Below are 67,806 nucleotides of genomic sequence, written 5' to 3' on the forward strand. Positions count from 1 at the left end.
ACGGCTGCAGGCCCTCGCTCCACTTCTGCATGTCGGCTCCCTCCGGTCCACTTAATACGCTTTAAAATCTACTACGATTTGACAATGAAAACGTGATTCCGGACCGTGATTTCGGACCTGTTAATAAAGCATTCGCGCGTCCGAATTCACGAACGGCGTTGACGTGGGCTTACTCGTTTACCAGCCGCGCCCGCCTCGCGCCCCCAAGAGGGCGGCCGTCACATTGACGGTGGTCGAGGGTAGCGCGACGTCCTATTCGGACGTCTGGAGGCGGGTGTTTGTTTAACCGGCATCCACTACCGAAGGGGCCAAAGAGGAGCCTCGATCATTGAGGTGTCCGGGCCGGAGAGCGCCGTCAACGCCGACAGGCTAGCCGGCATGCTCGGAGATTTTTTCCGCAGAACCGATGTCCGGGTGTCGAGGCCGACGAAGTGCGCGGAGATACGCATCGTCGGATTGGACGAGGGCGCAACTTCGGAAGCCGCGGCGGTATCTTTGTCCGCTACCGCGGGCTGTGGGGTTGCGGACATAAAAGCTGGCGACATTCGACGGACCCGCTCAGGCGTTGGCAGAGCCTGGGTCCGCCTGCCGGCCGTGTCCGCAGCCAAGATTGTGGCAGCGGGAGGGTGACGGTGGGGTGGGCCTATGCGAGAGTACAGGCCCTGGAGCGCCGCGCCCAGGTGTTACCGTTGCCTTGAGACAGGACACGTCAGGCAGCGGTGCGCCTGCGAGGTGGACCGGACTGGCCGCTGTTATATCTGCGGCGGCGAAAACCACAGGGCGCGGGAGTGCAGCGCACCCCCAAAATGCCCTGTCTGCGCCGATCTCGGCTGTCCGGTCATCAATTGGGGGCTAAGGGATGTGCCTCGCCCCCCTCCCGGCGAAGGAAGGAAAAAAACAAACGTAACGCAGCAGGAGACACGGCCTCCCACTGCCCAGGAGTCACGTGCTACGCCGATCACTCTGGAGCCGGCACAGGTGTCGGCGACGGACACCGAAGAAGTACAGGCGCCCCACGAGTAGCCGGTTGCGCCTGCGGAGGCAACAGAAGATGGACCCGGTCGCTGGGGGGCCATGGAGATTGCTTAATACGGGTTCTCCACGCCTCCCTGCGATGCGGGTCCTACAGACCAACCTCAACCTCGCGGCTTGGGCTCAGGATCTGCTCATCCAGACAATGTCCGAGCTGCGGGTGGGGTTGCCCGTCGCCGCGGAGCCGTATCGCGTCCCCAACCGCCCAGACGATTTGGGTTCCGTGGCGATACTAAGCAGTGAGGCCGTGCCGTTTAGCGTTTTAGCTAAGGGGCGCGGCTATGTCGCGGCGTGCTATGGCGGCCTGGCGGTGGTGGGCGTTTACGCCCTGCCCAGCCTGTCCCACGCGTCCTTTGAGACTTTGTTGGACCGTATCCGGGACTGTGTGCAATCGCACTGCCGGGCTCGGCCAACTTTGGACCTGGAGGACTTCAACTCAAAAGCCACGGCTTGGCGTTGTCCCGGGACCGACGCGAGGGGTGACACAGTGCTGGAGTAGGCGGCGGGACTGGACCTCTGGTTGCTCAACCGGGGATTCGTCAACACGTTTTCAGGGCGGCGGGGAGGGTCCATAGTGGACATCTCCTGGGCATCGCCCGCCGCCGCGGGAATCGTGTCGGGGTGGAGGGTGGCGGAGGAGATGGAAACGCTTAGCGACCACCTCTACATCCTTTTCGATATCTCCGCCGACCAGCACGGCCGCCCCGCCCGCCGCCCTGCGGGGCGACAGCCGTCACGCCGGTGGGAGTTGGGCCGCCTAGACGAGGACGCGCTGATGGCTGCAGCCCTCGCCATGTCCTGGGCGGAAACACCGCCCGAACCGGTCGACGATGTCGAGGCGGAGGAGAAGTGATTCCGGGGCGCTATGACGGCTGTCTGTGACGCCGCCATGCCCCGGGTCCGCACCCCGCCGCGGCGGCCCGTGTACTAGTGGTCGAACGAGATCGCCGCGCTGCGAGTCAGCAACGTGGTGACCGGACACCGGTGCACGCGGTACCGCCGCATACAGAGTTGCGACCCGGTGAGGAAAGGGGAGCTATACCGTGCCTACCGCTAGACGACGGTTGCCCTCCAGTCGGCCTTCAAAGAGGCCAAGGCCCGGGCCTGGAACGAGCTTCTGGACTCTCTGGACTGTGACCGGTGGGGACGTCCCTACCCGATCGTCATGGGGCGCCTGCGATCACCGGCGCCCCAGGTTACAGAGAGTCTTGACCCCGACAAGCTCGAGCCCGTCGTCGATGCGCTCTTTCCGGATGGTCTGGAGGGGCGATGTTCGACCGAGCGGGCGTACCGGATCATCTGGTCCGCCAACGACGGGGTCACCCAGGAGGAGCTCGCCCATGCCTTCGCTAAGCTCGGAGCCTGCAACACGGCCCCGGGCCCTGATGGCATTCCCGGCCGGGCATGGATAATGGTCCTGTGGTCCTTGGGCCCCACTTCAGGCAGCTGCTGAACGGTTGCCTGAGGTTAAGGCGCATGCCGCGCAGGCGAGGCTCGTCCTCGCCCCGAAGAAGGGCAAGCCCGCGGGCTCCCCCTCCGTGTACCGGCCCATCTGCTTGTTGGATGAGGCGGGAAAGCTTTTAGAGCGTGCTCTCGCTTCCCGCCTCGCTACCCACCTGTCCTGCGTCGTTGAGCTCGGCTTGGCTAAGTGCCAGTATGGCTTTCAAGGGGGCCGCTCAACGCTCGATGCGATCGAGCACGTCATGGCCCTCGCGGACTCGGCCGTACCCCGGGGCGGGGTGGCGCTGGGGGTGTCTTTGGACATCTCCATCGCGGTTAATATCCTGCCCTGGGGCAAGATACGGGAGTCTGGTGCGCCTTCCCACCTGATTGCCGTGTTCGCCTACTATCTGCGTGATAGATGGGTAGAGTACCCGGGCCGGTGCGGTATGCATCGGAGGAGCGTGACGCGCGGTGTGCCCCAGGGGTCCAGTTCGGGCCCCAGCCTGTGACTGGTGGAGTATAATCGCGTGCTCCGCGGGCCTCTGCCGCCCGGCGTCGCCGTCGTCTGTTTCGCAGACGACACATTCGTGACCGCCGGCGGCAGGAAGTGGGAGAGGATGAGCCGACTGGCAGAGATAGGAGTCGCCTCGGTCGTCGCCCGGATCTGCGCCTTGGGGTTGGAAGTGTCGCTGCAGAAGACGAAGGTTGTCTGGTTTCACCGGCTGCTTTTGTCGTGGCGGCCGCCCCCGGCGCGGATCTGAATAGGTGGATCCTGCATCGATGTCGGGGACCGGATCAAGTATCTCGGCCTGGACATCGATAGCCGCTGGCGCTTCGAAGGACCGCAGGAGGGAGTGCGCCGCTTCTATGTGGGAGTGGTGCGGGCCATGGCCCTATACGGCACTCCCGTATGGGCCGCAACCCTGGAGAAGTGCCGGCGTAGCCGGCACACACTCCGCCGCGTGCAGCGGCGGGTGGCCATTAGGGTTGCCAGGGGCTACCGCACCGTATCCACGGAGACTGCGCTGATTCTGGAGGGATCCCTCCCCTTTGATCTCCAGTCGGCCGCCGATGCCGAAGTTTATAGGCTTCGGCAGAAATACCGCCGGAGTGGGGTGGACCCGCCGGGCGAGGCGGTCGAGGAGTGGAAGCGCCAGTCGCGACGGCGCGCGCGTGATGTGTGGTGGTGGGAGCTGCTGGTCAGCCCCGCTGCCCGAAAGCGAACCGTCGGCGCGGTTCTGGCCAACTTCGACGGTTAGATGGACCACGAGCATGGCAGGCTCACCTTCCGACTCACGCAGGTGTTTCACCGGGCACGGTTGCTTTGGTGAGTATCTGCATAAAGTGGGTGCGGAGGCGACGCCGGAGTGCCACTAACGTGGAGCTGTGCTGGACACGGCCCAACACACGTTGGACAAGTGCCCGTCCTTTACTGGTCAAAGGCGGGCGCTCCATATGGAGATAGGTTGGGACGTCTCGCTGCCGGCCGTCGTTGCGGCCATCGTCGACAACGAAAGGTCGTGGAAAGCGGTGGAGACGGACGAGCGGGAGCGAGAGCTTGCCGATCCCGCTCGTTAAGAGAGAAGGCGGGTGAGGCGGGCGTGGAGTCGGCGTGTAGCCGCCCCTTCAGCCGATCCCCTTCCCTGGTGGAGGGGTCGGCGCCAGGGTATAACCCCCAGGCGCCGACAGAACGGAATAGGGTGGGGGGATGTTTGCCCTCCCCCCCACACTGAGATGGGCTCCCCAAAAATCAAGGGGAGCCTGGGCGCGGCGGCGGTGGTGAAGTTCGTAGGGGCGGGGAGGTTCGCTTCCCCGTCCTGGAGAGACCCCATGGTCATTGTGTTGCCCGATGTTGGCCATCGGGGGGGTTTTAGTGGATATACCCGCGGGTGACGCTTTTCGTCTGTGGGGAGTCCCAGACTACCCGGCGGAAGTCCCTACATCCGCCGGGTGTGGGTAATGCATTTCCCCCTCGTCATAAAAAAAGGGGGGGGGGTTACTCGTTCACCTGGTACACCGGCCTAAGCTCGCGGGTGGGTTTCCCAAAAAAAACGTCATTTTCGTATTTTAATGCTATCCACGCGGGGAAAAGACATCAAAACTGTGTCACTCCAATGCCTTGGACCGTATCGCATGTGTTCCACGCAACGAAACAACGTTCCAACCTTTACACCTGTGGGTGGACCACACCTAACTCTGGGCCACCCTGTTCAGCTCCAGGGGCCGTTTTCGAAACGAGCTTTAAATGACACTGATCCTTAGCGTACCGAGAATAAACATGGTGAATTTCATCGCCCTTCGAGGTGTGGAAGTACTCCCTTACGAAGGGTGTTGAAAAGTGGCGAACTGTCCCATCCCTCCAAGGGGTGCCTATGGGGCGCATGGCATGGGCTCAATGCATTCCCTGGAATCTCCTGATCCAGGAAATGTCAACGCCCATGCCATGCGCCCGCTTGGCATGGGCGTTGACATTTCCTGGATCAGGAGATTCCAGGGAATGCATTGAGCCCAAATTCGGGACTGTAGTCCAAAAATTGTGGATATTGGATGGGGTGGGGTGTTTGAGGGTCGGGTTTGCCCGAGAGGGATTTTGAGGGGTGCATTTTGTTGAGGGAATTGAGGAGGGTCGCCCCGAAGGTTTTTTTGATTATTTACGGGGGTGACTTAACCCCTTCGTATCAACCCTCGCCAATGCAACTTTGCGCACATTTAGAGGACACTTCAAAACTACTCCTCGCGAAGTTTCCCCAAAATCGATTGAAAACTCCCATAGATATGACGTTTTAAAAAAGTGTCCCTTTAATTTTGTCCGTCAGTGTATATATATACCGTCAAACTTGACGACGACTAGTATCACAATGAGTTCACAGAGGATATAAAATATATACGTATGGTCTACACAGATATGAGACTAGAGACACTCGTCTGTTTGATTTATCGCAAATTAACAATATCTTGAAATCAATATTATCTATGGCAATGTGAATAACGGGATTGGCACGCTTTATCTATCAATGCAAATATGATAGGGTAACGATTGCGAGATATACCTTAGGAAAACTCCAAGTTGCTTGTACAAAGACGTCTGAATGCCTATCCGCATTCACACGAGATTGCACGTATTTTCTTAAGAGACTACTACTTCTGAAACCGAATACACACGGTTTGGAGAAGTGGTGAGCGCGTTCAGGATTCACTTCGTGATCAAATGCACGATTGTGGATTTGTCGCAGCACCTTCTCACTCGGCCGATTTCTCGGACGACATGTTCAGGTGGAGACGTGCACGAAGCCGAAATCAGGTTGTGACACCTAGGAGTTCACCAAAGGGCACGAGTGTGAGCTATAGGTGTTCTCCGGTGACGGACGCCTGATTTCAACAGTGTGAATCCGATCGTAATTTCCGCGGAATCCTACTGTGACAACTTACCCGAAACCGCTCACCTCTCACCTGTTTCCTTCAGCAAAAGACACAGACTCGCTCTCGTTGCATACCTTCGTGAATTTAATGCTTTTGACTACTACGTGATCACGCCGGATTGGGGGTCGTTACAAATCACAATGCAGCAGTGGCACGGCTCGGTTTGTGGCCGTAACTCCTCGGTTTGAGGCGCGTATGCAACGAGAGTAATTTAGGCGGTTTGACTAAGTTACTTGATCGGTTTGATCACTCGATTGGATACCGGTTTTCGCTGAAGGAATTGAACGTGCTGTCGCAGTCGCTTCCAAACGTAGAGTGTCGGTCCTAGTTCTCGCATCGAGCTCCTTCGATCCAAGATCGAGTGGGATCGATGCGCACGCATCCTCTTTTGGTAGGGTGCTTCTCCTAATTTCTCCTCCTCGTAGGAGCGATTCCCGGTTTCTGATAAGGGGTACCACTTGACTAACTCATAGTCCACGCGTTGATTTTCCTTGATCAGATATCGAGTGGGGATCGATGCGTACGCGTGTCAGATGCCGCGACTATCCCGAATTCTCCTCTTCGCGAATAAACGGAGGATACAAGTCATCCATGAGTGGAGATCGCCCCTTCATCGTTTATGTAGTTGTATGTAACCAGCACGGTTACATATGCCCCCCGCCCCCTTCTACACATAAGGGGTGCTAGGACGCAGTTGAATTGCACCCTACGCCGAACTAGGATTCGCCGCACTTACAATCTGTATGCAGTTGTTACGAGCCAGGGCTATAGCGACGCGCGTGTGAGCCCTGCGAGTGGGTTGAATTCAAGAATCGAAGAAGCTACGATTAGTCCTGTTTATTTCAATGGATCCAAAGATTGAGGATGGAGTAGAAATCGCAGACGACTCTGACGCGAAGTCAGATAGCTGGTGGGAATTGGTATCTCCCGGTAAAGGGTAACCGTAGGATCGGTATCTCCCGGTAACCGTTGGGAAGGTTAGGTAAGGATTGAATCGTATCGTTGGAATATAATACGCGTCGTGGATAAAGCCTCGCAACTATTAATTCTAAACAAATAATAACTCGAGCGGTAAAGTTATTATGTTGTGAGGTCGTTAGACTGGTTAGGATTGCTTATTCCAATGGTGAAGGTTTAATAATGATTTAACAGACATTTTAAGGTTAACAAATGATTATATATTCAAAACTGAATAATTCTAATAATACAATTGTACAGTGTCGTGTTGTCGCGGTTAGTGTATGAATTTAATTACCTAATTGTTGCACGGTGTTAACGCACTGGCGATGCGGGGGTCGAGAATGCTTCTATTGCCAAATTAAAATTGAAACCATCTACGCGGATCTATATGGTTGATTGTGATACAAAAGGGAACTGAAGCCTGATCTCACTGAAGCACTCTCTGCAGATGATCAACGTGATGCCACTCTACGTGACTCTACGCGTAACTCTTTCGTTCTAATCCCCCGAGTAACGAAAATCATGGGTTTATATACCCCTAGATATTGGTGGGGATACGTCAGTGATTCCCATATATGGAAATTTGGCGTTTGAGATTTTCGTTACTCAGAGGTGAAAATCTGTGTGGCTTTAGGGAAAGTTTAGATAAGGGTTACCTACGCAACGCGAGTTAACAGATGATTCTGAGAAAAGTATGGTACAGTTGCAGGGTGCACTTCGGTAAGACCGGACTCCACATTCGAAGGAGTAGATAAAATAAATGAACGCGAGCTTCGAAAAGAACGGGTGTGCATACGTAACACAGTCTTAGTTTGCGCATTAGCGAAATGAGATACACGCTCGCACCGTTTACTACAATGTTACGAGCCAGGGCGATAGTGACGCGCGTGTGAGCCCTGCGAGTGGGGTGGATTCGAGAATTGCACCGATACGATTAATTAGTATGTATCAATGGAGCCGAAGATTTGAGGATAGAGTAGATAATGCAGACGACTCTGACGCGAAGTCAGATAGTTGCAGGGAATTGGTATCTTCCAGTAAAGGGTAACCGCAGGATAGGTTAAGTTTAAGAGTTCGGGTTGAGTACACAATGACTAAATCGTATCGATAATGAATACTACGCGTCGTTAATAAAGCCTCGCAACTTGTTAATTTAATAGAATAATAACTCGAGCGGTAAAGTTATTATGTTGTGGGATCGTTACACTGGCTAGGATTGGAGATTTCAAAGTAAAGGTTTGATGATTAATCTTACAGACTTTTAAGTTTACACAAAGAGTATATATTCAAAAATAACTATACTAATTACAAGTGTGCAGTGTTGTGTTGTCGCGGTTAGTGTATGAAGTTAAGATTACCTAAGTGTTGCGCAGTGTTGACGCACTGGCGATGCGGGGATCGAGAGTACTTTTATGGCCGTAATAGATTTTAAAACCGTTTTCGCGGATCTATACGGTAACGATGATCGAAAGGAACTGAAGCCCGATCTCACTAGAGTGCTACTCTACAGACGATCAATGTGTCTTTAACGAGTAACTCTTTCGTACTAGCCCTCGAGCAACGAAAATCGTGGGTTTATATACCCCTAAATGTTGGTGGGGAACCGCCAGTGATTTCCATATTAGGAAATTTGACGGTTAGGATTTTCGTTGCTCTGAAGTCGGTAGCTGTGTGCCCTGGGAAAAGGGTAGATTAGAAAGTATCCCACGCAACGCGAGTCAAAGATGATATTAAGAGGATGCAGCTGCAGGATGCTCTCCAGTGAAACCGGGCTCCAAATTCTAGAAGGGTAGATAAAATAAAATTAATGAACGCGAGCTTCTAAAAACGGAGAGTTTCTGTATACGTAACAATAATATGAACTTGCGTCCCGCTGTGCACCGTAATCCACGCAAAATAGTACCCTTTTAGCGGTGTCGGATATCAGAAAAGAAATTGTATTTACATGCACAATGAATTCTTTCGATGCACTAAGCAAATGGTAATAGAACATATCTTTAATTGCACGTAGGCAAATAATAAAATAAAATACTTCATTGCCATGCCCAAAACAAATAGATTCTTACTGTCTGACATAACCAAAATAAATCGTTCCTTGCACTTCCGCAAAATAAAAAACACGCACAAACGTAAAATAAAATAAATGTTCAATTGCACTCAGACCCAACACAAATAACTCTTAATGTCTCTCATAATCAAAATAAATCCTCACTTGCACTTTCGCAAAACACAAGAAAAAAAACGTCTAACACACTCGTGTTATTTCCCCATCGCCTCACAGTGGATGGCTCAGGGCCTGGTCCTCCAACTCCTTGAGTAGCCCCAGGGGATCCTTGGGGTCCAGCTCCAACACCTCGATGGACACGTCCGAGTCGGTGGACAACTCGAGGTCGTCAAGACTCAAGTCCATGTCCGTGAAGGACGCAGTTGGTAGCCGGGAATCTTCTTTCCCGGTCGTAGTGCCCTTCACCTTCGAGTGCCCGACTCCCTTGCGGAAGCGTCCTTGCCGGACGGTGGTCTATGGTCGCGGAACCACCAATGTCTGGCGTACGTGTTGCACATCGTGAAATGTTATATCGAAGCCAGTCTGGGTGGGCCTCGACATTATCCTCCATGACGCGTACGACTGTGTGGCAATGTCCATTTCGGTTTCGGAATCAGAGTACGCTCTTGTTCAAAGTGCTGTGCGCTAATGTAGCTCCGTCGAGGATGTCACTCCTTGTATTTCGTTGGATGATCCTTGGAGAAGGACCTTCCCCGACTTCCGGAGAGTTTCCTTCTATGTTTTGAACAATGTGTTTCTCTTACCCAGGATCGACTCGCTGGTAGGGGCGGAAGTCTGGAACACTGTGTTTCCAGGATCGGCTCGCTGGTAGGGGCGGAAGGCTGATGCGTGAAAAAGTTCCACGAATTGTTTTCGTAACCGGATCAAGCAGCAGAAACGTCGACTGTCCTTTTTTTCTGTTAGTTCGTACGGTCCTTCGTACAGATGGAAGAATTTAGCGCGTTCGACATTGGATTTGTCTTGATTAGCACGTGATCCCCAAGTTTATATTGTACATGCGTCTTTCCGTCGTTTGCCCTTATGCATCTTCTTTCTGCCCTGCGACTCATGTTCTGAAACGCAAGTTGTACCTTGACGTGATGCTCCTCGTCTTGATCGTCTTCTGGACGAATGACTCCTTTCAACCATTTCGCCCATGGCCGTTCTGGTTTCTTCTGCAGAAACAACTCAGTGGGAGTGAAGCCTGTGCTGTCGTGGACGACCTCGTTACAACATGTCTCGATCAGGTCTGTCCACTTAGCCCAAGATGTGTGGGCGGAAGATGCCAAAGTGTGAAACATTCGTCCGATCTCTCGATTGACCCTTTCGACCGGATTACTCTGAGGGTGCCTGACCGATGACAAGATGTGATGGATACCTTCTTTTTGCAGGGTGTTCTTCCACTTCCTCGCGGTAAATTGCGTGCCATGATCGGTGGTGATCCCTTTAGGCTTACCATATTGCGGGATATACTGATTAAATATACGCGTGAGAGTGATACTAGTCGTCGCGCTTCGTATAGGATATAGTTTTACGAATTTTGTAAATAGTTCTTCTACTACTAGTACATGTTTAACTCCACCTCGTGAGGTCGGCAATGGTCCGTAATAATCGACGGATAGCACATCTAACGGCTGTTTTGGGACGATACTCTGCATATCCGAATGCAGATTTCGAGTTAGTATCTTAACACGCTGGCAAGTGTCGCAGGCCACGATCAACTTCCTCGCATGGCGATGAAGTTTCGGCACGTAAAAATGTTCTGCCACTAATTTAATCGTTTTATCACACCCGAGATGAGCATAGATCTCATGGACTTCCGTAATTAATTTATCACGCAGTGCTGTCGGAATCACAACCCTTTTCCTACCCCCTCTAGCGACATGGCACAGTATATCATTCTCTACGCAGTATTGTTTACGTATCGCGTCATCATGAATTTCGCAAAGCTTTCTCAGTATTTCTAGCTTCGCATTTCGATGTTGCCATTCCGTGATCCGCTTAAGCGTCGAGGTTATGTTTGTTGACAACGCGCGAGCGAACGCAGCAAAGATAGATATATGCGTGTCGTGCGGTTTTCCTTCCGGTTCTATCCTATTGAACATACGGCTCATTACATCTACGGGTATGTTTTCTTTCCCAGGACGATATCTAACCTCAATTTTATAATCTTGTATTAACAAGATCCACCGAGTAAGACGTTGGTGCAGCAGTTTACTACTCATCAGAAAGGTGATGGACTTATGATCAGTGAACAGGACAACCTTCGACCCGTCTAAATACGCACGGAACTTTCAGAGTGCCCATACAATTGCGAGCAATTCCTTTCCTGTGGTAAAATACGCGAGTTCCGGCCCTTTCAAGGTACGGCTACTAAATGCCACTGGCTTGAGATCGCCGTTCGCGTCGCATTGTTCGAGGACGGCGCCTATTGCTGAGAAACTCGCATCAGTAGACAATAAGAATTCTTTACTTGTATCGGCGTATTGCAGGACAACTTCCTTGCAAAAAGCCTCTTTAACTCGATCAAAAGCTAGTTACATTTCGTCATTCCATGCCCAACGTTTTCCCTTTTTTAATACTGTTAATAAAGGGGTCGTTGTTTCTGCTTGTTTATCAGTAAACTTGCCGTAATAATTAATAAGACCTAGGAATTCGCGAAGCTGTTTTACGTTTTGGGGAACTGGAGATTGTCGAATTGCTGTTAATTTTTCTGGATCTTGTTTTAGCCCTTCCACCGATAAGATATGATCGAGAAATTTTATCTCTCGTCGCATAAAAAATGCATTTTTCTAAGTTAATGGTTATGTTATGATGTTCTAACCTTTCCAATAATGCAGATAGATGCCGCATGTGTTCTTTGAATGTTTCCGAGAAGCAAAGAATATCATCAATAAAATTAACTACAAACCCTTCCATTCCAACCAGTATCTGTCGTAATGCCCGTACTAAACTCGCGCTACTCGTCTTAAGACCGCATGGTGTGACCTCGTACTCATAACATCGACCACGGTACATGAAATTCGTAAATTTGCGCGATTCTTTGGTTAGTGGAATTTGCCAAAAGCTACTTGTTAAATAGAGGCTCGTCAGATAGTGAACCCTTTTGAATCTTTGAAAAATAGCATCTGGCGATTCAGACATTTCGTGATCGTCTATCAAAATCTTATTTAATATTCTCGCATCTAAACAGAGCCGCACCGACCCGTTCCTTTTTAAGATTGGCACGACTGGATTTATGTATGGACTGGTACTCAGTCTAATGATGTGATTTGTTAACATTCGCTGAATTTCTGCATCTGCCGCTCTGATGTATTTTAGTGGGATTGGATACGTTCGACTAAAGTATGGTGCATTTTCTTCTACACGAAGATGATGTTGATAGTACCTTACGCGACCAATCTCATCCCTCCAAATGCGAGGAAAGACGATAATGACGTCTTCTAGATATTTCTTTTGGTACTGTGTTGCTTGAACCGATTCTACCACTGACGTAGAAATTTCTTTTACCGATCGAGCGTCGAGAATTTACGTTCCTGATCGATAATGTATCGTTTGAATTGCCACCTTTAACACGTTGTTTTGTGCCATCTTGCTCTTGATTACACCCGCACCGGTGTTGATGGTAATTATATCTTGCTCAAAATCTAATTTGACCTTCGTTCTTCTCAGCGTATCGATTCCGAGAATAGCTTCGCAAATTAGCCCTGAAACAATTATGATCGCTGTTTCGATCGTCGCCTCGTCATGGTTGATGGTCACTCATAGTTGTTTTTTCAGTCGAGTCGATCTGCTCGCTGTTGCCCCAAAAATTGCTCAATATTGTATAAAAATAATCTTAATTTATAAAAATGTAGTTTCCATAACAAAACATGGTACAAATGGAAGAAAAAGTAAAAAAAAAAAAAATAAGTGACTCCTACCGGGATCTAACCTCTTCCAGCGCAAAAGGTCGTCTTCGCAACATGGCACTCTATCGACTGTGGCACGCTGCTTCTATAATACCTCCGACTCTTATACGGTTGACACTTGTCAATCGAAATTTAGCTATTTTTAAAAATGTATTTCTCGAAAACAGAAGAGAGTAGCGCCTTCTCACTTGCAGAGATTGTTCTACATTCCCTTCTTTACATATGAAAAAAAATTGATTAAATAATTCGGGGGGCACTAGGCGATGTCTCCTTGTAAGCTATGTGAACGTGGGACCTGACTTAAAAAATTAACTTTTTTTACGGAAAACGACTATTTCGTTTCTAGTTTCATCAATTGATAAATGAAAAAAAATTGTAACAACCTAATACTAAAATCGAAATGAAACACTATCATTTTCCGTAAAAAAAGTTAATTTTTTGGCAATTGGGTGTCAAGTTCACTACCCTAGTAGCACAAAATATTGAATACAGATTCATCCAATAAAAGAGATTGAATCTCATTTTAATATTTAAATATACATATGATGTTTATTCTAGATTTAGAAAAAAATATTTTTTTTTTAAGTATAAAATGAATATCTATTCAATATTTAGAGTGGAATATTTTTTCCCAAATATAAAATACATATTTATTTAATATTCGCAACAATATATTTTTTCTTGAATATAAAATACATATTCATCTGATATTCAAATTCCCACCGAGATAAGAAAAATTAAAATAACTTGTTTTAATGGAATCCAATCACAAGAAATAAAGTAATAAAAGTAAAATCTACGAATAAATGAAACACAATATAAAATTTGATTTAATTTTTTTTTAAATCTCTTAATTTTCAAGATTTACTCAACATTGCCCGAATATTCAATACGCATCTTCTAAACATAAATTTCACATTATCCGAATATTTTTTAAACGTTTCTGTTATAATATTTATGGGAAATGGGAAACATTAATAATGGATTTTTCAGGATATGTAGGTATCAGTTTTTATATTCAATTAGTATTAACTTAAAAAGTAATTTGTATTAAACTTCTTTATTTTTATAAATGAAATCAGGGTGTCCAGAGTGTATAAAAATTATTGGTCACCACTTTCGGGAGTTATTTTACACATCTGGATCGGTGGACATTTGCAAAAAAAAACCGTCCACAAAATCCATTATGACCTCGAAATTTAAGGTCAAAGTTTTTTCTAATTTTTAAAAATTCTACTCAAGGAGTAGGTAAAAAGCTTCAAAGGAGCCACATGCCGGAGACGAACCGTTGTCGTGTAAAAAATTGTTAAAGTTTTCCAAATTCTCGATAGCGCGGAACAACTCTACGGGGCGCCGCAGCGGCGCCGAGGGTCCCTCACCCTAGCTCCTATTCGCATATGCACACGCGATGGTGAAGTGTGACCGCACTACACAAACGTAATATGCAGCGCGGAACAGAATACTACTACTTACTACGCTCAGCATTCAGAATCCCTCAAGGAAGAAGTATACAGTATATGTTGTTGAGAAGAAACTATACTCTATGGCAATAACGAGCAGCTCCATCTAGTTTTCCTCCGCTGCCGCATATCTAGTGGTAATACCATTTCTATGCAGAGAGTAGCTGCTGTAATACCGACCTGCCGAATCGGAGAGGTCACCATTTTCGCTAAGGATAAATTGTTTCAAATCACCACCCCACCCTGGAAGCACCCTTTTCAAGGACCTCCAACGTTTTTGGGTTATCCTGTATATTGCTCATAACTATTATTATTACATGAAACCTATTGGTTATAGATTGCCACTAAAAAAAGTGAAATAAAATAATTTTTTGGAAAAAAATTTAACCGACTTCGAAAAAGGTGCAGTGAAAAGTATGAAATAATTTCTAGTCAATTTATATGAATACGCACTAGCTCTAGATATAATTGCTTAAAAGTATGGGAAAATGCATTGAAAAGTATGAAATAATTTCTATTTGAACTCCATTATTATTTACCATCGTTTGATGAATTTGGTTAAATTATTAAATACATCATATTAAATACAATGCAACTTTTTGGAAGGCGACGCATAATGTAAAATTTTTAACTTCGGCTTGGGTTAGATTTTGGTTGGGGGTGACAATATTGAATAGTGTTAATGTATATGATCTGTAAAACGGACATAATGATAGCAATAATTACAGTTCATATTTTTTGTTCCTTCGACAGATAGTTAAACCAAATTTGGTACTTTTGTCTGTAGGTAGTTGTTCGGTATCTTTGCTCGAACAGAATTTTGTCGAGTTGACAGAATTAACGTAAGAAATTTCCCAGTTCGCAGACGAAGCAAATACCGATATGTAAAGGAAACAAAGATTTATGTGGAACTGGTGAATCACAAGAAAGTCAAGAAGTCTCGCAGTTCGAAACAGACGAAGCACGGAGCTTCGTAATATATTTCTCGCACGCGTCGATGACGATTACGTGACGTATGTCATCGGTGATCTATTACCATCTTCGGAGAACAATCTGGACGCCAAAATTTCCAGGCGCTTACGTCTCTCCCCACCACGTCGATCTCCGTGGTGGTCAACATTGTCAGAGGAGAGATAACCAAATTTATCAAGGGCTGGTGAATAATACTGGAGTTCAAATAGAAATTATTTCGTACTTTTCACTGCATTTTCCCATACTTTTAAGCAATTATATCTAGAGGTAGTACGTATTCATATAAATTAACTAGAATTTATTTCATACTTTTCACTGTACCTTTTTCGAAGTCGGTTAAATTTTTTTTCCAAAAAACTATTTTATATAGGTAGCGGTGATAACGCAACCTTAACCTCAGAGTTAAGCATTGGCGCTTTTGTAAGACGACAATTACCAATTGTCGGATACTTCGTTTGAAGATCGCATTTTTGATTCTTCAATAAACCTTTTTGCAAAATTTCCATCCACCGTTCTGCCACAGTTATATGAATATCAGAACCCAATTCATTGTGTTTTGACGGATTATCGCCCAATAACTCCAACGTCAATTCACTGAGCTCCGGAGGTAACTCATTTTCTACATTACCGACCTGTTTTCCCGATGTATCTGACTGCCGACTAGAACATAACGTATCCTTCAAACTACACTCACCGTCTCCATTATCGGTTCTTTCTTCCAAATTCGGCGTTTCTCGTCCCCTTAAAATAGAATATCTACGACTGGAACGTGACGTATTTCGCAGATAACGCTCACCGTTCTCCTCGTCGGACCTGTCCATGCAGGTTTGCGCTCGCCTGTATTCCTCTTCCAATTGACGTAATTTGTCGATAAAGGGATCTCTCAACGAAAATCTATGTCTTCGAGGACTCCTTTTTTTTTTTTTTTTATTGTGGGGAAATGCGTTACGCATACCTCGGTTTCCCGGGGGGAAAAACCGAGGTTATGTGGGACTACCATCGGGGAGGGGAGCGCCAAAGGCGCGCCCGTCCGCGATGGCTACCCACTAAAACCCCACACCCACCTAAGCTACATGGGAAGCGCCTGGATCACGCGACTACTCGCAGGACTCTTCCCAGCTTACATGAATCCCGGGGGGAGGGTGTTAGCTTCCCCCACTACCTACTCTTTAAGACCCCGGGCGGAGGTACCCGCCCGGTGTCCCCATCCCTGGGGCCGTCGGAATGGGCTTCCCGAGCCCCCGCTTGGTCCACCCACAGCCCCCGGCATCTTCGTGTCCGTACTAGTTCAGGAAACAAAGAGCTTCCTGAACGCCAGGACAAGAAGACGCCGACACCGGTAAGGGAGGGTCGTCGGAGGCGTGATCCGGCACGTCCCGACCCTCCCTACCCCACCCCCCATGCGCCCCCACAGGACCCGTTGGTCCAAGTGGGGACGGGCCGACCACACAACCTCGGCCCGTCCCGAGGGGAATTATATCCCCTCAGGGGGCCAGGGTCAGCTCAAGCCCCGGCCCCTCACATTCGCCGCCTCCATGCGAGGCACCTGTCGTCGCGGGGGCGCCCCTCGCGGCCCCCCACTATTCATACCCCCACGCAGGGGGGTACGCCGGCGCGAGGGACGTCCCCGCGCCCATGTCCTCCTTGCCGAGCCCGGGTCTCTTTCCCGGGCTCGCTCGTCGGCCTCTTTCTGCGACATAACCTCCTCGCAAAAGGTGGCCGCCGCTTTCCACGACCTCTCGCTCGAGGCCATGTGGTCGACCATGGCCGCGAGGATCTTCGAGGACTCCTGGATGCAAAATTCATCTATCTGTTTTTTGTATTGTTGCACCGGGGGATGGTGGCACATCAAGGAGTAGTCATTTTTAATTAACAACACGATTTATAAAAAAACAAGAACACAGATCGTTTATTAAGAATAACAAGAACTCAATCAGTAAACACGTCCGTTCGATAACAAGTCTGGCGACATTCTGCTGATTCAAAAGTTGCCGGTTTCCTCCTTGGTAACCGGAACATCTCGACAATCCGCTTCTTCACGCAGCATCTTCACGCTGCCGCGACGATGGAACTTCGCAATATTGCGGGATCTTCATGCCGCCGCAACATTGCTCGCTCCTCTTCAAGGCGGACGTTCCGTCCGCGGCAATTTCATTCAGCTATCCACTAACCTCGGAACTGTCACAAATCCAAACACCTCTGTCTGAAAAGGAAGTAAAGTAACAGGCCAAAACATTTACCTGAGCGGCCTTTACCAGACAGTTTGCGCCTCGACATTCGTCCATCGGCTCAAGGAAAACCACTCAAAAACCTTGAACAGGGCGCCGGTGTTCTAGTCTCCGGTTCGAGGTAACCTCTCGACTAGTCCTCGCCCTTCCTCTTGACTCTTGAGGCTTGCATGTTTCATTCTTGAGGTCTTTTCGGATAGGAATTCTCCAGCTAAACGGAGAAATTTTAACCCTCGCTTTCTGCGATTAAGACTCCTCTTCTTGGGCGAGGATGTCGACAACTTTTCCATTTCATTGTCCTTTCCGTCACTCCTTTTCCTCCGTCGCTCCTTTTCCCGGAATTTCCATGCAAAATAAATTTCACATTAATTCCCTTCCCCTTCTAAAAGGAAAATCGGTGGAGCCGGACTGAACCGGAAAGACGAAAAGGCGAACCAAGCACGAAAACAGAGAACCACGCCTTGTGGGTATGTTGTCGGCCCGTTCCCCAATTAATCTCCCAAAACTCTAAACTCTCCTCTTCAAGTTCTGATTCCTCTTGGCTCTTCTAGGCAAGTGGTGTCATCCAAGGTACCATCTGTGCATCGCGATGTCCCCCCTGACCGACCCGAGCAACAGCGCCGCTCGACCGACCAGTGAACAGAGACACCTATTCCCGAGTGCTGACCACCCCTTGCTTACGCTACCTGAGGATCTCCCGGAATCATTCCATCGGAGTCGTGTCTCGCGGGACACGATCAGGATCACTACCAGGGGGGCTAGCAGGGCAGTTTCACGTATGTCCCCACCCTACTTGGACTGCCACTTTAATGCGGCACACCGGGGAACTCGGAAACGCATCCACGGACGCGGCAACAGTTCCCCCCGACACCACGCTTCGATGGACTCGTTCCCTGAAACAAACTAAAAACAAGGGGAACTGAGCTACGACGATAATTTCCCTAGCCCAGACCACCGATTAGTCTTAAAACTAATCTTCTTTCCCCTTAAAAACTTCACGTTGAGAGTTGTACCGAGCTAGACGATTTACGTGAACGACCTTAGGCTTCGACCTTGGGAGACGAATTATTCTGTAAATTAACTCGTTGAATCGTTCCTTCACTTCATACGGTCCTTCCCAGTCAAATTGAAGTTTCGGGCACTTGCCCTTCATCCTCCGAGGGTTAAAAAGCCACCTTTTCCCCTGGCTTAAAAAAAATAGGCCTCGCAAAAGAATCGTACCACATCTTCGTCCTCTAGCACAAACTTGCACTCGTTGACGAACGAAGCGGTGAACTTTCACAATCTTCTTTCGTATTCCTCGACGTAGTCGTTTTCCTCCTTCCCTACACCGAGCTCTGCCCCTCTGAAGAGATCCATCGGCAGACACAGTTTTCTTCCCATAAGGACCATAGATGGAGTATTTTAGTTACTTCATGTCGAGGCGGGCGATAAGCGAGAAGAAACATTGGGATCCATCTATCCCAATCTCTCTGATGCTCTGAAACAAACTGGGACAAATACTGTAGCAAAGTTCGAATCATCCGCTCCACGAGTCCATCCGATTGAGGATGTAACGGAGTTGTTCTCGACTTCTTGATCCCCATCATCTTCAGTAACTCTTTGAAAATGATGGATTCAAAACTCCCACCCTGATCAGAATGTGTTAATTATTGAATCTTCCGCTCTTCGGAAATAACTGTAAGAAAGGGAGGAATAAGGTGGAATCGACGTCACCGGTAATAAATGAATTAGAATCGGTTTGTTTCAAGTCAAGGCAGCTAACTTTATTTACTTTAATGTTACAGTAGCTTCTACTCTATAGGCCACCGGCAGTAAAAAAAACCCCAGTCTAAAGTAGGGAAAAAGCCTGCTCCCTTTTCAAATAGAAGTTAAAGACTCTACCTTTAAAATTAAGATAAAAATAAAATATAGCGTCATATAAACACGTTTAAAAATGTACGAATTAAATGATCATTCAAGATTAAACCTAACATACGCGAGAGAGCTCTCTTACCGCAGCCGTAGCCGAATGACGCCTCGTCGACGTGAAATATTGCCGTGGTCCTTCTCCAAACGTCCTGGTCACAAGACCCTCCTGGATCTTCCTGATTACAGGTAAAAACTGCTGTCACTCGACCAGGCTTCACCTCAATAAAACTATTAAGAAAGAACCGCAAAACAAAAAGAACGCTCCGCTCGCTATACTGAAATCGGTTTGAATGCGTGGGCCTCGCCTCGGCCCTGACCTTTCCCTCCACGCTGGTCGCGACGGCGCTTCGCAGCGCAGTGTTTTCCGTAGGCCCTATTTCGCGTGGCGCCCAATTTAAACCAAGCCGCTCAAGCAGCATACGCGAGCGCACGCACCGAGGGCAAAGAAAACAATATATTTACGTGACTAAAACTTATATCTACAACACACACCAATTATACTATTGAACTGTGAACAGAGTGTAACTCCAGCGGTACATCATGTCGACTGATCACCTCTCGTAGAAAAGTCTCTACAATTGTCGTCGCTTGCTGATTTGGTAACAGAAATATTTCTCTTCGAAAAATAATCCACTATCACCAGCGCAAATCTGTTCCTAGATGAGAACCTGAACAAGCGACCCACCACATCGAGTGCAAACCTCTCAAAGGGCACTCCGTCATTATAAATTTGCAAGTTCCCACCTTCCCTTCTCTCTAGGGCCTTTCCTCGCCGAACTACGATGACATTGACGACACCACTCTTCTACATCTCTTTGATGATCCAGCCAGAAGAACCTTTGTCGAACTTTCGCAAGTTTCACACTCAGAAATGTCCCCCCCCCCCCCCTTTGTTTTTCATTGTGGGGAAATGCGTTACGCATACCTCAGCTCCCCGGGGGAGAAGTCGAGGTTATGTGGGACTACCATCGGGGAAGGGAGCGAGCGCCGGTGGTACTCACAGCTTACATGAATCCCGTGGGGAGGGGTTAGCCTGCCCCACTGCCTACTCTATACGACCCCGGGCGGAGGGACTCGTCCGGTGTCCCCGTCGCTGGGGCCGTCGAAATGAGTTTCCCGAGCCTCCGCTCGATCCACCCATGGCCCCCAGAGTCTCCGCGCCCAGCCCGTTTCTGCCGACCCAAAGGACGCCACACATCAGGACAAGAAGACGCCGACACCAATAAGGGAGGGTCGTCGGAGGCGTGATTCGGCATGTCCCGACACTCCCCACCCCACCCCCATACGCCCCAAAAGGACCCGGTGGTCCTAGTGGGGACGGGCCGATCCCTCGAGGATGGGGAAACTGTTCCCCTCCGAGGACCGGGGTCAGCTCGCGCCTCGGCCCACCACATTCGCCACCCCCCTCCCCCTCGGGCAAAAATCGTCGTGGGGGCGTCCCCCGCGTCCTATCATTCCTTGCCCCCTTACGCGATGGGGGGGGGGGGGGGCGCTGGCGCAGGGAACGTCCCTGCTGCCAGACCCGTCTATTCGAGCCCGGATCCCGTTTCCGGGCTCGCTCGGCAGGCTCTTTCCATAAAATCTCGCTCGAGTCCACGTGGTCGACCATGATCGCAAGCGAGAGGTCCCATCCACCCAGTGCGGCTCTGAGGGCACGGCAGGGCACCGCCCACGCAGGCCACTCCTCGAGTGTGTGCCGCGCCGTGTCCACCTCCTCGCTACAGTGGTGACACTGCGTTGTCGGCTCCCGCCTCATCCGCTGCAGGTACTCTCCAAAGCATCCATGCGCGGAGAGCACCTTTTTTTTTTCTTTTACGTGGGAGGGACGAGGTTTTGTGAGACTTTCCGGCGGATCGGTGCCCTAACAGGACGGTATCCGCAAGCATACCCACTAAAATCCCCACGGTGACCTCCCTGAACTAATAGGGAGGTGGCCGGGATCTCGTAAACGAATGCAACCGACCACCTCCCAACCCATGGCAACAAAGGCCCCATCCCGGGGCGGAGAGAAGCTCCCCTCTACGAACTCCTATGTTAGTAGGACATCGCACGGGTCACCCATACGATGTCCCCCCTACCAAGGACCGCTCGGCTGGACAGCGCAAGCCCCAGTTTGCACCCCCTCCATCGCTCCGACCGAGTGTCCCCAAGATGGGTAACAAACCCGGATCTGGCCGACGGAGGAAGTCCGTGCGCGGAAAGGAGTTCCAACCCCTCCCCCTACCCATTCCCCATGAACGCCCAAAAAAGGGGCGGTCCACCAGTCGCCGGCAAATATAATGGGGTTGACCGCCCCATTGCCGCGACTGGCCCGTCCCGATGGGGGGAGAACATCTGCTCTTCCAAGCCCGGAGAGCACCTGCGTGAGGCGGAAGGTCAGCTTTCCCCGCATCCTGCACCCGCATCCCGCATTCTTCAAATATGGGCAGGATGGCCCTGACAATCGGACGGCCCAATGGAGCAAGCTCCTGCTTCCATCAGGCTAGTGTGTCCTGCCGGGCCTGGCGCTACCACACCTCGACCTGTTCCTCCTCGGTTGCGACTCCAACCTCCCGAGGGCGGCAGACGGAGCAGGTGATATTGTATATCACCGCCCTCTCCGCCGCCGCCAAATGGAAAGGTGGAATTACGGCCAAGAGGCCCGCCGCCTTAGCGAAGATGGTGCGATATCCCCGTATGACCCGCAGGGCCAGCCGGTGCCGTACTCTTTCAACCGAAATGTCCCCCTGCATGTGCATCATGGCATTCTTGTAACACCGTCTCGACTTTACTCCTCGGGACTACTATTAATTTCGTGACTTTATTGCCGTCCACGGATTCCCATTTTCGGAACAGCAAACCTTGTTCCACTACCAAAGAATGCCAAATGGCCCAGAAATACTTTACTTCAGAAGAAAGGGTAGAGACCTCTTGCCAAGTTGGTTTATTTCCTTCCATCTTGTATCTTCGAATAACTTGAAGTTCCATATCCTCTTCCTGTGCGCACACCCAATATTCTAACTCGGCTGGACGACAAATTATTCTCATAACCCGTACTTCCTCTTCAAAGTCCTTTTCTTCCAAACGAAAACAACGCTTACACTGCAGAACTTCGCAAGGTCTTCTAGAAAGACTGTCCGCATGTTCCGGATAGAACTCGAGTGTCGGCAGAATTTAGGCTCCTTTGTAATCGTATACCGTTAGGTCGTTAATATTCTTCCTCAAACGACGCGGAGAACTAAACGGAGGGCCAATAACAATTTATGACATGCTCGCGGAGTATGTCGCTTTCAGTTTGTAGCTGATTGCCGTCAATATCAAGCCAAATGTAACCGTTTTGAGGTCTTTAGAATTCTGCATGGTTCTGAAGCTCGGCGGCCGGCCATGCCATAAACTCGGAAAAACCCACGGACGCGTTGGCTTTCCGTGAGTCACCAGGCGACCACCTACCCCTAGTTTCGAGGCCGTTGGCGAAGGCACCGCGACGGGGGTGAGCGTGGGACGAAAGGCGCCCTGATTGGGTCTTGTTCCCAAAATCGGGGTCAGTCGGCGCGCCCCTTGAGCGCTAAGGTGTGGCAACGAGGACGAGGAAGGGGCATTGCGAAGTGTCGTCGGTCGTCACTTCGCGAGACGAATTCTATTTCTGAGCGGGACAGTCGTCCGATAAGGGAGTTCTCACCCGGATGAGAATCCCAAGGTCTTGCAATCGATGAAAAATTGCGGACAAATTTCCTATAATACGTGCAAAGCGCCAAGAAACTTCGCAGCTCCGTCTTATTCTTCGGGGCCGACCAGCCCTTAACCGCAACAATCTTCTCAGGATCAGTCTTCACTCCGTGTTCAGAGACTGTGTCCCAGGTACTTCACTTCGCGGCAAAAAAAGTTATACTTCTTCGGACTCATAATTAGTTCCGCGCGGCGGAGACGAGTGAAAACTCTCTTCAAATTGTCTATTTCCTCTTCAAAACTCCTCCCGAAATTATGACATCGTCCAAATACACAAGACAGATTTTCGAATTTAAATCAGTCAGTACTGTATCTATAAGACGTTTGAACGTGGCAGGGGCGTTGCAGAATCCGAACGGCATCACTTTAAATTGTCAAAGATCAGTCCCGACACAAAATGCGGTCTTCTCCTTATCTTCTTCGTCCAATGCGATCTGCCAGTAACCGCTCTGCAAATCTATGGTTGAGAACCAGGTTGTACCAACCAAAGCAACTAAGGTGTCTCCAATCCTGGGAAACGGATAATCCTTCTTCGTGACTTCGTTGAGATGTCGGTAGTCCTCACAAAAACGGGTACTTCCGTCCTTCTTCTTGACGAGTATAATTGGCGAAGACCATGGACTTCTTCATTTCTCAATTACCCCATGCTTTTCCATTTTGGCAAGCATTTCTTCAACCTCTCCGCGACGATGCAGTGGTAGTCGCCGTGGCGGTTGCTTGATCGAAAGCTGGTCTCCAGTATCGATCCTATGTCGGACAATGTCGCAATTTCCAACTTGATCAGGGCTGTTTGCAAAAACGTCTTGGTAATCAATCAATAACCTTCGGAATTCATTTTTCTGTTCGGCAGGCAAAGAAACACTGCAGCGTTCGTACAGTCCTTGAAGATGTTCAGGAACAGAAATCTCTTTCTCCTTCACTACCGAAACCTTTTCTCCAAAGCGCTTCTTCCTCAATTCGATGTCCCGGTATCCCTTAATTTGAAATTTATTCAAAAGAAAATCCAATTGACACGAATGTTTTTGCAGGAAATCCGTCCCCAAAATACATTCTTCGACCATGCCAATCAAAAGAAAATCTTCCTCGGTCTCCAGGGCACCGATTCTTAGCGAGAACGTCGTTTTCCACGAATCGGCAACGATTCCACGATTCTTTTTCTCCTCGTGTTCTCTTTCACAGGACGAAGTCCCCGATAATTTTTCTAATAACTGCGTAAAATTGGAAAATAGCTTCTGATATTGACTCTCGATGGCACCAATTCTTCCCTCAAAGGCAGCTTCCCTCGTCGAAGTAACAGTTCTCTCTGCAGCCTGCCTCTCTTCGGTCCTCGCTCGTTCCTGTTCCCAGCAGGAGTCGAACATCCTCTGTTGCTCTTGGAACTGCAAAGAGATGTTCCGCTGCAGACTCTCGAAAAGCCCTTCCAACGATGCAGGAGCTTCTTTCCCGGCGGAAGAACGCGTTGCCATCCCACTTCTGACACCAACGTTGCGCCCGGGGGTGGTGGCACATCGAGGAGTAGTCGATTTAACCGAATTCGAAAAGGAGGAGGTCACTCAATTCGACATGTATATTTTTTTTCCTTTTTTTTTTTAAGGTATGTTCACCGATTACGCCGAGATGGCTTGACCAATCGGAATGAAACCTGTTACATCTTGTAGAGCATATCTCCGTGGTGGTCCCCTTTATCTAGACATTTGGGATTTCTCATTTTTTACCCGTTTTTTTTTTTTACAAAAAGAAAAACGAAAAATTCAAACCTTCATCATATAATGTCAGATGATTTAATAATATTCCCATTTAGAAAAGGTATGAATTTCTTAATGCTTATAACAATTGTTACTGAAAAACAACATATATCGAGAAACATATATCGAGAAAAGAATAGATTAAATAGGCTTCAATATTGTCACCGCTCCCGTTGCAAGGGTTCATAACAAACGTTCACGCCATCTATGATCGTCTGTTTACAACAGAATGGCATTACCACCAATTAATTAACCACTAAACCCACGGTCAAAGCCAATATGGCGTGGGATTAACCGACTATGGTAAAGACGTCAAAAATGCTCAACTTTACACACGCGTATCTTTTTAATTGTTGAATTCCTAACATTTTAACTTACATTTTCGTAATCTAGGCATTAAAAACTATTAAATGGTGCAAAAAAAAGTTCATAATTTTTGGTGCCCCAAAGTAAAGAGCAGCCACTTATTTTATTGAATTAAATAAATAAAAAGAATAAAAAATAGATAAATGAAGTTGTAAAAAGTTGTAAAAATAAAGTTTGTACAAAATAATGATAAACATATTTGTATTATTTCACCTATTTAAAAAAAAAACCAACACGTCTATTTAAGTATTCACTTGTATCGACTATCCTGAGACGGTTTAGATTTTTTTTTCCGTGAAACATACAGTCGCGCAATGTAATAGTTGCTATCACTGCAAAGAATGCAAGCAAAATCACTACACCTTATTACATTTTTATATTAAATCCAATGATTTGAGGGAAACCGATTCGCCGCCACTGTCTTCAAGCAATTCCGACGGTGAAATCGCGTCTGTGTAGTTTCACACGCATCAACACTATATGGTGTACTTCTTTCAACAGCGCGAGTGAAAGTGCATTCACCATATGGCCGACGTATTACTGTGTATGCATTACTTGACCAAGGATTTGTTGCGACTCTAATCGCCGAAAGGCTAGCCCAATCCTTGCGCCTCCACCGAACGAGACAACATATCCGAGTCCACACCGCTGAAATAACTGTAACACCAGTGAATGAGAATTGGCCTGCATATGCAACCCAAGCGGTAATATTAAAAAAATTACAAGGCGACTCCACGACGTACCGTAGAATCTAATTGGAATCACGTTTCAGGTTTAAAACTCGCCGATTGGGCACCCATGAGTTCAGACCAGTGTATAGCCAACTTCTTTTAGACGGTGTCCGCCGAGGCTCACAATTCGAGGCGATCGCTCAGAATCTAGAGACGCGTAGCGTCTCCGCGCCAAGTACATGAAAAATTATCCGTCACTGCGTATATTGTGACGGGGCAGATTTTTTCTGCCCATCACGAGAGCACCCTGACCCCGGAAGAGCCTCGCTCCCTCTCTCCCACATACGCCCGCGGAGGTGGTCGCGTGTATGGAGGGATGCGTGCCCGCGCTTAGGGTAGCGACCTTTTACCCTCGCGCCCCCCTCGTCTCCCCTTAGCGGCAAGTCGCCGGTCGCGGTGCCCTCCACCCAAGGAGAATGTGGATGCAGCCGCCACCAGAAGAGGACTGGCCACCCTCCAGTGATGGACCAGCTGACCATCGGCCCCCGGAGCTGCCACGGGGATCCCAGGACCTGATCCACCCTGGACATTGGTGGCGGACGTCTGCAAGAGCCCCTCCGGATCCTGGGTGGAGAGAGCCGCGAACTGGCGACGCGAAGAGCGCTGAAAACGGCCGACACCGAAAGATTCGGCCAAAACGGCAATTAGGGTACTACATATCGGCGAACCGGGCCGCGAGCAACACGCCTGCCGAAGTAGAACTAGGGATTGTTCCCGCGTAGTATTTTCTGAGTTTTCTTTTGGTTGCATTTCAGCGATATTCGCGTACGCGAGTGTGGCCAACTGGCTCCAGCTGCCCCAACAAGGACGATATAGGACCCGAGGGCCAAAGTACGCAGGAGGGGGATAGGGGAAGCTTTCTGGCAGGATGGATTGTGGCTTTCGGACTGCGTCTGTCTCGCTGGGAAGTCGGGGCAGAAGCCCACGCGGACCAAACACTGGTATGAATGTGTGTGTGAATGAGCTGTGGTCGGTGTCCCATGGATATTCCCGAGAGACTAGCCAAGGGGGGAGTAGTAGCCCCCCGACCGGGGCGGAGAGTTATGTTAATACCTGACCTCTGCGGTAGTAATAAGGGTAAACGTAAGTCCGGCGCACGTCGGTGCGTCGGCAAAGGTCCCGTGAACCCGCATGTTAAACGTGGGAGAACCGCTCACGTAGCCGCTGACTGGAGCCAATCTCGGGGTTGAAGTAGGATTACCGGGCGCAGGAATGGAGGCTTACCTGGTCAGTATTGCCTCATACCCTGAGCTGCGGGGGTTAAACCGTAGCACCATCTAGCCCGAGGTTTGGGTTTGACGTCCATTCGGATTGGGCGTCGCCCACTCGATAGGGGTGACGTAAAACCTTTAGCATCATTTATGGCGCGAGCCTATCCCGTAAAATTTTTCGTAGAATCACTTCGGCATCGATAGGGTGTGACCGCCTGACAAACCGCTTCTCGGTTTCGGTGTCGCTTAATGTTAGGGTTCTCTTACCGGTGGACAGACCCCTACTGCAGTGGGGGTGGCATGATGCCCGAAGCCGAGGAAAGCACATTTAAAATAACATGGATCATACTAAAACAAGCCTTGGTGTAGAAGAGGTGACGAGGGGGGCTGCAGGGACACCTGCAGTTGGAGATGTTCCTGGACCATCCAGGTCTGGGACATCGGGTGGGGCACGGAAGTGCTTGGTGGTATTGGAGGGACTACCGCGGCCGGATGCGGCTGATGCTGTGGCCGTAACATCGAGGCTCAGCTCTAGGGCCTCGTTGAGTTCGAGAGCTGGTCGTGCCGGCCCCGGTCGCGTTTCGGTCTCTCCATGGGCGGGGTCCCGGCTAGGCGATCCCGAGGATGACGTCACTTCTGTGACGTCGATGTCCTCGACTTCCTGCGCTAGGGCCAAACGCCGTGCTGACATCGACCGGCCAGTGTCGCCGCCTGTGACCCGAGAGGCATCCAAAAAGGCCCGGGTCAAATATGACTCTTCCCTTGTAGGCGCCGGCGCACCGACTGCACCCCTGTGGGACAGGATGCAGGCGGATGGCCAGGCCCTCAGGGAGGAGAACGAATGATCGAACGATTGAAACTGTACGGGGTATACAGGTCGGTGGCGGTGGCCCTCAAGCAAGCGATAGCCGCAGCCAAAGCCAGAGCGTGGGACGAGCTCCTGCTCACCCTCCGTGACGATCTGTGGGGGCGCCCATACAAGGTGGTGCTTCCGAAGCTCCGCCCTTGGGCGTCCCCTGTCACCGAGAGATTAGACCCGGAATTTCTGGGGCGCGTAATGGATACCTTCTTCCCCCTCAATAATGAGGGAGAGGGAGGGTTGGGACGCGCCCCGAGTCCGACCATTCAGTGGTCGGACGAATTCCGGGTCACGGAGTCGAAGCTGTCCAAGGACATACGGGGGCTCCGGGCTAAGGGCAAGAAAGCACCTGGCCCCGATGGGGTTCCCGGTGGCGTGTTGTCTCTGGCCTTGAGTGTCCTCGATCCGGCTTACAGAAGCGTCTTGAACGCTAACCTGCGCCGGGGAACCTTCCCCAGTGTTTGGAAGAAAGCGTGCCTGGTTCTCCTCAAGAAAGGGGGAAAACCCGCAGAGTCTCCCTCTGCGTACCGGCCGGTGTGTCTGCTTGACGAGGCGGACAAGCTTTTTGAAAGAATCATAGCTGCCCGCCTCCTCGAGCACCTGTCGCGCGGTGGTCCCGACCTCAGCGACAGCCGGTACGGATTCCGGAGGAGGCGCTCAACGATGGACGCGTTGGAGCATCTGCGTCTTCTCTGAGAAAGGGCTGTCGCTCGGGGTCGGGTGTTGATCGCTGTGTCGTTGGACATATCCAACGCCTTCAACACCCTGCCCTGGAGAGAGATAGCGGTGGCGCTGGATTATTTCCAGGTGCCCCCTGTCGCCTGCCGAGGCGGCGGGACTCCTGGCCATGATTCTACCCTTCCATCTGGCGGCGGCAGAACGCCCGGCGATGTACAGAATCGCCCGCTCCGCCCGTCGCCGTCTGGGGGTGGAACTTGCGGCCGGGGAGGTAGAGGAGGTCGAGTTGCCGAAGCGCCAGGCCTGGAGGTACACGCTGGCCTGGTGGAAACAAGAGCTTGATCCATCGGGCCGTCCGATTGTCCGGGCCATCCTGCCCATATTCGATGTATGGTGCGGGACGCGGGGAAGATTGACCTTCCGCCTCACGCAGCTGCTCTCCGGGCATGGATGCTTCGGAGAGTACCTGCACCGGATGGAGCGGGAGCCGACGGCGCAGTGTCACCACTGCGGCGAGGAGGTGGACACGGCGCGGCATACACTCGAGGAGTGTCCGGCTTAGGCCGCGCCGCGCCGTGCCCTTAGAGCAGCAGTGGGTGGGTGGGACCTTTCGCTCGCGGCCTTAGTCGATCACATGGTCTCGAGCAAGAGGTCGTGGAAGGCGGCGGCCTCCTGTGAGGAGGTTATCTCGCAGAAGGAGGCCGCTGAGCGAGCCCGGGAGCGTGACCCGCGCTCGAACAGGCGGGTCTGGCAGCGGGGACGGCCTTCGCGCCGGCGCGCTCCGCCCCAGCGTGAGGGAGCAGTGAATGGGCGGCCGTCCCCGAGCCGACCTATTGTGGTCGGACCGTCCCCAGTAGAACCACGGAGTCCTTCTGGGGCGCGTAGGGCTGCGGTGGGGAGGTTCGGGGCGTGCCGAATCATGCCTCCGACGAATCTCCCTTACCGGTGTCGACATCTTCTTGCCCAGTCTGCGTGGGGACCCTTGAGTCTCCTGTAGCGGAATGGGCACGAAGGTGTTGGGAGCCGTGGGTGGACCGAGCGGGGGCTCGGAAAGCCCATATTGGCGGCCCCGGGGATGGCGACACCGGGTCCCTCCGCCCGGGGTCTTATAGAGTAGGACGTGGGGGAGGCGAACACCCTCCCCCCGGGATTTATGTTAGCTGGGAAGTGTCCTGTTGAGTATTCGCGTGATCCAGGCGCTTTCCATGTAGCTTAGGCGGGCGTGGGGTTTTAGTGGGTAGCCATCGCAGACGGTCGCGCCTTCGGCGCTCCCATCCTTGATGGTAGTCCCACATAGCCTCGGCTTCTCCCCCCAGAAGCCGGGCTATGCGTAATGCATTTCCCCACGATAAAAAAAAAAAAAAGGATAGGGTCCACTAGTTGGGGTTTTCCTCTGTGTATACGTGTTTGTGAGCGAGTGGATCCTGTGTGCGTGTGTCCGCGAGCGTGCTCCGGTGCATTTTTCCACGACAGGACCACCCCCGGAGGCGAGAACCTCTTGCAGTTCCGTCCGTGTATTTCGGTTATCTCCCGTGTGGCCTTGCACGGTTTGAGTGCGAGTCACGTTTCGAAGGAAAGGGCCCCTTCGAAACGTGAAAGCCGTTAATTTCCGGTGTGACGGTACTCTTTTCTTTTGTATTTAATTCTAGGGTGGATTCATTGTTTGCGAGGCCCCCATAGAGTAAGTCGCACCGGCTTCTCCTCCGTTTTTTTTTAACGTTGAGTTGTACCGGGAATTTCGCGTCGCGGTTCTTTTTCGGCGCGTGGTCGCCACACCTTCTCCTTTACGGTGTGTGTACCGCGGAATTCCCCACGCGAGCATTTCAGGCAAATAAAAGCCTTATTAACCAAACGTTACATGAATCACAGTTTACTTCTTTCCTTTCGACCTCCCCTGAGTCCCACTCTCCTCTAGAGCAGCCGAAAGAACGAAGGAAGCGGACACGTGCACTTGGCACTGGCGCCCAAATTTAGTAAAAAGAATCGTCCGTGGAAATTGTGCGACCGAGCGTGTCGACTTGTGGCTTTCCCGGCCGCCCACGCCCGGTCCGTCACAATATATACCTGGCGTTGGAGCTACCACGTATCTTTTACTGGAGAGATGGTCCATTCCAACCTAACCTGAAACTTCTTTCATGAATGTATCAACATGTCTGCAATATTTTCTAAATTCAATGGCATCTTTCTGATATAAACAGCATATAAGCTTTCGAGTAAAACCAAAATCAATCAAATCGGTCCACGTACAACTAAAATATCGTAATATCATGTCATGAATCTGTCAGAAACGGTATTTTTCGTAAGATTTTCCCGTCGTCAACCTTTAGCCAATAGAAGCTAAGCAAAAGCCGAGTGTCGTTCGTCGACTCTCAGAATCATTCGGTTCGGCATGGCTCGTCGGCGATCGAGCGTACGGAGTCGAAACAGATGTCATCATTTATAACCTGCTAAATGTCAAAAGTTTTTACACTATTGCGTTATTAATTATATTTATATCAGCAAAATGTTTTCAATTTAGATTTTTGATGTAGGGTTTAATAACAAATTTGCAGCCAGTATTGTAAAGTGTTGATCAATCTTAACTACAAGGTAAATTGTCACAATCTGAATTGCGAAATACCTTTAATCATACAGAAAACTGTGTTTAATATAGATCCATGCCACGAAAGTGTTTTGAATTTAAGCTTTTTATGTAGATCTTGTGGAAATGAAGGGGGTCCACAAAGTAAAGTAAAATATAGATCAATTTTGATTACAAGGTAAGTTGTCAAAATCTGAATTATCAGATACCTTTATTTATAAAGAAAACTCTTTTTAGTATAGATCCATACCACCAAAGTGTTTTGAATTTAGACTTTTTATGTAGAGCTTATAGAAATGGAGTCATTTTCTCATTTCATCATTAACATTAAAATTTCTTGGAGCAAGAAAAAAAATTGCAGGTATATATAATTATTTATAAATTGATCGAATAAGAGTTTATAATTAATAAATTATATGAAATATATATATATATATTCGCTTTGGTTATCCCTTCTTTCTTTATTTTACTCCATCCCATTAAAAAAACAAATAATAATTTAGACTTCTTATGTAAAGTTTACAGAAATATCAATTTTATTTTTATAAATTTAAAATAGATTCTATATAATAAACAATTTGTAAAAAGAAGTGAGATCCAATAAAAAAATTCAAAAAAGTAAAAAAATTACGCCAAGTACATGAAAAAGTGGAGAACTCAAGGAGTTATCATTGAAAAATACAAGATCCCCATAAAAAAACTACAAGAAAGTAGAAAAATATGTGAAATCGAAATGAGCTACCAGATGATTTGAATTATCTGAAAGTCTGTGAGAGAGAAAGTATGGGTATTGACGATCTAAGAATGCCTTGCCTTTCCACGCGAAGCATTTGACTTCCAGGCCGCGGAAATCTAGGCAAATCATCTGGCAGCTTATTTTGATTTCACATCTTTTTCTATTTTCTTGTAGTTTTTTTATGGGGATCTTCTATTTTTCAGTGATAACTCCTTGAGTCCTCCACTTTTTGATATACTTGACGTAATTTTTTTACTTTTTTGAAGTTTTTTATCAGATAGAATATACCACTATTTCACAAACTTTTTTGACACGTAGTTTCATTCTGAATTATATTTATTATTTATTACCATGTCATTAGATTCTGAAGATGTATTATAATACATGTAATATCCACACTATATTCATAGTTGGTTATCAATCTAACAAACAAGTTTTTGTAAAATACGTTTAATAATGTTTTGATGAATCGATGCATGCACAATTCGTGCCCATCTTCAAATTAGATGTACACAAATGTATTTAATAAATTATAATCTATTCAGTGAATTTAATAACCGATTTACCTACTATAAATTACTGAAATAACGCCATCTAGTCTTTTATCCACACAATAAATGGAAGCTTGCCATTAAAGAGAAGGGGATGTGTTTGGCGTGCCGTATTCCCCTCAAACGGAACGAATTAATGGATCTCTGTATACATACAGTTATTGTTGAATCAAGTATTTAATAGTTATCGACAGGGCGAGCTGGAAATTGGAACGATCGAAGACGAGCAAAGTCTGTAATATTTTGTGATCCAATACATGATCGGGTCATGGCGTATGTTAATGTTGCCGAATGGAAAATTGATCAAGTGTGTGAATGGTTAAAAGGTGCGAAAAATTATGTTTCCTTTAGATAAGTGTATTTTTCATTGTGTCCAGAGGAAACGAGTGACCTTCGTTATTCGTGCATCGTTGAAATTCGCCTGGGGAAATTCATTTGATATACACGCCCGCGCCTTTCTTTTCTTCCCTCTTTTCTTTCGATCAATTACTTTATTAAATGTAAAAAACAGCGTTGATTTGTTTAATCATGCGCTGCGAGTGTGCAATTCACAGATAATGTGTTACTTTGCAAAGAATACGTTCAATCGTAGATATATCTTACGAGCGCAAGTAACGATTTCATTCATTTTTGCGATTTCACGTTTCAGCGATATTTAAATTTAATTAGCACGATCTTTGTTGATATGACTCGTTACATTGTAGTGTTACAGCAATGAACATGATCTATGATGTATGAAACAGAAAAGTTTTTGCTAGAGTAAATTGTATAAATTTTAAAGCAGGAAATAAAAGTGAAAATTGTATTTAACACCAATTTCACATCTTTTTTAAACTACTACGTTTTATCTGTCAATGCAATAATGATTTTTGTTGTAGGATTGGATAATTCTGTACTACCTTATGTACATAGTTTTACAAATCATGGCGTCAGTGGACAACAGCTATTAAGTCTAAGGCCGGAAGATCTAGAACACCTAGGAGTAATAAAGCTTGGTCATCAAGAAATTATTCTTGAAGCTGTAGAGTATTTGAGGAATTTCCATTACGAGCTTGATCGTGAAAATTTACAACTCCTAGCATTGCGATTATCTTGTCAAGCTCATAGTTTGCAAAATGAACTGTGCCGTCAGACAGATTCCAAACCTGTTACAACTCAAACGTTATCTGACGTAGCATCAGTTATAATGGCTGTAAAGCCATTAGTAAGATGGTTGGATCGTCCTCCTTTTAGTGGACAATTAGAATATAATGATAAGAAAGCTGATCTAATGAAATTAGCTTTAGAAATGGCCACATGCGCACAAAGAGATAGATTCGCAGAAAAACCTATAGAAGAAATCAGAACCATCTGTGGACAACTAGCAAAACTGGCAGATTACATAATACAGGATATTACCGATCCTATGATATTGCAACCTGCTAGTTTAGATCTAGCTACTTTGAAAAAAAAACCTGGAGATGACTTAGTAAGTTATATAATAATATAAATTATTTTAAACATATAGGAAAAAATAATTCTTTAAGCAATTGAGCAACTTGTTTTTGCTTGGAAAGATCGATAAAAACAAAGTAAATATTTGTTCTAACTCCTCCAAATTAAATAATTAAATGATTTCTTCTATGTTGCTTTTTCCTAAACAATGTATAATGCACACAGTATATTTAACACAAATTGTAAGACATGTTTTAAAACCTTTCTGAAAGAAACTATCTGCTACATCCTTTGGAGATAAAGCTGTAATCATTGATTCAACACATTTCTGACTTCCTGTTCAGATAATTGTTTATTAGTAATACAAGGCAATTCTAGAATTCCTCTTCTAAATAAAGACACTAAAAGTTGATTTAAGGAAAGGACTACTTCTTAATAATTTAATTTTGATGATTCCAAAATTTAAAATATCATTTTTTCTAGGGATTTTACATTTTGCCATCTTTTCACGGAGCTCATCAAATTGCTGAAATTAAATTTGGTTCAGCTGCTCATCAATGCGGTAAAATGGAAGAAGGAGATGAAATTGTTCAGGTAGTTTTTCTTTTTTACTTGAGACTTGCATATTAGTAATTTAAATAAATATTTTAGGTAAATTATCAGACTGTAGTTGGTTGGGAACGGAAAAACCTTTTGGAATTATTTCGTGAAAGTCCAGCCGAAGTATTATTAACTTTAAAGCGTCGACCGAGGCACACAAAAGTATACGGCCAGATTTATATAAAACCATATCGACTTCCCAGCAATAAGAAAACATCGTACACGACGAGGTGGCAACATAATTTACCATCTCCAAGACCAGAATTATTGACCATACCAGATTTCACAATGCCATTACCCAGGTATTGTATACATGCATATATCTTTCTTATCTATATTCCGCAACTGTACAATCATATAAAGTTTAGTCCTTTGTATAACGCTAAATCTGAATTTGTTTAGGCACATGCCAAAGAATCCCAGTCCAAAACCTGCAAGTATTTTAGATACTGTCAATATATTAGACACAATGATCATAGATAGTAGCGATTCAGATAGCGAAGCCGAACCGCCTTTATCGATTCGATTGTATTCAACGAAACCAAGAAATTCGGTTCAACGACGAGCTACTATAACTGGTGCTAGTCCTACTACTAAGCATGGAATTGATATTGAACAGTTTTGGAAAGAATTGAAACAGGAACACAGTACAACATCTCAGTTACGCGACAAAGCTGCATCTTGTGCTCACGGCCTAGATAACGTACCATCAAGCATACGACCGCAAACATGCATAAGCATAGAACAAAGCAAAAGAAAGAAAAAGGTTGATGGACAAGCTGATGACAAGAAACTACAGTTTCTAGAAAAATCTGTTAAATCTGATGTTCCTCGGATAGATAATACAATTAACGTAATACATGAAGCAAAGGATGAATCTAAAAATACTCAAAATTGTGAGGAAACGTTAACCATTAGTAATAGCCCCAGCCAGATTCCTCAAACACCTGTTACTGTTACCAATAATAATAATAATTTGAGTGATACAAGCGTGCCTTTAGATGAGTGCAACAATTTTATTAGAGATAGACATAGCAATAGTATGAATACACTAAGCGGTAAAGAATCTAGTATATGTAGTGTTAAAGAGCGTGGAAAATTGGATAAAAGTTACAGTACACCAGCATATGATTTAACGGATACTGATAACGTAGAGGACAGAAAACAAAAATTATTTTGTACGTTAGAATCGTCTATGAATAATGCAAGCAATGTAACTGCAACTAAGACTGATATTCAACTAATTTCTACGAATTTGGAAGATCAACAAAAGTTGAAAGATATTGACGATCAAAAACAAAGTATTTATGCAAATCTTGATAGTAATGTTGTTCAAAATGTTACTAATACTGATACGCAAAATAACGATGAACAATGCGTTGAAACTCGCTTGGACTCTCATAAAACATTTATGCGTAAGGTAACCAGTGTAAGTCATGGAAGCAGTATAAAAAATAACCAAAGCAATAATGAATGTATTATCTCCAATGTAAATAAACATGACAAGAAAAACGTAATGAATAATTTATACGTCGATTTCGAAAATGTATCAAAGACGGCATTTAGCACTAGAAATTTTGCAAATAATACGAGTTTGAATCATGAAGTAAAGGCAGATAAGTTAGAATCGAGAAATAATTACTCACAGAATAATAGTGAAAGCAATCCAAATTTGACTAAATTCGAAAAAGTCTTCCGAACGTTTAATTGTGCCTCGATAGAACACACAAAACTAATGGAAAAGAAATTTTCGACTGCATTGACAAAAGAGAAAATGCAAACTCAAGACGAAGATGACACACGAACTATTACTCAAAACATTCCTCAAATTCAGATTAGTCAAACAACACAGACTGATAATATAAAAATTGATAATGCAATCGGTCAAGGAAATATGATACAATCTTGCAAATACGAAGAATTAACAAAGATTGAAATTAGTATAAAGCCAGAACCTAAATCTCATTTAATACCTCCAGATCCCCCACCACGTACATACCTTTCGAAGTTAACAAGTTCACCTTCAGATAACACTTCGAAAGCTCTTGAAGATCAAGAAAAACATTATGCGCATCAAAGGCCTACTGTTAGAAGAGATCTAAAGAAACCAGAATTTTGCGTGGAAAACAATACTAAAAGCAATTTAAATCTTCAAGAAAAGCAAGATTACTTTGATGTTTGTAATAGCTTTACAGAAAAATCAATAGAGTTTATGGATGAAATGAATACTATAGGGAACGAATGCAAACCTAGTTTAAACGTTGATTCTTCGTACAGAGAATACAATGATAAGCAAATAAAAGAAGATAAGTCTATCTGTGATAAGTATGAACCTTTTGTTGACAAATTTGGTTACTCTAGTTCAGGAATGGAATACCATAATCCTGAATCTTGTTTTCAAAATATGGACTCTCTGGATGGTTCGTGCTCTTCAAAGCAATTTCAATCCCTTGAACATAAATCGAAACTTTATGAAAAGGAGAAACATTTAGAGAAAGGTGTAGTCAATAAAGCTATGATGGTAGCCAGAAGTATTGGACTGCATGGAAGTTTAAGCAAATCATCCAGTAGTAGTCCTAGAAGTACCAGGAAACGGAGCATACTATTTGCAAGTAAGAAATTAAAGTACACAGAAATTGTTTGTCAATTTATAAATACTTATTGTTGAATTGGTTTGCTTCTTTTATTAGGGAAAAGAAACATTTCTGTCAAAGATATAGGCACAGGTGATTTAGAAAGCTGGTTAACATATCGCACAAGAGGTGCAGGTGGTGCTTGGGCTAAAGCTTGGTTTGTCTTGAAATGTTCATCTTTATACAGGTTTGTTAATTAAGCTTATATATTCTCTTTCAGTGTTCCTGAAACTGTGGCCCGCGAATCCTTAGAACAAAAAATGTATATTATATAGTGGAGAGGTGAAGTTTGAAGAACACTGTTCTATTTTATATTATTATAAATATTTATCGAATAATGTTTATGGATACAGGTTTAAAACTCAAAACAGCATAAAAGCAGATTGCCTCATATCTTTAACAGGATTTACTGTGTCACGAGCTGCTGAAGTGAAATCAAGGAAATATGCGTTCAAAGTTTACCATACAGGAACGGTATTTTATTTTTCTGCTGATACAGAAGATTCTTTCTCTCTGTGGTTAGAGGCAATTAACAAAGCGACTTTAGGGGCGGATGGTCACAGTAGAAATAGTGCTCTTTTTAGCGAAACAGATGAGAGCGATGGCGAACAAAAAGCTAAACCTAAGAATGTTCATACCGCAGAGCATAAACCAAATCTTGAGAAATCGTTTGGATCGTTGAAGAAAGTTATTCGCAAAGATTCTTCTGGATATAAAGATCATGAAATTAGTGGTGCCAGTTTAGATAGAAAATACTTGAAATTTCTTGGTACAAGAAATCACAATATACCTGTTCCAACTGCGCAATTTCGGAGTTACAGAAGAGTGCTTCCCACGTCAATGCCCAACAAGTAAACTTACTTAATAAAGAATACTATATAAATTTATTCAAAGAAATTGATAGGGGCAAATAACTTTTTATGAAGAAATACTTTGTTTCAAATAAAATTATAATACTAAGTTTTCTTCTCAGGAAACAAGATTCTGTTCCTAACTCACCAGACTTACAAATGACAATTGCAGGAAGTACATTTTATGGACTATCCGCATCTCAAAGTGCTACTGATATGTCGACCAATTCTCAGGATATGGGTGATTACAGGCGTACCACAGATAGGTAACAATTTTGACTGCATGTAAAGCTAACACCATTTTTGTTGCTCTTTTACACAATACTTAATATTTTTAATTTTATTCCATTTAAATTACTACCATACAATTTTCTTTATAATAAAAATATATTTTTAATTAGAAAAAGTGATTAAAAAATATTGATAAGTATCATTATACTTCTCATTGTATAATAAAATAATTTACACTAAATATCGATTAAATGTATTTTATACGTTTATATTTTATGCATGTCTTTCTTATTTTAACTTATTTTCCCCTAAACGTAAGGTTTACCAATTATATTCCTGTGATTTATCCTTAATTGGTTTGCATAGAGTCTTAGGAAATAGTGAAACAATATTTTAATACAAGTATCTTAATAGCCGAAATAGAAGACCTGATGAACTACAAAATTTTATCACATTGGAAGAATTCATGTTATTACAACAAGAAGATCGAGGACAAATAACAAGGAATAGATCTGTATCACCAAGAATGACACCTTTAACCAGCGATCACGTTCATGTTCAACATAGAAATTTTCATGACAATGGAACAGTTAACGAACAATCGAAAATTACCACTGATATAACCGCTAATAATGACATTGTACATGGTCGAAATAAAAATAATGGCGAAGTGGCAAATAATATTGCATCATATGGATACTCGCGAAATGTGGAAAATGTACACGCAACGAAACAATTAAGCGGAGATTTCGATTTTGAAAGAAATGAAAATAAGGGTGAATCGTCAAAATGTTCAATTCGCAAAAGGTCAAACGAATTTTATTGCGTTCATAAAAAAAATCTATTGGATGGATTAAATTCTGCGCAAGCGAAACCGTGTGATTCAGCTCATTTTAAGAATGTTACACATGAACAAAAACAAGTGACTTCCTTATATCATAGTAAATCAAATACTGCTGAAAAGTTTGATAAACAAACAAATATGGTTTGTGAGCATAATGCTTGTATGTACCAAGCACAGCATTTAAATAATCATGACATTTCTAGATCATATGATTATTACAAACTTCCAAAGCGACTTATACGCACCGATGGTAAGTTTTATGTTAGCCGTTAATCATTTAATTTCAATTTACGATTAAGGAGAAAACATAGTCTTTGATGATGCATGATATATCTGAATAATAAAAAATATATTTATATTTTAGGTTGTTCTGGGTCTACCAACGATCTTACGTATCATGCTTATGAAACTTTGCAACTCGCAAAAAAAGATGCAAACGTAAGTCGTAAAGGAAGTTTTAACTTAACGAGTCGTCGCGAACATTCTTCAGATAAGCATTGGTTGGACTCTTTACGACGAAGCGATAAAAAGGACGTTGATCATGATAAAACTCGTTTAAAAAATGTAGCACAGTACCAACCACCACCTATACCAACTTCTCCATTTGAACAAGAGGGAATGACTGCTGCATTTGAAATGCATTTGGATAAAGGTGAACAGGTTCAAAAACCAAGTCGTTTGAGGAATTTATTTGGGAATAAAAGTCAACAAAAGCCTTGCACGCTTGATCTGCCTAAAGAAACACCAAAAACTTTGCTAGGTAAACAAAATTATTTTCATCGCAGCTCCATTTTATACTACTTGTTTTTCATATTAGACAATAAGACATGTGATACGAATATTATTTATATTATTTTCACAGGATCACCAAGGTTACATAGAGCATTGTTTCGAGACAAATGTTACAATCAATCACGTTTACCCAGTCGATCAAATAGCCAAAGTCCAGGTGATAGTGGAATCAGTCAATCTATTAGTTCCTTCAGTGGAAATAGTCCACAAACCCTCAGTCAAAGTTATAGTTCGGTTAGCTCTGTTAGTGATTGGAGTCCAGACACACCATCGCCATGTACCCCAAACTTGTCAATGAAAGTGCGTATTTAACTAACATAAATATTTGTAAATATTGTATTAGATATTTACTATAACGTGACAAATTTATTTATAGAGTGGTGCAAGTAATTCCTTATGTCAAAAAGGATTTACCACTACAGGTCGACATTCGTTAAACCCGCCAACATTACCTTATATACCACCGCCTACATCGCCTCCACCTGATTATCCTGGTCTTGAATATCCACCAGTATTTGAACCTGGTACTTATTCTCTTTTAGATGCTTCGTTACTGCGTCATCGTAATAAAAGTAATCGAGACACTCATTAACTAATGGTACGACGCGCTTCATCAAACTACATATAATAGCCAAAGATAATTTCTTTCATCATTCATTAATGTAACCAGGTGTTTTATATAAGAAATTTAAGAGTTTACTAGTATTTTTCTATAAAGTATTCAAATTTAACCGTCCATTTTAGAACCATTTGAATGTTATCAAAATCTTTTTGTATAAATTGAAACTGAACTATCCACTCAGGATGTAATATATGTTTGCTGAGTGGATGACTGAAATCAATATCATATACCATTGCCTTTGTAAGTATACTAAAAAGTATCATTCATATCTAATTTGAAGAGATTTCATTTTATTATTATCATGGTATGTAATTATTGTTACTATAAATGAGTAAATCGAAACATTTTATTGTATTTTTTAAAATATTTTAAATAGTATTATGTAAATTGAACATTTATTGTATGTAAATTATGTAATCCTATACTAATTAATAAGGACGTAATGTTTTCATATAGAATATTACAAGTCCATTCTCCTTTTACATAAAAGGCTACAAGAAGGTTATAATGACATATTACTCGAAGAAAAACTATTATAGAAAGTTAAAGTATATTAGACCAACTAAGGAGCATACACTATTTGCGATATCAGACTAAAAGTTACTTCGCATATGTAAAAGTACCTTCAAATAATTGTTTATTTTAAGTTTAATGCGAAATGGTCTTTTTTTTATGTAATATGTATATAGAAGTTTAAGTTAACACATACTTTCAATACACCAAATGGAAGTGCTCTTGAAAACTATTAAAATACAAGAACAATACACGTCACATTTTTACGAAATTTAGTAAAAAGTTATCGCATAACAATTTTTTAAAGTATTTTATATACATATCATAAGTACACATACATCTATATGCTATGCAATGTGTAAAGTGCCTACATATGTTTTATATCATTTTTTGTATATAATTAAGTTTACATATTAGCTATTAACATAATTTGAGGTGCATAATTTTTAATATAATTTATGCTCAAGAAATTTTTAAAAAGTATTACAAAACTAAATAGCATTGATATTATCAATTATGTATTTTCTATACTTTTATAATATTTTGTAATTATTATATATACTTTAAATATACTGAAAAATGTTTAATTATATATAATGAAATCTGGCTATAAATATTATAAAATGCTTAATTTATTAAAATGAACGTGTGCAGTATAGTAATCATTATGGCATTAAACAAAGTACATTACTGAATATCACTGTTGGAATCAAATAAATTTTAACAAGTAATCCCAGTCCTAAAACTTCTAGAATATAATAAAATGTATCAGTATGTATTCATAAATAAACTGGGATAAATATATTTTGTTAACAATAGTGATTAAAGATTTAATTTCAAAAGACAAATTCAGTAAAAGCTGTATAAGTTGCAACTATTTATGTATAATATTTATAAATTTAACAATGATAGTGAAAGACTTAAGAAGAGATAATATATAAAGGAATACAAATAAAAATTTATTTATGTCAAATAAGACAGCAGACCAATGAGATTTTGTTGTAGTCACATGGCACGTGGTTTTGTTTATGAAATTTCGTTTCGTTGGTTGAAGTATTGTGTAAGTAAAATGGTTGCTAAACTTCGATTTGTAATTAATTTTTTAATAATTATAATTACAGATGTTATAAATTAGTACAATTTAAACTTTACCTATCCAGTAAATAATTGCGATAAATGAATATATCGATGTTACATAGTTAAAACACGAATTTAAACATATCGATGATTTTCTAACCTTTCTAGGAAAGTTCATTAGTTCATTCACGCATTCATATTCACATTCGTTGTGAGTGAGGACGCGATAAAGAATTGTACAAAATATGTCGAATCCAATAGATTATATTGATTTAACGATAGATTTACCAGCGAATAAAACATTGAGATTACAAAATAGAAATTTCGAAAACATATCTAACACTAATACAGCACTAGTAAGACGACGAAATCGTAATTCATCTAAGCAATCAACACAGCTTAATGATTCTGTCATGTATGTATTACTTTATCATCTTTATAAGATTGTTCTATCAATTTCAATCAGATTTATTTAATATTAATAAAATATATTTCGTTTAGAGAAATACCAAGTAAAGATACATGCTCAACAATGGAAGTCATAAATGTAGATCAAATTGAACCATTAAAAAAGTTTGGAATTTGTAATGCTAATGATTCCTCATTGGAAACTTTAGTTGCATTATCATGCCCGATATGTTACGAACAATACTCTACCGAAATAAAACCTATGTCTACTCGTTGCGGGCATGTATTCTGTGTGCAGTGTTTAGAAACAGCTTTACATACTTCAAAAAGATGTCCAACATGTAAAAGATCTACCAAATTCCAAAATTGTACCCGTTTATATTTCTAATTTATATAGGCTTCTGTTTGTCACATTTGTGTTGTTTAGTAATTTCTTTGTTATGTCCTTTTAATAATTTCTTTCATCATTTAAGTCATCAATCAATTATTTAAACACAATTTATTTTAAAGCTATATAAATTATTTTAAATCTTTGATATAATCAAGAAATAAAAATACTTTTATATAAATTCATTCAAATAAATACATTCTAATATAAGTATATAATTCATTTATTTAGATTTATTAACATAGTTTTCATTTTTGACGAGGCTAATGCAAAATTCCTCTTGAATTCATATTTAAAATTTAATCATTTCAATACATTTTGTTTTAAAGTAAATTCATTGTTTACATTTTATTGCCACCTTCAAATGTCCTCAGTATATCTGATCTAACATGGTCATGAATGTAACATTCCCTTTATGCCTGAAAGGATAAAGCTTATACAATTAATATAATTATACATTTTAAATAGTATTCTGTGTCTTTTTCTTTAATATAATTGAGGCTAAGCAATGTTTAAAAAGAAGGAAAATAAGCTACCATATTTCTTTGGTAGCACTGCAATAGGAATGGCGGGTAAACATTATTTCAAAATCTGATAATTATTATATTTTTCATGTTTTCTTTCATTGTACATGTACTATCTATATTCGTAGCTGGCTTACTAGTTGGAAAGTTACTTTTAAATACACCAGCTGCAGAGTCTCAAAATATTGGTAAGTTAATTTTAATGTTATACATTAACCTTTTAACTGCTGTATTAATCTGTATGTAGCAAAACCTTCTGTATAGAATTAATTTCATAATTTATTCTTTAGTAAGTGTACATATAAATCCTTACCAAAATTAAATAAATCTAGTGTTCTTTGTAAAGTAAAAACGAGTTCAAATATACTTAAAAACAGCATAGATGACATTATTACGTATGTATATACATTGTTACTAATACTTATTGTTTCTTCACAGAACTTAAACCATCTAGCAATAAAAGAGTAATTAAATATTCTCCAGAAGATAATATTCAGAACTTACATTTGCATAAGAATATAAATTCTTGTACATGCTCTGAAAGCATGTCACCATATGAAAACAAAAGTTGCAAGGAAGAATCAGCATCTAAAGTTTCCTTCATAAAATTGGATAATAATTTTAAAGATAATATTAATGATGTTACTTCAGACAAGAAATACAGTCCAAATTTCTCAAAAATTGTTTTCGATGATGTCAATCAATTACACAATATAAGCGTAGAAGATAATGTTGGATATAATACAACTGATGAAATTTTCCTAGATCCTAAGGAAGACAAAGTGTGTAATATAGATCTTTCTGAATTTGAAAATATGAGACACGAGATATTAGCTGATGCGGAATCAGTTAGAACTGACTTAATAAGCATTGAAGATTCAAATATTTCAGGCACAATAAATATTAAAAACATCAGTTCCAACAAAAGGAAAATATTAAAACGGTCAAAACGTTGTACTAACATAGAATTGGCAGAAATGATTAACAATTCGTCTAATGATCTCTTGATTAATGATACTACTGGTTATGATAATCTTCAGAAGGTGGATAATTCTGCGATGAATCTGAATATATTAAAAAGTTCCACAGAAAATGATATCAATCTGGTCACATATAACAGTATGTTACAGTCCGATGGCGACAAGAAGGATGAAACTTTATATTGCACTACTTCAGATGATTTTAATGAGACTCATTTAATCTCTTCTACAAAAGTAAATGATTCAGATTACATGTAAAAATTAGTATAGGAAAACTAAAAGCATTCACTATTTTCATAGCATTAAGGTTGTAAAGATAGTATTACTATTTTGTTCTACATAATTATACTAGATTTATATAAATAAAAAAGTGTGTGAAATATATAACAATAAGGAAAGTAAATTGTGTAGTGTAATAATGGTATGGATGAATATTATATTGTTCTTAAAATAAATTTCAGAATGAATTAAAATATTCTTATTTCAACCCTAATGCAACTCTAGTTTACAATTTAGTTTAATTTTGCTCATTAATATAATATATATATTATATTAATGAGCAAAATTAAACCAAATTAAACTAAATATGTATATTTATATAATAGTACATAAAAAGTAATATATAAAATAGTATATTAAATATTTTGGTAGTATAAAATAAAATATCTTTGGACTATTTTGTGACTACTTAAAAATATTTCATTCTTACAGCTTTCACGTTATACCTGAAATGTTATTTTATTTAGTATGTAGAATGTTTCTATTTCAAATTTTAGCCAGGTCTGTATTCAATGTCATTTAGATACAGCGGATTGGCTGGTTCTAAGCACACGCCACGCCTACATTCTGCGTTATGGAGGCGTATCAGAGAAATGAGATACACAGTCGACACAGTCTGTTATGGAGAAAGGACTGTGTTCTGCAATGAAATCTGTATCCATAATGATTTTGAATACTAATGCGGCTTATAGCGCGTGTTCGAAACGTGAATAATGATAGATCAGATATTATTCGCGAATAATTTGAATATCGAATTGTGAAAGTTAATTAATTTACCGCAGTGAACACGGGTTTCCTATATTGTGTCATTGACTCGAGAAGAAGTGTCAAAATCGTTCAAGCTTGACTTGTCTTGTGCTTGTCAAAAGTTTCTTTAGAAAAAGCGCTAGAAATTTGTTTATGAAACCTCATTTGATCGAACGAAATTGAACAATTAAAACTACATATTTTTTAGCCAATCATCATTACCAGGCAGAAAACTGTTATTACTTCTTCAGTAGCTTTACACGGAAACGAAAAGATGTACGTGACGCCAATGCTTTTGTTTTCTTTTTGCTGAGCACTTCTCATCTTGAGTGTTGCATTTGTCGGTAGCTTTTGTATACCATGTTTTTTTAATATTTTCTTGAATTTCATAAATTATAGTGATAAGGAGATCAAAATTCATTGTTCAACTTGCTTGACATTTCGTGAAATTTAATAAATTTATATCATATTAATTTTGATCCTTAATAGCACTAACATTTATATCATAAATTTATTGTTGTGGATGGGCATAATTTGTGTCAATAAACATTTCTGTTCTTCTTTGGTATATTTTTTATATCTTTATATAAATATTCCTGTATAATCTTTTTTAAATATCAATTAATCTATATCATTACAATGTTTTTAGTATTGGTAGTAAAATTAATTGATATTAGAAGATACCAATTGTAAATGATACTGTCTAAATTACAATATAATTTCAGGTTGTTAGATGTACAATGAAATTAATGTCTTTCTGCGATTAGCTATCAATATGTGCTTAAACATGATACTGATGGAAAAAAGTTACCGAACAATCAGCAGGATGTGTTTTGCTAATGGTTTTTACTACTGATCGCATCTTTGCTGAGGTCAGAGAGTAATGCCGGTTCATCAGATCAATGTTAATCCGCCTGACTGGCAACCACCTCTGTCTCTTGGTCCTGCCAATAACAATAGCCCAGCTACTGGTGAAGGTTTACCAGAATGGACACCAAGGGTACACATCTTTCACACATTTTTCTATTAATTGCTTAAACATTATCATATCAAACATATTCTTCTTCATTCACTATTACTGTCTTCTTTTCAAATTAATTATTTATAACTAATGAACATCAATGAACACATATAATACACTTAAGGGAAAAATGTTTAATAGAATATTTACTTTGTAGGAATCAACATATGCAACAGTAGTTACTATCATACCAGATCATTGTCACTCATCTGTGAGTACATTGTCTTCGAGCAATCATGATATTTGCAGGTAAGTAGAAGAATTTTTATAAATTACACCCACAGTATTATTAATATTACTTTTAGGGAATTGTTGTACATATAGAATAACATTTAATGAATATATTAGAATATAAAAACTAAGCAGTCAGGTCACATAAGATAAAGCATAGAAAAATGTATTTTCTTATTTTATCATAGAATATGTCATTGCGAAGGTGAAGAAGGTGCTCCTCTCCTGGCACCTTGTTATTGTAGTGGCAGTTTGCGCTACGTACATCAGGCTTGCCTTCAACAATGGATAAAAGCTTCAGACACGCGTGCTTGTGAATTATGTAAATTCACATTTATTATGCATGCTAAAACAAAACCATTCTGTGAGGTAGCGTTCTTTTCCATGTATAAGCGTATTATGTATTTTGTTACAAATGAAACTATAAATGATTACTTTCCCATTTGCTACGGTAAAAGAAAGACAATCATTGATTATTTTCAGTGGGAGAAACTTGAAATGTCAACCCTAGAAGTGCGTAAATTGTGGCGTGCACTTGCTTTCCATGCAGTAGCTGCACTTTGCGTGGCTTGGTCTTTATATGTACTTGTAGAACGGTCTGTGGAAGATGCAAGACGTGGGTACGTGGACTGGTCTTTCTGGACTAAGCTAATAGTTGTTGTCATTGGTTCTACAGGGGGCTTAGTTTTTATGTATATCCAATGTAAAACATACCTTACACTATGCAGAAAGTGGCGAGCATTTAACAGGTAAATTAATAATTGTTCCATTTTCTGGTTAAATATCCGGGTTAATTGAAATTATATTTGGATTATATATTGTACATTTTAATCTTGATATTTATCAATAATATTTTTTAGAGTAATATTTATTCAAAATGCTCCTGAGAAAGTGGTGCTTCCTCCCTCACCTACAGACTCTTTGAGAGAAGTAACATTGCCTCTAAAGGATCCAACTGCCTCGATGCCTGAGCTCAATCACACATTATTACCCCGTAACATAGATCCTCCATGTGCCTCGCAGATGGTAAAACCAGATTCTGCCGCGCCTCCACAAAGGCACGACGCTCAATTGAAACTTTATGTATTTGATAAATTGTCCTCGTCGGAAGACAACTTGTAATACAGTCGGGGTAATATCGACGGCTGCTAATTTTATATTAATGATTAACAAAATGTAATGCAGACATAAACGTGTGTCTAGAATGAGCCGTAATTCTAGACTAACAATACGATTTCGAAAAATCAAAGTTTCTATTTCGAAACTGTCAAATGTCCGCCCTTATGGAACACCTTTATCTGAAACTTAGTACTTCAGTGCTTACATTGACAATGGGATAGCTGGAAATGCCTAGCCAACGGGCTAGGATATTCTCAGACATTTGTGTACATAATTATTGTATCTGTGATGTTATTAAATAAACTTTACCATATTTAAACAATACCAAGCATCGTTGCAATAAACATTAATTTTCCAGTAGTTAAGGTAGAAACTATAATATTATATTTGGAATTACTGTATTTCAAAGTTGTATTTCTAAACAAATTTGTTTAAGTTTAATTGAAAACGTTTAAATATTAGCTCTCAAAAAAGGCGCTAATTCTTTTGATATTACATCCGGCTTTCGTTGCCGCCAACCGTCAGAAATTTATAAGTTAGTAAATATTTATATAACTGGTTTTATTTTGTAATGACGCGTAAAAGTGCAATTTCATATTTTAAATTAAAACTTTTATCTAAATGTTAGACAGCGTATGTTTTTCATAATAGCTGTAATACAGGTGTACGTATATGTATACATTTTTCAGAAAATTAGTTTGTAGATGGCACCATCGATCTTCCGGAAGTAGGAAGACTTCATGAATGTTCCGCTTGTAGCGGCGGTGAACGTAGCGTCAGTTTGTTGGAGTCAGTTGGAGTTTTGTTCAGAGGTAAGGTCGATCGTGTGTTATCCAATTTTATTTGTCTATCGTAAATCAATCCATTCGAAAAATATATTTAATTGAATAGAAAATATTCTAATGCTTCGATACGATTTATTAATTTTATTATCGGTTGTGGTTTATTGTGAAAATTAAATGATGCGCAAGTGTTTATCTTGTAGCCGTGTGATGCTTTAAAACGTGTACAGGTGCAGATATTGAAATTATGAATTCTATAAATTATAATTACACGCGTTTATATGTGTACTTAGTACACGTTCATAAATGAAATATCTAGTAGTAAATGAAATTGAATTATGGCGTATATTCACTTTTTTCTTTCGACGAATGTTAAGCGTTCCTAATAAAATGGCGGTTACGTTACGTGTACAGTTTCCACAAAAATCGTTATCGTCGCAGGCAAGCACGTTGAAACAGATTTACTATGTTTCAATGTGTTCAAGAGACTTTCGTATCTATTTATAACAAAAGCACTGTAAGCATAATTATTTTTCGTGTGAATAGTTGAAATATTTCAGCAGTTATTGTACTTTTGGTATTTAATTAATTCAATAGTTTTTCTAAATGGAAATTGAATTCCCTTTTTTCTCTATACTCTAATTAAGTGGAAATCAAAAGGATGTTTTATAACATAACCATCTAATTAATAACCACACAAATATTTTTAATAAAAAAATAAATAATTGAGGAATGTATATTATATCTTGAGACTATAAAATGTTAATTTGATGTTTTAAAATAAAAAACAATTAAATTTAGTATGATCGAGTGGCTCTAGTGGAATTTAATTTTATGATGTTAATAAACATGTTTAATTGTATAAATATTCTTTTTCTATGTATAATGTTAATTCTTTAATTTCACCAGTAATCTAATTCATAAATACACACAACAATGGCGGATAATGATGACCTTTTGGATTACGAAGATGAGGAACAGACTGAACAAGTAGTCGATGGAAGCGGGGATATTCCTGCTAAAAAGGAAGTCAAAGGCACATATGTATCTATTCATAGTAGTGGATTTAGAGATTTTCTTCTAAAACCTGAAATATTACGTGCAATTGTTGATTGTGGTTTCGAGCACCCATCTGAAGGTAAACATATTTTACTTTCACATATTGTAATTATCAATTTATCTAATTAAATTATATTTCACATTACAAGTTTACCTAAGTATGTGCTGGTATAATTTGTGTATAAAATGATGTTATCTTGATAGGGACAACTGATTCTATATGAATGATATATATCAACATTCTGAGTGTTCATTGCATAAAATACTTTGTATTCTTGTTAAATGAAATATTAATTTTGCATAAATATTGTTTACAGTACAACATGAATGTATTCCTCAAGCAGTACTTGGCATGGATATACTGTGTCAAGCAAAGTCTGGTATGGGGAAAACAGCTGTATTTGTATTAGCAACTCTACAACAATTAGAATTAACAGAAAACCAAGTATACGTTCTTGTTATGTGCCACACGCGAGAACTTGCTTTTCAAATTAGCAAAGAATATGAGAGATTTAGCAAATATATGCCTCATGTAAAGGTAAGCTTCATTTTTATACTATTTAAACTCTAGAACATAAAAATATAGTATTTCAATTAAATTAGCGTTAAAGAATCTTCAAATGATGAAACTATTATCATAGCAAAGAATGATGACACTTTTCACCACTACCATCCACCACTGACGAAGATTCTTATATTTAATGTTACAGTTTAAAGTTACATGAAAATCGTATATTTAATCAATTGTGTATTTAAATTACAGGTTGGAGTATTTTTTGGTGGCTTGCCAATTCAGAAAGACGAAGAAGTCCTGAAGAACACGTGTCCTCATATTGTCGTGGGTACACCAGGTCGTATCCTTGCTCTTGTACGGAATAAGAAGTTGAATCTGAAACACCTGAAACATTTTATACTTGACGAGTGTGATAAAATGCTTGAATTGCTAGGTAATTACAAACATTTATAATTATTATTAAATAATAAAATATATAATATATTTTTGAAATTCATTTTCAGATATGCGTAGGGATGTACAGGAAATATTTAGAAGCACTCCACACGGCAAGCAAGTCATGATGTTCAGCGCTACATTATCCAAGGAGATACGTCCTGTCTGCAAGAAATTTATGCAAGATGTAATTAACCAATCTTCCTCTTCACTTCGATCTTCGATTGCTCCTACTTCGTTGGCCCTGTATTCATACCCAGGACAAAGATCAGAGCATACTATAAATATTGTTGACGGCGCACCCGCGGGTTAGGCTAGTTAGACAACACTTTGAAGAAGTGGCAAAGCAATTCAAAAATCCCTCGATGTCTTTGGATTTTGATAAAACAATCAAGTTCTGCGACTTGAATGTAACTAGTTGCTGCTCCAAAGTTTCCCTCCATTTACCGAATGACAATATCTGCTCATAAAAAGGAACGATACCTTCAAACCTTCGTTTACTGTCGTTTCCTAAATTAATGAAGATAACGTTGGCGATGCTTTAAAAGTATTTCATTTAGTTACAAACTTCGATATTAAAGTACTTTAATTATCTGCCGCATATTGAAATTATCAGTTAAAAAGCAATGTTCGATATAACGTTATACAAATGTTGGGAAACGCTGGGATGGGATGGGTGGAAAAAAAATTGGTACATTCGTATGGGTAAAGATCGAGGCAGGTGCAAAGGGAGGGGTAGATTTTTAAACGAGTTAGAACAGCGTCGAAAGCACGTTTTCGTTTTGGGTGGGGGGCTAAGAAGACCTCAAGACAACCTGAAGACAGAAGAGCGCAAGAAAGAAGATGCAAGAGGATGAGTGGGAAACTGGGATTAGCTAGAATCGAGCAATTCGACAATATTGTTGCAATCATGTGGCATATATGTTTATAATTTAACTCGCGTTTCGGATGTTATTATAATTGAAAACAACACGTTTTGATATTTTGCCAAAAATCTAGTGGAGGTCGGTAAATCGATTAATAGGAGTGAAATTGGAATGGAAAGCAATGGAAGTGTTACGCATAGTTCGAACGTGTCCATCTGTACATGAAAACAAAAGCATTAAATCAATTTGTGATTTATGAGCTAATTAAGTCGCGATGTTAGAGAATCTCAGAGGCCGTAAGTTTTGTGATATACCGAGCATACCAAGAATATTCATGGCCAATTTTGTGGCACGTTCTGAATATACCAGAATTTGGGAGAAGAGGTTTGGCATCGAGTTGGCCAGCGGATGTGTGACAGAGAACATTCATGGGTGCGCCATCTTAGTTCTGTTGGGGTGACCGCTGAGTTTTCGTTGTTGGCACTACTCAGAGATGGAAGTCGCCGGACCGTATGTAACCAGTATGACTAATCCGATCGACAAAATAAGTGCAAACAAAGAATTGAGACCACGTACAAAAAGTTCTCGAAATCGTCTAATACATTTTCTTTTTATAGTAACTGACATGAAATTGTCATTTATCAAGGAAGCGGGAGAAATTGGAACATATATAAAATACTCTGCATCTTCGCATCATTTGTTTCATTCTTTAATTATCGTTTATAGTTCTGTTATTTCATGTCTCAAAAATATTTCTTTTTTAATAATTTCATTTAATCCAACAATTTTTTTTTCTTCAGTAACTTGAAGTTTTTGTTTAATATATTAGAACACAAAAAAAAGTGTTACATTGAGTCTAACAAATTAGCAAGGTATAACAGTTGTTAGGGTAAATTAGGTAATCTTGTAAAAAACATTCTTTGTGTAGCCCATGGAAGTCTATGTGGATGATGAAGCGAAACTCACATTGCATGGTCTACAACAGCATTATGTCAAACTTAAGGAGAATGAAAAGAACAAGAAGCTATTTGAATTACTCGATGTTCTTGAATTCAACCAGGTTTGTTTATAGGGATCGATAAAATTGTTTACTTACCGTTTACTCAGCTATTTTTATATTTAAATCACTGTAAATTTTGTTTACATCTTAAATTATCCTGTAGGTTGTTATCTTTGTAAAATCTGTACAAAGGTGTATGGCTTTGGCGCAACTCCTTACGGAACAAAATTTTCCTGCTATTGGGATACACAGAGGAATGACTCAGGAAGAACGTTTATCAAGATATCAACAATTCAAAGACTTCCAAAAGGTAAATATTAGATACAAGATTTTATTTCGTTTTGTATTAATATGTCACATTAAAATAAACGTGTGTGAATAATAACTTATCATACTTACATTTTCAGCGCATTCTTGTAGCTACAAATTTGTTTGGACGTGGTATGGATATTGAACGTGTAAACATAGTATTCAATTACGATATGCCAGAAGATTCTGATACATACCTACATCGAGTAGCCAGAGCTGGTCGTTTCGGTACTAAAGTTAGTATATTTCACACATTTTATAGTCTATATCTCTTAATATAATGTATCAATACATTTTTCAGTAATAAGGGGTAATCTATTATTGTGTACAAACGTTTTATTATTATTTATAGGGTCTTGCTATTACGTTAGTAAGTGACGAAAGTGACGCTAAGATATTAAATGACGTCCAAGAGCGATTTGATGTTAATATTACAGAATTGCCAGATGAAATAGACTTAGCTTCATATAGTAAGTTTTCTTTCATACACCACTTCGATAAATTTTCCAATATGATACATTGATTAAAAAGAAATATTTTACTATTTTTGTACTATTGTTTAATGAGTTCTTTTTTCATTTTAGTTGAAGGACGATAAATACAAATTTATTTCCAAAGTATAAACTTTGAAATATTAAAATAAGGTAAATGGATTAACTGATAAATTTTGTTGCGATTTTTCAACAATTTTTTTGATATTAATAATATTTATTGATTACAGTTCATGAAACTCGGAACAATATATAATAACTTATCATTGTCCACCTACGTTCAGTATAATCATATTTTGTATGAATTTACAATTTCTTTTTCATTCATCCAACAAACTTTCAAGACAAGTGACGCACTGGAATTATAATAGCCGAATTATTATTCTCTTATAGCTACAATAAACAATTCATGTTATCACTGTGTATAGTACTATTTAACTTTTATTCCACGATTAGCGAGTAAGAATTGTATAATAAATTCAAGAGTACATTTTGTGTCCTCTATTTCGTGTAAATGAAATAAATATCTCTTTTTATAAATAATCTATAATATTTCTCGCATCCTAATTTTTTTAAATTAAACTCCCTCGTTACTAATGAATTGTAAGTAAAAGAATATAATTTTTTATTAAAATAATTCTAATACATATAAACAATTCATTTTCATATTTCATTTATCTAACCAGCGTTTTTCTCGTAAATGGTACATATGACATAAAAATGAAAGAGGAAAAATTTATACTGTTTTTTGTGTGCAATGTGTCCAGGTATATAGATCTTTCGTATTTGTACTATTTTTGGAGAAATGAAGGTGACCTTCAGTTTTTTAGATGGAATGGTATATTTTTTGTACAAAAATATGGTAGAGTATCGAATTCTAAATGAAAAAGTATTGACGTTTATTAGCCCTAAACCTAATAGATAACGAGTAATTTCACTTTGTTATTTGAAAAATGTTTTTAACGTAATATCAAGATGGAGATTCAAACAAGTGTACTAGGAATTCTACGTAAAGAAAAACTTCATCCCTGTCACCTAGCACTTCATCAGGAGCTGCATGCCTGTACATATCACTGCCCTACGGAAATCTGTGACAAGGTTAAATCTCCATCTTGATATTACGTTAAGCAAATTGTCAAATAATAAAGTGAAATGACTCGTTACCTATGAGGCTTAGGGCTAATAAAGGTCAATACTTTTTCATTTAGAATTCGATACTCTACCATATTTTTGTACAAAAAATATACCATTCCATCTAAAAAACTAAAGGTCACCTTCATTTCTCCAAAAATAGTACAAATACGAAAGATCTATATACCTGGTCACATTGCACATAAAAAACAGTATAAATTTTTCCTCTTTCATTTTTATGTCATATGTACCATTTACGAGAAAAATGCTGGCTAGTAATAGTCTGAGCACCCTGTATATATATCTCGTAAAACAAAAGGATAAGTAATTAATAAATAATCATTTGTATATTGAATTACTAACCTATTATCAAATTTAAGTAATATTATCTAGCGTTTTAATCGCGCTTTACTTAGGGATACATACGTATTTTTTTTTTGTTTTAAACAAATCTACTTTTCATTTGCTTTATATGTGAACGATTATCAAATTATAATAATAACATTGTGACTCTCAGTATAGATATTTTATATCACGTTTTACAAATATCTGTCTTTCGAAAATCTTAATTGCGACATAAGAATAAGATATAAAAATAATAATTCATTCGTTAGAAAATGATCTGTACTGGACTAAAATTATAGCACAACAAAATTTCATTTTGTCCTTGTTTTATTTTGAGATTTGTTACTCCCCTGATTACCCCCACCATGACCAAGGGGTGCTGGACCTCTTCCACCACGACCGAAAGTGCCTGTAAATAATAATTAAATATTAATATTGCTACAACAATATGGAAACACAATTGTACTGTCATACCTCTTCCACTACCTCTGCCTCTTTGATTTTGTCCTCTTCCCTTCATTTCTCCACGTCCTCTTGATTTCATTTGTACGTCTTCCTTTACCATATCTATAACTTCGTCGGGTATTCGTAAATATTTAATCGTACTACCTCGAATATAGCATTCTGGCATTCTCCAAAATTTGTCACCATCCTAAAGAACATTATACATGAAAGAATATTTATACTGACAAAAAGAGATTACGACTTTTTAAAAGTGTTTTCGTACCCTGGACGTGCATATAACCTCTCTAAGATTTATGTTCATCCAACTATCGCAGCTAACCAAATGTCCATTATATGTTTCTCCATTTTTTAGCTCGACGAGCTACAAATTATCGTATTACATTAGTCGAATAATTTATAAATATTACTTGAAGTATAAGAAATTTTATTCTTCTAACGTACCATAGGATGATTCTGAGCTGTCCTTAATAACGACAACGGTAACTAAAACATAACGTTATGCATATTATGAGTAGAATGAACAATATCTTAATAGTTTGTTTTTTGTACCATAATTTATAAATATACCATTATTTAACAGTTTCACCGGTTTCACGTACAACCGAACACCAGCAAGTGTGTCAAAACAAATACTTAGGAAGATCTATGGGCAGTGTTCCCAACCAGTACAGAACGATTTCTCAAAAAACCCCTAAATTTTATTTATTTATTTATTACAGTTTCTCACAAATGAAGATATTTTATCTAAAATTTAGTTGAAAATTTTTATAAGGCGAGGAAGCGACCTTTCCGTCTGATTTTTTGTTTAAACTGTTCCTTATAAAATTCCGCTCCGGGGGATAGTTACACATTTTGCAATTTCGCTTTTGAAACATGCTAAAAATACGTTTCAATGCAAGAAATTTTTTTTTTTCAATTTTTTCCAAAAAACGCTTGACGAGACGATAGATTTACTTCCCCTGATTACAAAATGCATAATTATTATATGTTTTTTTCATTATTGTGCCTGAAAAAACGGGAAAAACTATCTAGTAGTTCACCTACTTTCCGTTGGTGGCGCCAGTTTGTCTCCTGTGTTGCGTATCGCTACTTTTGATAAAGATAAATTAATTCCCATGTCACTCCTAGATGGCAGCGGAGACCCGTTTGCCCGTTGTTATGCAATGTGAACGAGCCCTTATGTTTGGCAATTCTGTTTGAAATTAGTTTAACGCCAACTACGATTTTCTTGAATTTACGGTATTTCGTTTTTTTTTTATTGCATTTTATTTAAAACAATTTGTTAATACTCACTCGCATAGCGACCGTTAACTAGTATAGACGTCTATTGTAAAAGCTTGTATTTAAAGTAAAGAAATTCAACTTTTGTGTTAAATTAGTTATATTTAAACAGTTATAATAAAGTTCATATTACATTTTTTAATTTATCTTAAATTAACTTATTCCTGGCTAAGTCGTACGCAGTTCTAATAATCTTGTCGCGTGTGGCGTGAACGCCAGAAAAACCCTAAGTCCTTAAAAATAAAACCGCACGGACTCGCAACAAAATTGGTGATACTGGTGGAATCTTTCCAACATTAAATAATTTTATTAACTCGGGGCATTAGAATCAGTGCATCTTATCCCTCTTGGGTTTTCCGCACGGTTTCCCCAGGAGCAAGGGCGAATGCCGGAAAAGGTGATCTCGACGATCGTGCAAGTTAATAATCGTTGATCACATGCACCTTGCCCACGGGTCTTTCTGCTGAACCAGATCGAGGGACGATCATTGCAGGACGAGGACTCAGGAAAAGGATCGCAGGACGAGGATTCAGGAGAAGGATCGGTGAATTATTGATTGCTGCGAACATATATATACATTTGCTCTTTTTCGCTCGCAAAGCTTATGCATGTAAATATATAATATTTTTCGGATTTTGTTGTAAAAAAAACATGCCAAAAGGGCGAAAGGGAGGAGCCTTGAGTGGTAGTGGTTCTTTTGAGACTGAGGATATGGGAGTACAGTTTTCCGCGAATAATCAGATTTCTATTGTAGAACAGTGCAATGAAATGGGTGAAGTGCCGTTACAAGTTGCTTTGCGTGAAAATATTTTTTCGGGTACAAATAGTGAATATTCATCTTCAAATACGTCTACTACTGAAAATATTGAAATACCTTCGAGTGTTTCGGAAATTGCGTTTATGCCGTTAAAAATGGCCGCTGATCTAGTCCCGATGTTTGATGGTAAAGCTAGTTCCACAAGCTAGTTCTTTAACAAAATTTATCAGACAATGTAACCTTGCGAATTCCCGAGTTAGGGCTGGGGATAGGATAAATTTACTAGCTCTAATACGGAACAAAATATGTGGGCATGTAGACCAGTTGATTGCAGGCAGCTGCGAGCCGAACACTTTAGAGGAACTAATAAATATAATTAAATCAATTTTTGTGCAGTCTTTTGATATAGATCGAATTTACGATGAGTTAAAAATGCTTATCAAGGTAATGGGGAGAGTGTCGAGGGTTATGGAGCACGGGTTAACGAAATTTTGGATGGGGACTCACTGCGGTAAAGGAGAACTTTGATTTTCAGCAATCTGAGGGGGTCAGGGTTTTCCTTAAGAGATCTGCGATTTCGGGATTCAAGAGGGGTTTCTTTAATGTTAATATCAGAATGCTAATGATTAGAGAGCAGGCAGATAGTTTGGAGTCCATGATAAATTCTGCATCAAAATTGGCGAGAGAATTCGAGTTTCAAAAGTTGCCCGTAAATTCAAGCTCATTTGGTAATAATTCAAAATTGTGTGTAGTAGATACTTCGGCTCGCAGGTGTTTCAATTGGGACACATGCGTAAGCATTGCAAGAGTCAAAAGAAACCGTATTCAGAGCTAAATGTTCATAGAATGCTTAAATGTGGATTTTGTAGGAAAATCGGGCATATAGAGGAATGGTGTTTTAGTAAAAACTCGCTAAATGCAGAGTCAAATGTTCGTAGGACACTTAGATGTAGATTTTGTAGAAAATGCGGACATACAGAGGAACGGTGTTTTAATAAAATTTGCCTTCTAAATTCAGGACATCCGGATTTTCCCCCGCAGAGTCTTCACAGGATTTAAACTTCAACAGGGGCCATCGAACAAGCGCATCGCAGGGGAAACCCTTAACTGCGCGCGTAGATACCATTGTATCGCCCACTGTTCAAGTTTCTCAGAGCCCAGTTCATTAGTTCTGTAGTTCAGTAGTTCGACTGGAACATGGATTTTTCTGCGATGGTTATGCCGATTTCCTTGTAGACACTGGATCACTATTAAATTTAATTAAATTACAGGGTCTGAATCCACACGCAGTAATAAATACACAAATTGTTCTTAATCTTACTGGAATCTGTCCGGGAATGATTCAGACTTGTGGTGAGGTTATTATCCCTATTAATCAAATCCCCATTAACTTCCAAGTCGTTGATAATGATTTTCCAATAAAGTAAACTGAAATCGTTGGGGTTTCCTTCCTCGAGAAACAGGATGCTACGGTGGTATTCAGAGACAAGCTTCCGAATAATCTTGGAATTGGGAAAAAGGTACAATCTTCTTCAGCATTTACATCATTCGATCTTCCTCCACGCACTAAGGTCCTAATTTCAGTCCCTGTAAAGAATAAAAATGAAACGGGATATATAAGAAGAATGGACGTTGGTCCAGGGGTTTATATGGGGGAGGTTTTGGCAGCTCAAGAGAATGGGTATACGAAAGTATTTGTAATTAATACCACCACTGATAAAATTGTCCTAAATGTACTCCCTGTTGAGTTAGAGGATTTCGAGTTTAGGAACCCTGCACAACGTTCATCTCGAGAAATGGACTCTAACCAAAATCGATCAAATGCGCATGCACAGCGATTTGCTCAGTTGATAGAAACTTTCAATTTTGAGCAACTTACCGAAATAGAGAAAGTTAGCATTTAGAAATAATCAATAAATTTCCTTACCAATTTCACCTTTCCGCTGATACATTAGGTTGTTCTAACGCCAGTCAGCAATTCACTTTAGTTATGGATCATAGGCCGTTGATCTGGCTGGATAATGTAAAAGATCCAGCTTCTAAAATTATGTGTTGGAGAATTAGATTAAACGAGTATGACTACAATATTATGTATAAACCTGGTAAAGTAAATTCTAATGCTGATGCACTTTCTCGAAATCCAATTCCATCTAATGAAACTCATGACTCTCCGTCAAGTCTTCCTCAAGTAGGAAAGTCTCTTAAACCTTGCTCAAAGCGTTTGAAAAAGATGCTGGACTGCACAGACCAGGTCGGTACCTGTCGTACCAGTATCGGTTCCAGATACTTGTACGAGCAGGGTTGATGTCCGTTTTGTTGATTATAGTGATATATGAGGAAATGATAGCTTCAATTTTTTGGGTGGATGGAGGAGTAAAAGAAAAAGGAAAGGAAAAAGTAAAAGAGTTAATGGAAAACCTTAATGTGGAAAAATGCTTTTGTTCTGATGATGATGACAGATGTGACATTTTAAGTAAAGCTGATACAAGTTCCCATCATGTTAGTTTGCCCTCTATTGGGAATGAAGGTATTCAAGCTACAGGACATGACATTACAGATAAAGCTGATACAAGTTCCCATCATGTTAGTTTTCCCTCTGTTGGGAATGAATGTATTCAAGCTAATATTAACGGTAAGGGATCACCTCGGTTGGGGACTAGTGATGAGCCTCCTTTGGGCGATTGGTTGGACGGGATGACTGTGCCTCAGGCAACCGCTCCCGATGTCATTGGAGGTAGTCCGTTTCCGATTAGACTGCCAGAGTTGCAAGCCTTGTGTAATCTTGGATCGCGGCAGAGGTGTGGGGAGTCTGTTTTTGCAACTGTTGTTGTGGCAGAGGCTGATGAGCCTGGTTGTTTTTCGGAGTGTGCTGTAGCGGAGGCTGTGATGCCCAGTAGATTGTTGACGACGATGTCACGGCAGAGGTCTCCGGGGAACCTAGTGATTGCTCAGCACATATCCAGTTTTTTCGCGACCAAGACCGCGCGGAGGATCCCAGGTGAAAAAACCGTTAACGACTCTGAAAAAGACAACATTTTAATATTAGACTCTAATAGACAAACAACTGATACAACTGATCTCACTCTATTACCTGTAATTTTTAATAGTAAAAATTACCTTTTTATGCGTAGAGACAACCTTGTTCATTTTCTACCACTTGATTGCAATAACATTTCACAGACTGGACAGGATTTATTAGCACGAAGAGGGTTTTCCATTGATCAACTCAAACAGTATTCTTTGAATGTCGGTGATGCCATGACCTTCCCTGCTGATAAAATTCGTATTTACCATTTGTTCTTTAAAGCTGTTTCTCAGGATAAACCAAATCCTGTTCACATTGTTTCCTCCAATAAATCCTTAAAGCACCAATTAGATTCCTCAAATTTGAAAACCTTTAGTATATCAAAGAATGACAATAATCTTGAACCTATTGAATGGAATTTGATTATAGATACGATAAATCAAGTTTTTAATGACTCCAAATATATAATTACAGTTTGCACTGGTGAAATTGAAGTTTTTAATGACTCCAAATATATAATTACAGTTTGCACTGGTGAAATTGAAACTCCGTCTCATTCAAGGAGATTTGAAATTATTAAGGAGTTTCACGAATCTGTAATAGGGGGTCATAAAGGCATAACTAAACTTTATAGCAGCATTCGAGAACATTTTTATTGGCCTGGTATGGGAATTTGTACGTACCTGCTTAATATGCCAAAGGAATAAAATTCGTTCTGCAAAGACTAGACAACCCATGAGAATTACTGATACTCCCAAGGTCGCGTTCGAACAGGTGCAGATGGACATCGTGGGTCCATTACCTTGAACTTCAAGAGGCAATCGTTATTTACTGACGCTTCAGGATAATTTAACTAAGTATTCTGATGTTATTCCCTTACCTAATATCAATTCAATGTCTGTCGCTGCCGCTTTGTCCGAACAGTTTATCAGTAGATTTGGTTGTCCTAGGGCTATTCATACAGATCAGGGAAGTAATTTCATTAGTGAAAATATGAAAAACTTCTGTAAGATTTTTAAAATTCAAAGAATTACCTCTACTGCATTTCACCCTCAGTCATTAGGATCTCTGGAAAGAGCTCATTGTGTATTCATAGACTATCTTAAACATTACTGTACAAAATCAGATTGGGACGATTGGATAAGATTTGGTATATTTTCATACAATACCTCTGTACATGAGTCCACAGGTTTTACTCCACATGAATTGGTTTTTGGTATAAAGGCTGTAATTCCTTCCGAGTTTGCGAAACAGGAAGTTCCGCGAACCTTTATGCAGTATTTAAATCACCTTCTCACAATGGTCACTACTACTCAGCCAATGGCAGCAAAAAAAAACCTTGAAAGAACTAAAGAAAAAAGTAAAATACATTATAACAAAAATGCAAACTCTCACAAATTTAATTTAAATGATGATGTATACCTGCTAAGGGAACCTAAAACATCGAAATTTAATTCTTACTGGACTGGCCCTTATAAAATAATTCGAAAATTAAACGATTTAAATGTTGAAATTGCTTTATCAGCAAATAAATTTAAAATTGTTCATGTTAATAAACTTAAGTTAGCGTGTATAAGACTTGATAGTACTACTGATAATGTTGAATAATGTACAATAATGCGTTACCAATGTAAGCCTCCGCATAAGATGTATGGAAAGTAGACATGTGTGTTAGGGGTTTTGGTTATCCATGCCTTGTTTCGCCTGTAACTGCCGTAGGATCAAGGGTGGATCGAGTAGCTCTTGTGATCATGGTAGAAGGAGGAGATTTCGGGCTGTGGCTGACAACCCCTGACGGATTTTTGAAATTTTTGTTCATTCTAATTTAAATTGTTAAATGTAAGATTCGTTATATTAATAATTTCCCTACATAATTTGTATGCGTGGAGAAGAATGTAAATAAGAGCTCTAAATTGAAAAAAGTTATTTCCAAAGGAAATCATTTTTTTTGTATAAGTGGGGAGGTTTGCGTATCGCTACTTTTGATAAAGATAAATTAATTCCCATGTCACTCCTAGATGGCAGCGGAGACCCGTTTGCCCGTTGTTATGCAATGTGAACGAGCCCTTGCGTTTGGCAATTCTGTTTGAAATTAGTTTAACGCCAACTACGATTTTCTTGAATTTACGGTATTTCGTTTTTTTTTTATTGCATTTTATTTAAAACAATTTGTTAATACTCACTCGCATAGCGACCGTTAACTAGTATAGACGTCTATTGTAAAAGCTTGTATTTAAAGTAAAGAAATTCAACTTTTGTGTTAAATTAGTTATATTTAAACAGTTATAAAGTTCATATTACATTTCTTAATTTATCTTAAATTAACTTGTCACGTGCGGCGTGAACGCTAGAAAAACCCTAAGTCCTCAACAGCACATAAAACGTATGGCAGAAAGTCTTATTGTAACAAACTTAAGGGTACGCAGGAGACAAACTGGCGCCACCAACGGAAAGTAGGCGAACTACTAGATCGTTTTTCCCGTTTTTCAGGCACAATAATGAAAAAAACATATAATAATTATGCATTTCGTAATCAGGAGAAGTAAATCTATCGTCTCGTCAAGCGTTTTTTGGAAAAAATGGAAAAAAAAATTTCTTGTCTTTGAACGTATTTTTAGCAAGTTTCAAAAGCGAAATTGCAAAATGTGTATGTATCCCCCGCAACGGAATTTTATAAGGAACAGTTTAAAAAAAAATCAGCCGGAAAGGTCGCTTCCTCGCCTCATAAAATTACAATGGTGTTGTCGTTATGAAATCGAGAAGACTGATGCGCTTGCACAATGGCTTGAGTTTCACGCTCTCCACCACAGCACACCACAGCGCTGGTGTCGTCTCTTCTGCTGCTGGTGTGCCGATAATCTAAAAATGCCTTTCAGCATGGTTCAGTACCGTACTAAAAATATGAAGCGCCCGAGCTTATATATTTTACTTTTGCATATGTATATATATTCAATATTATATTGTTAAGAAACGTCATGTATATGTTAAGGTTGTTTACACTGCATTGCAATTAATTGATACAGAATAGTCTGTTACGATAATTTCAAAGTAGTAAATAATAAACAACTGATATGATATTTGTAATATGGTACGAACATAATAAAGTACTAATTGTTATTTGTAGAATGTAATGATAGTATGCAATGTAAAAAATATTGTATAATAAAAAAGGTAAAACGTTTATGAACATTATTTTTGAATATACGTAATTACATAAGAAAAAGCACACTAACAAAGGGAAGGCACGGATGTTGCAATCGCTTTTGCAACGACACCCTATGGGGGTCGTAGTACGCATGTAGTACTGTAAAACCATTTTGACTTTTTTCAGAATGGGTGTTTGTTTTCGATGTACAATAAAAGCATCTAGCAAGGTTCGTTGAATGCATTGGTAGAATATTAGGTTGTAACGCTGCTTGACCCCTGGTACGAATCCCAATTGATGTATTTTTTTTTATTTCAATTTTCTATCAGAAATATACTTTTTGGATATCATGTACTATATACTGCATATTATATATTACCTTACGCATATTTTAAGATTAAAATTAATTTTTTAACGTAACATATCATGCCGGAATACCTACTTGCTGTAGGTGAGTAAGTTTTTACAACGATTTTTATGTTTGGTCGTAAGTTTATTTCGTTTTATCGTGACAGTCACATGAAGGAAGGTTTGAAAGTTTGAAAATGGATAGTGATTCTGTGCGTGCAAGTTGTTCTGAAGAAATAGTCATCGCTGGCACAGAATCCAAAACATTGTGGAATATAAAATGTAAAAACTGCAATCGTTGTAAAGACTTACTCACCCACAGCAAGTATGTTAAAAATTAATTGTAACTTCAAAATATGTGTAAGGTAATATATAATATGCAGTATATAGTACATAATATATGAAAAGTATATTTCTATGAAACAAAATTGAAAAAAGAGAAAAAAAATCAATCTGTATTCAAACCCGGGCAGCGTTACAACCTGATACTCTAGCAATGAATCCAATGATCCTTCCGAGATTATTTTTTATTATACGTCTATTAAGAACACATATAAAAAACTTTAAACCAAAATATCTCGAAAACGATGACCTATTCTTCAAAAGCCAAAATGGTTTTGCAGTACTACATGCGTACTACGACCCCCATACGGTACCGTTGCAAAAGCGATTGCAACATTCGTGCCTTCTCCTTGTAAGATAGATACAGTAAAAAGTATGTTTCATAGCGAGGCGTGTAATATGCAGCAGCATATAACATTAAATGGAAAAAAGTGAAAGAATAGAATATAACAAATTATTTAGTTAATTATAAATTGTTCTGTGATTCTATTTGTACAGGGGTCCACAATTATCATTTTGTTGAAGGCAAATAACAGTTGGTAACAATATTTTCTTTTTCAAATACTGTCGCACGTGCCGGTGGTTCTTTACCTAACGCGTGACAAACAGCACTGATCGATGTGAAGCTGTTACAGTGCACCACCGCTGCTTCCACACGCGTTTCGTACGAGCCTTTTTGGGCTAAATGCGTACGTTTACCGCCAATACATTTGGAAATAATTGCGTTGCAACTTTCCACTGAGTTGCTGGTATATTTATAGAGCAAGCTCTCCGCATTTTCTATAATGTGTTTCATTGCATACTCTATTTTATCATAGAACCCCCTCATTTGCAATTGGGGAACAAGATTTGTCTCGTTTTCCTTTCGCGTTCCGTCGCAAAAGTATTGTAACGAGGCGCAATCTTTATGTTCCCCAAACACATGGCTGGGTATATTTTGCAAATCTTTAACCAAATTTGCAATTTTCTCTTCCCAGCATGTTTCAGTATTGCGTCGAAACTTTGCGGTCTTTACTATAGCGCTACGGATGTGTGTAGCGTTCTCTGCAATAGCTTTTCTCAGTTTCGAGGTGTCCCTTTTACCAACTGAACTCAGTTCTTTTAATTTTTTTGCTAAGTTGCGGAGAAGATGATTGGTACATTCGACCATCTCCACAACAATGTCTGGATATGGTGGCAAATCTCTCAATCTTTTGAGGACATTGCTGTCACCATCACCGATATATTGGCTATATATTAAACCGTGTTGTTCCAAACTAGCACGAAAGCCTTCTAATATAATATCGCTTTCCATGCTAGTGGAACTCTGAGCACGTCCCCAGTTTTTGTAACAGACGTGCTCTTTCGGTTTTTGGTTTGCGTTGCTTAGTCTTGCACAAACAACGCAATATTTGTTTCTAACCCCCACAAATAAAATTTTTTGTGTATAAAACCCCATGATAAGTGCGGTTCCGGACAGAGAATCGTAACCACCACTGTGATACGTTCTTTTCATCCAGGAACCGTCTGTTATCACAGGGATGTGGGAAATACCGTTTATAAAATCGCCTCTTTCAAGCGCCAATTGCTTTTCAGCTTCGCCAGCCACTCGCATTTCTGTTTCTGCAGCAGCAGCAAACGCTTCAGCTACGTCACGCTCGTACTTTAAGTACGTTTTATTTGTTATACACGGAACGTCGACAGCAGTCAGCAATTCTTCTAATTGCTTGTGGCCAATCCCCGTCAATATAGTGCCACAAACGGCACCTCCATTGACATCCAACATGTTGTTGTCTGTCGGATCACTCCAAAAACTATCTTCGAAGTGACACATTCGACATTTCACAACATATTTGGTTTTCAGACCACGAGGGATTGTTTTAATTATGCAAAGGTCACTGAAACGGCATTCGTTATTCCAATGAGTCGATATTCTTTGCAGTTCTGCAAAGATATGTCCAACATTGGCAATGGTCCGTCCAGTGACCTCAATGGAAGACAAACAATCTACGTCGATGTTTTGATCTTCCTGCAAAACGATATTTTCGATATCCTCGTCCGTATCGTTTTGCAGATGCGATGGTGCACTTATTGCAGTGCACGCACCTGTCGAAGTTGAAGGGGGTATATGCGATGTTGATTGCAACATAGCCGCATAACTTGTCTCCACATGTACTTCATCCAGGAAACAATGCACTTCTGAACTTCTTTCATGTTCTACAGTTTTTGAACTGTGGTCAGCGCATCTATCCACGGACGAATTTATACACGTTACAGACGATGTAGCGGTATCGCAACCGGTAAATGTATCTAATACATTTTCCTGCCCTTCGGTACATACTTCTGACGTATGTACTGTACTTTCGACAGTGCGAGACTGCTTTCCCACACATTGTCTCGCTCTGAATAACCTACGTTTCAGAGAATAAGCCCTTCCACGTCGTTTGTGAAAGCAAGACTTTTCCATTTTAACCTTCTTTTTGCTTAATTATAATTTGTGAACGGCTTTGTGAAAGCCGGCTTACAAATTTATATAATGCAGTGAGAAGGTGTTTAACAATAAATAAATAAATAAATAAATTGAAATACCTATATAATAAATAACTAACACTAAATAAACACTATCACTAATACTAAACGCGAATACTAAACACTATCACTAAACATTAAAAATAAATTACTAAAATTATTAAATAAGTTATTAAAAAACACGACAAGTGCACGAACTAATGTATTGTGAGCGCACCTCGCAGGCCGAAGCTTCTCATTCAACTGATTGACTGCGCTAAAACAGAAACGCAGCAAGCTTATCTCTGCACACATATACAGTCACACACACTTGAGTTGTAGATAGATAGATAGATAGATAGATAGAGGGGGGGAGGGAGATACAGAGAGGGAGAGAGAGGGAGAGAGGTCCAAGGCACCAAGCCAGGATTTTAAACGTATCAGGGTTGTGCCACGCCAAATCTATTACTTCCTTTGTCGATGTCTCGGATTTTTTTCCGAATGAAATATATTGCAGTTTACGTGAAGGGGAGGGGGGGGTTGAAATCATCATTTCGCTCGTTTCGAAACCGTTTGAGAAATACAAGCCTTCAAATAATGCAATTTTTACCCATTTTCGTAAATATGAATATTTTCCTCTGGAAATGTTCATCCTATTGACCTACTTTTCTTTATTTTAATCAGGAGACATTACTCTTTCTGAATTTATTTTTATTTGGAGCAGATCTGATTTTTGCAATATTACAAATTATAAACAAATGTTTATTTTCCAAATACTATACTAAATATTTTAAACTTAGTTTTCAATCGAATAAAAATACATTCGGGAATAGCAATTCTTTACAATTAAAATAAAAAAAGAGTAGGTCAATAGAACGAACAGTTCCAGAAGGATTTTAACAAATGAGATCGAGCGACAGGTAACAAGTATGAATGTTTGGTTAAGCGAAGAGTGAGAGCTGTGTGAGAAAAGAGCGAGCGAGAAGGAAGTATGTGTTTGAAAATATGTATACAAGCGCAAGGAAAGAACGAGAGTCAGATGGACTGCTCGAGTTGAGAAATAAACATATTTTGAAACAGATCGCGAGAACAATTCAAATGTAGAACCCATTTTTACGAAAATAGGCAAAAATCGCAATATTTGAAGCCTTGTATGTTCTCTAACGGTTTCGAAACGAGCGAAATG

The 67,806-nt window shown here is 40.9% G+C and overlaps 6 protein-coding genes across 8 annotated transcripts; 5 read left to right on the forward strand and 1 right to left on the reverse strand.

Moving 5' to 3' along the window:
- Nucleotides 1-32,639: 32,639 nt before the first annotated feature.
- LOC128882559 (uncharacterized) lies at nt 32,640-41,284 on the forward strand. Its single transcript, XM_054134192.1, has 12 exons — nt 32,640-32,870; nt 33,423-34,012; nt 34,462-34,572; nt 34,630-34,880; nt 34,981-37,190; nt 37,269-37,398; nt 37,565-38,062; nt 38,185-38,328; nt 38,708-39,387; nt 39,502-39,897; nt 40,000-40,229; nt 40,306-41,284. Exons 1-12 carry the CDS (start codon nt 32,813-32,815, stop codon nt 40,519-40,521), a joined length of 5,514 nt encoding a protein of 1,837 aa, XP_053990167.1. The 5' UTR covers nt 32,640-32,812; the 3' UTR covers nt 40,522-41,284.
- A 141-nt stretch (nt 41,285-41,425) lies between these two features.
- Nucleotides 41,426-42,962, forward strand: LOC128882562 (E3 ubiquitin-protein ligase RNF4-like). 2 transcript variants are annotated; one of them, XM_054134197.1, is made up of 3 exons: nt 41,426-42,124; nt 42,310-42,556; nt 42,643-42,962. In XM_054134197.1, the coding sequence occupies exons 2-3, from the start codon at nt 42,387-42,389 to the stop codon at nt 42,935-42,937; spliced, it is 465 nt and encodes a 154-aa protein (XP_053990172.1). In that variant the 5' UTR covers nt 41,426-42,124; nt 42,310-42,386; the 3' UTR covers nt 42,938-42,962. The 2 variants fall into 2 exon arrangements, with proteins under 2 accessions (XP_053990172.1, XP_053990171.1); XM_054134196.1 differs by having other exon boundaries at nt 42,122-42,223.
- Nucleotides 42,963-42,981: 19 nt separating this feature from the next.
- Nucleotides 42,982-44,922, forward strand: LOC128882560 (uncharacterized). Of its 2 annotated transcripts, XM_054134194.1 has the most exons (4): nt 42,982-43,509; nt 43,590-43,649; nt 43,900-44,243; nt 44,353-44,494. In XM_054134194.1, exons 1-4 carry the CDS (start codon nt 43,446-43,448, stop codon nt 44,359-44,361), a joined length of 477 nt encoding a protein of 158 aa, XP_053990169.1. In that variant the 5' UTR covers nt 42,982-43,445; the 3' UTR covers nt 44,362-44,494. The 2 variants fall into 2 exon arrangements, with proteins under 2 accessions (XP_053990169.1, XP_053990168.1); XM_054134193.1 differs by having other exon boundaries at nt 43,012-43,509; nt 43,900-44,922.
- A 381-nt stretch (nt 44,923-45,303) lies between these two features.
- LOC128882561 (E3 ubiquitin-protein ligase MARCHF8) lies at nt 45,304-48,162 on the forward strand. The gene is made up of 6 exons (XM_054134195.1): nt 45,304-45,743; nt 46,193-46,467; nt 46,646-46,737; nt 46,908-47,088; nt 47,203-47,468; nt 47,580-48,162. The coding sequence occupies exons 2-6, from the start codon at nt 46,351-46,353 to the stop codon at nt 47,839-47,841; spliced, it is 918 nt and encodes a 305-aa protein (XP_053990170.1). The 5' UTR covers nt 45,304-45,743; nt 46,193-46,350; the 3' UTR covers nt 47,842-48,162.
- A 387-nt stretch (nt 48,163-48,549) lies between these two features.
- On the forward strand, nt 48,550-53,717 carry LOC128882557 (ATP-dependent RNA helicase WM6). Its single transcript, XM_054134189.1, has 11 exons — nt 48,550-48,650; nt 49,530-49,758; nt 49,997-50,217; nt 50,443-50,626; nt 50,697-50,815; nt 52,423-52,554; nt 52,658-52,804; nt 52,902-53,039; nt 53,156-53,273; nt 53,388-53,447; nt 53,525-53,717. Exons 2-10 carry the CDS (start codon nt 49,557-49,559, stop codon nt 53,399-53,401), a joined length of 1,275 nt encoding a protein of 424 aa, XP_053990164.1. The 5' UTR covers nt 48,550-48,650; nt 49,530-49,556; the 3' UTR covers nt 53,402-53,447; nt 53,525-53,717.
- A 1,219-nt stretch (nt 53,718-54,936) lies between these two features.
- On the reverse strand, nt 54,937-56,051 carry LOC128882558 (U6 snRNA-associated Sm-like protein LSm4). Its single transcript, XM_054134190.1, has 5 exons — nt 55,803-56,051; nt 55,677-55,718; nt 55,498-55,596; nt 55,245-55,422; nt 54,937-55,179 (listed from the first exon to the last, which is right to left on the reverse strand). Exons 1-5 carry the CDS (start codon nt 55,803-55,805, stop codon nt 55,082-55,084), a joined length of 420 nt encoding a protein of 139 aa, XP_053990165.1. The 5' UTR covers nt 55,806-56,051; the 3' UTR covers nt 54,937-55,081.
- Between the last annotated feature and the right edge of the window lie 11,755 nt (nt 56,052-67,806).

This window comes from Hylaeus volcanicus, unplaced genomic scaffold, assembly GCF_026283585.1.
Source record: "Hylaeus volcanicus isolate JK05 unplaced genomic scaffold, UHH_iyHylVolc1.0_haploid 12078, whole genome shotgun sequence".
Classification (NCBI taxonomy): Eukaryota; Metazoa; Arthropoda; class Insecta; order Hymenoptera; family Colletidae; genus Hylaeus; species Hylaeus volcanicus.

Coding starts and splice junctions, on each gene's coding strand:
- LOC128882559 (XM_054134192.1), top strand. CDS start 32,813: ATGGCGTATGTTAATGTTGCCGAATGGAAAATTGATCAAGTGTGTGAA. Junction 37,399..37,564: donor AAATGTTCATCTTTATACAG/GTTTGTTAATTA, acceptor TTATGGATACAG/GTTTAAAACTCAAAACAGCA. Junction 40,230..40,305: donor CCCCAAACTTGTCAATGAAA/GTGCGTATTTAA, acceptor ATTTATTTATAG/AGTGGTGCAAGTAATTCCTT.
- LOC128882562 (XM_054134197.1), top strand. CDS start 42,387: ATGTCGAATCCAATAGATTATATTGATTTAACGATAGATTTACCAGCG. Junction 42,557..42,642: donor CAGCTTAATGATTCTGTCAT/GTATGTATTACT, acceptor TATTTCGTTTAG/AGAAATACCAAGTAAAGATA.
- LOC128882560 (XM_054134193.1), top strand. CDS start 43,446: ATGTTTAAAAAGAAGGAAAATAAGCTACCATATTTCTTTGGTAGCACT. Junction 43,510..43,589: donor CACTGCAATAGGAATGGCGG/GTAAACATTATT, acceptor CTATATTCGTAG/CTGGCTTACTAGTTGGAAAG. Junction 43,650..43,899: donor TGCAGAGTCTCAAAATATTG/GTAAGTTAATTT, acceptor GTTTCTTCACAG/AACTTAAACCATCTAGCAAT.
- LOC128882561 (XM_054134195.1), top strand. CDS start 46,351: ATGCCGGTTCATCAGATCAATGTTAATCCGCCTGACTGGCAACCACCT. Junction 47,089..47,202: donor AAACAAAACCATTCTGTGAG/GTAGCGTTCTTT, acceptor GATTATTTTCAG/TGGGAGAAACTTGAAATGTC. Junction 47,469..47,579: donor AAGTGGCGAGCATTTAACAG/GTAAATTAATAA, acceptor AATATTTTTTAG/AGTAATATTTATTCAAAATG.
- LOC128882557 (XM_054134189.1), top strand. CDS start 49,557: ATGGCGGATAATGATGACCTTTTGGATTACGAAGATGAGGAACAGACT. Junction 50,627..50,696: donor TAAAATGCTTGAATTGCTAG/GTAATTACAAAC, acceptor ATTCATTTTCAG/ATATGCGTAGGGATGTACAG. Junction 52,555..52,657: donor ATGTTCTTGAATTCAACCAG/GTTTGTTTATAG, acceptor ATTATCCTGTAG/GTTGTTATCTTTGTAAAATC.
- LOC128882558 (XM_054134190.1), bottom strand. Junction 55,597..55,676: donor CAGCTCAGAATCATCCTATG/GTACGTTAGAAG, acceptor GATAATTTGTAG/CTCGTCGAGCTAAAAAATGG. Junction 55,180..55,244: donor AGGCAGAGGTAGTGGAAGAG/GTATGACAGTAC, acceptor TATTATTTACAG/GCACTTTCGGTCGTGGTGGA.